Source organism: Salvelinus namaycush, unplaced genomic scaffold, assembly GCF_016432855.1.
Source record: "Salvelinus namaycush isolate Seneca unplaced genomic scaffold, SaNama_1.0 Scaffold1153, whole genome shotgun sequence".
NCBI lineage: Eukaryota > Metazoa > Chordata > Actinopteri > Salmoniformes > Salmonidae > Salvelinus > Salvelinus namaycush.
In genome coordinates, this window is record NW_024057846.1 from 12,067 (window position 1) to 82,580 (window position 70,514).

At 41.4% G+C, this 70,514-nt stretch overlaps 2 protein-coding genes across 2 annotated transcripts; both read left to right on the forward strand.

Moving 5' to 3' along the window:
• The first annotated feature begins 28,304 nt into the window (after positions 1 to 28,304).
• Positions 28,305 to 42,272, forward strand: LOC120035925 (zinc finger protein 135-like). The gene is made up of 2 exons (XM_038982401.1): positions 28,305 to 28,377; positions 40,881 to 42,272. Exons 1-2 carry the CDS (start codon positions 28,305 to 28,307, stop codon positions 42,131 to 42,133), a joined length of 1,326 nt encoding a protein of 441 aa, XP_038838329.1. The 3' UTR covers positions 42,134 to 42,272.
• Positions 42,273 to 47,125: 4,853 nt separating this feature from the next.
• On the forward strand, positions 47,126 to 59,511 carry LOC120035928 (gastrula zinc finger protein XlCGF49.1-like). Its single transcript, XM_038982403.1, has 2 exons — positions 47,126 to 47,274; positions 58,354 to 59,511. Exons 1-2 carry the CDS (start codon positions 47,202 to 47,204, stop codon positions 59,031 to 59,033), a joined length of 753 nt encoding a protein of 250 aa, XP_038838331.1. The 5' UTR covers positions 47,126 to 47,201; the 3' UTR covers positions 59,034 to 59,511.
• Positions 59,512 to 70,514: the final 11,003 nt, after the last annotated feature.

A 70,514-nucleotide genomic window follows, 5' to 3' on the forward strand; every position in this document is an offset into this window, starting at 1 on the left:
CACCCTTTTCTCAAAAGTATATAAAACCCCACTCCTGACTAAATTTACATCAGACCACGCAAACGTAAGCTAAGGTTGCAAATGGTTGAATTTTTAAGACCAGAAAATATGAAGCGGCAGCTACAAGTTGAAATGGTTGGCACTACAACTCTACCGAAGGACAGGACTATACAGCGTGGAGCATTGGCTACACGGCTGGAAACGGTTAAACTCTGAGACTATCGATTCACTACAGAAGTAAGAAGTCCAAGGCCGTCAAGCTACCAGTCTGCAGCCAGAAATGTACTAAGCCAAGGACAAGAATACCGACAACCGCCGAAACATCTACAGTATTCTATGCGACAACCATGGTTACGCCTAACGTATCCATTATAAAGACAACCAGAGACTTTGTCGATTGACTTTTCAGCAGATGGACCGGCGACCACAGAGAGACAACAAGACATACACTCGTAAATGTGATTTATTTTCGATTGAGCCGTAGTTCATGTAAAGTATTAGCAATTTCTATGAGTGTAGTTATCAGCTATGAGTTTCCCGCTCTTGAGCGGTCCACATCCTCTTTCCTTTGTCTACCAAGCCGTCATATCGGTTTCATCCGCTAGGGACTTTTTCTTTGTATCATGTAATACCCCATGTATGAACTAATTGTGTGTATGATAAAGTGATTTATATGTTTAAAGTAATGACTAAAGAATTCCACTCTGAAACGTATTTAACTGTGTGAAATGTATTAGAATTATAAGACTTTAATCCAATAATGTGTGTGTGTAAGACAAGTTACGACAACATAACATTGTGTTACTATGTAGCAATGTGAGAAATGTATAGTTAAGGCAACAAAGGACAACTGAACTACAGATGACCTAGTTATAACTGAAAACTGACAACAGGAAAGAGGCCCCTTCTAAGGCCCCTCTAATGTAGGGAGGAGAGTAACGGCTAGAAACTGCTAGGCTGGTAGAACAGGAATGAACTAGGAATGTGAAATGTGGAAGAATACAGCCCACCTAAAGAGAGGTGGAGTTTCTTCTGATGTGTGTGTGTGTGTGTGTGTGTGTGTGTGTGTGTGTGTGTTAAAATTACTGTGTTCTCATTTTTTACTTCAGAGCGCTCTCTGAATAAAGAATTAACCTTTTGCAGAATCGGAGACTTTGCCGTGGTGCCCCGACTTCGTAGTTAATTAAAGTTTAAATGATTAGTAATAATAATTACACAGAGAATTGATTTGATAAAATAACAGTCTTCACATTTAATAATGTCACGGAACGACACTACCTTGACATTTTGTCTTCTACAGTGGTCCTCCTGTATAGGATAAACCAGTCCTTTGTGGTTATGGGTTCAGCTGTATAGGATAAACCAGTCCTTTATGGTTATGGGTTCAGCTGTATGGGATAAACCAGTCCTTTATGGTTATGGGTTCAGCTGTATAGGTTATAGGATAAACCAGTCCTTTATGGTTATTGGTTCAGCTGTATAGGTTATAGGATAAACCAGTCCTTTATGGTTATGGGTTCAGCTGTATAGGATAAACCAGTCCTTTATGGTTATGGGTTCAGCTGTATAGGATAAACCAGTCCTTTATGGTTATGGGTTCAGCTGTATGGGATAAACCAGTCCTTTATGGTTATGGGTTCAGCTGTATAGGATAAACCAGTCCTTTATGGTTATGGGTTCAGCTGTATGGGATAAACCAGTCCTTTATGGTTATGGGTTCAGCTGTATAGGATAAACCAGTCCTTTATGGTTATGGGTTCAGCTGTATAGGATAAACCAGTCCTTTATGGTTATGGGTTCAGCTGTATGGGATAAACCAGTCCTTTATGGTTATGGGTTCAGCTGTATAGGATAAACCAGTCCTTTATGGTTATGGGTTCAGCTGTATGGGATAAACCAGTCCTTTATGGTTATGGGTTCAGCTGTATAGGATAAACCAGTCCTTTATGGTTATGGGTTCAGCTGTATAGGATAAAACAGTCCTTTGTGGTTATGGGTTCAGCTGTATAGGATAAACCAGTCCTTTATGGTTATGGGTTCAGCTGTATAGGATAAACCAGTCCTTTATGGTTATGGGTTCAGCTGTATAGGATAAACCAGTCCTTTATGGTTATGGGTTCAGCTGTATAGGATAAACCAGTCCTTTATGGTTATGGGTTCAGCTGTATGGGATAAACCAGTCCTTTGTGGTTATGGGTTCAGCTGTATAGGATAAACCAGTCCTTTGTGGTTATGGGTTCAGCTGTATAGGATAAACCAGTCCTTTATGGTTATGGGTTCAGCTGTATAGGATAAACCAGTCCTTTGTGGTTATGGGTTCAGCTGTATAGGATAAACCAGTCCTTTATGGTTATGGGTTCAGCTGTATAGGATAAACCAGTCCGTTATGGTTATGGGTTCAGCTGTATGGGATAAACCAATCCTTTATGGTTATGGGTTCAGCTGTATAAGATAAACCAGTCCTTTATGGTTATGGGTTCAGCTGTATAGGATAAACCAGTCCTTTATGGTTATGGGTTCAGCTGTATAGGATAAACCAGTCCTTTATGGTTATGGGTTCAGCTGTATGGGATAAACCAGTCCTTTATGGTTATGGGTTCAGCTGTATAGGATAAACCAGTCCTTTATGGTTATGGGTTCAGCTGTATAGGATAAACCAGTCCTTTATGGTTATGGGTTCAGCTGTATGGGATAAACCAGTCCTTTATGGTTATGGGTTCAGCTGTATAGGATAAACCAGTCCTTTATGGTTATGGGTTCAGCTGTATAGGTTATAGGATAAACCAGTCCTTTATGGTTATGGGTTCAGCTGTATAGGATAAACCAGTCCTTTATGGTTATGGGTTCAGCTGTATAGGATAAACCAGTCCTTTATGGTTATGGGTTCAGCTGTATAGGATAAACCAGTCCTTTATGGTTATGGGTTCAGCTGTATGGGATAAACCAGTCCTTTATGGTTATGGGTTCAGCTGTATAGGATAAACCAGTCCTTTATGGTTATGGGTTCAGCTGTATAGGATAAACCAGTCCTTTATGGTTATGGGTTCAGCTGTATAGGATAAACCAGTCCTTTATGGTTATGGGTTCAGCTGTATAGGATAAACCAGTCCTTTATGGTTATGGGTTCAGCTGTATAGGATAAACCAGTCCTTTATGGTTATGGGTTCAGCTGTATAGGATAAACCAGTCCTTTATGGTTATGGGTTCAGCTGTATAGGATAAACCAGTCCTTTATGGTTATGGGTTCAGCTGTATGGGATAAACCAGTCCTTTATGGTTATGGGTTCAGCTGTATAGGATAAACCAGTCCTTTATGGTTATGGGTTCAGCTGTATAGGATAAACCAGTCCTTTATGGTTATGGGTTCAGCTGTATAGGATAAACCAGTCCTTTATGGTTATGGGTTCAGCTGTATAGGATAAACCAGTCCTTTATGGTTATGGGTTCAGCTGTATAGGATAAACCAGTCCTTTATGGTTATGGGTTCAGCTGTATAGGATAAACCAGTCCTTTATGGTTATGGGTTCAGCTGTATGGGATAAACTGGTCCTTTATGGTTATGGGTTCAGCTGTATAGGATAAACCAGTCCTTTATGGTTATGGGTTCAGCTGTATGGGATAAACCAGTCCTTTATGGTTATGGGTTCAGCTGTATAGGATAAACCAGTCCTTTATGGTTATGGGTTCAGCTGTATGGGATAAACCAGTCCTTTATGGTTATGGGTTCAGCTGTATGGGATAAATCAGTCCTTTATGGTTATGGGTTCAGCTGTATGGGATAAACCAGTCCTTTATGGTTATGGTTTCAGCTGTATAGGATAAACCAGTCCTTTATGGTTATGGGTCCTCCTGTATAGGATAAACCAGTCCTTTATGGTTATGGGTTCAGCTGTATGGGATAAACCAGTCCTTTATGGTTATGGGTTCAGCTGTATAGGATAAACCAGTCCTTTATGGTTATGGGTTCAGCTGTATAGGATAAACCAGTCCTTTATGGTTATGGGTTCAGCTGTATAGGTTATAGGATAAACCAGTCCTTTATGGTTATGGGTTCAGCTGTATAGGATAAACCAGTCCTTTATGGTTATGGGTTCAGCTGTATAGGATAAACCAGTCCTTTATGGTTATGGGTTCAGCTGTATAGGATAAACCAGTCCTTTATGGTTATGGGTTCAGCTGTATGGGATAAACCAGTCCTTTATGGTTATGGGTTCAGCTGTATAGGATAAACCAGTCCTTTATGGTTATTGGCTCAGCTGTATAGGATAAACCAGTCCTTTATGGTTATGGGTTCAGCTGTATTGGATAAACCAGTCCTTTATGGTTATGGGTTCAGCTGTATAGGATAAACCAGTCCTTTATGGTTATGGGTTCAGCTGTATAGGATAAACCAGTCCTTTATGGTTATGGGTTCAGCTGTATAGGATAAACCAGTCCTTTATGGTTATGGGTTCAGCTGTATGGGATAAACTGGTCCTTTATGGTTATGGGTTCAGCTGTATAGGATAAACCAGTCCTTTATGGTTATGGGTTCAGCTGTATGGGATAAACCAGTCCTTTATGGTTATGGGTTCAGCTGTATAGGATAAACCAGTCCTTTATGGTTATGGGTTCAGCTGTATGGGATAAACCAGTCCTTTATGGTTATGGGTTCAGCTGTATGGGATAAATCAGTCCTTTATGGTTATGGGTTCAGCTGTATGGGATAAACCAGTCCTTTATGGTTATGGTTTCAGCTGTATAGGATAAACCAGTCCTTTATGGTTATGGGTCCTCCTGTATAGGATAAACCAGTCCTTTATGGTTATGGGTTCAGCTGTATGGGATAAACCAGTCCTTTATGGTTATGGGTTCAGCTGTATAGGATAAACCAGTCCTTTATGGTTATGGGTTCAGCTGTATAGGATAAACCAGTCCTTTATGGTTATGGGTTCAGCTGTATAGGTTATAGGATAAACCAGTCCTTTATGGTTATGGGTTCAGCTGTATAGGATAAACCAGTCCTTTATGGTTATGGGTTCAGCTGTATAGGATAAACCAGTCCTTTATGGTTATGGGTTCAGCTGTATAGGATAAACCAGTCCTTTATGGTTATGGGTTCAGCTGTATAGGATAAACCAGTCCTTTATGGTTATGGGTTCAGCTGTATAGGATAAACCAGTCCTTTGTGGTTATGGGTTCAGCTGTATAGGATAAACCAGTCCTTTATGGTTATGGGTTCAGCTGTATAGGATAAACCAGTCCGTTATGGTTATGGGTTCAGCTGTATGGGATAAACCAGTCCTTTATGGTTATGGGTTCAGCTGTATAGGATAAACCAGTCCTTTATGGTTATGGGTTCAGCTGTATAGGTTATAGGATAAACCAGTCCTTTATGGTTATGGGTTCAGCTGTATAGGATAAACCAGTCCTTTATGGTTATGGGTTCAGCTGTATAGGATAAACCAGTCCTTTGTGGTTATGGGTTCAGCTGTATAGGATAAACCAGTCCTTTATGGTTATGGGTTCAGCTGTATAGGATAAACCAGTCCTTTATGGTTATGGGTTCAGCTGTATAGGTTATAGGATAAACCAGTCCTTTATGGTTATGGGTTCAGCTGTATAGGATAAACCAGTCCTTTATGGTTATGGGTTCAGCTGTATAGGATAAACCAGTCCTTTATGGTTATGGGTTCAGCTGTATAGGATAAACCAGTCCTTTATGGTTATGGGTTCAGCTGTATAGGATAAACCAGTCCTTTATGGTTATGGGTTCAGCTGTATGGGATAAACCAGTCCTTTATGGTTATGGGTTCAGCTGTATAGGATAAACCAGTCCTTTATGGTTATGGGTTCAGCTGTATAGGATAAACCAGTCCTTTATGGTTATGGGTTCAGCTGTATGGGATAAACCAGTCCTTTATGGTTATGGGTTCAGCTGTATGGGATAAACCAGTCCTTTATGGTTATGGGTTCAGCTGTATAGGATAAACCAGTCCTTTGTGGTTATGGGTTCAGCTGTATAGGATATAGGATAAACCAGTCCTTTATGGTTATGGGTTCAGCTGTATGGGATAAACCAGTCCTTTATGGTTATAGGTTCAGCTGTATGGGATAAACCAGTCCTTTATGGTTATGGGTTCAGCTGTATGGGATAAACCAGTCCTTTATGGTTATGGGTTCAGCTGTATAGGATAAACCAGTCCTTTATGGTTATGGGTTCAGCTGTATAGGATAAACCAGTCCTTTATGGTTATGGGTTCAGCTAATGTTATTAATATTAACAACCCATCCTGGTCATATTATCAACCCATCCTGGTCATATTATCAACCCATCCTGGTCATATTAACCCGTCCTGGTCATATTATCAACCCATCCTGGTCATATTAACCCGTCCTGGTCATATTAACAACCCATCCTGGTCATATTAACAACCCATCCTGGTCATATTAGCAGCCCATCCTGGTCATATTAACAACTCATCCTGGTCACTTTAACAACCCATCCTAGTCATATTAGCAGCCCATCCTGGTCATGTTAACAACTCATCCTGGTCACTTTAACAACCCATCCTGGTCATATTAACAAGTCATATTAACACCCCATCCTGGTTATATTAGCAGCCCATCCTGGTCATGTTAACAACTCATCCTGGTCACTTTAACAACCCATCCTGGTCATATTAGCAACCCATCCTAGTTTCTAGAGGAGATTTTCCATCTCTGTCACATATTGAACTGCTCACATAAAGTACCACAGTAGGAGTCATAATACCCATAAAACCTAGCGGTCAAACAGGGGAATGATTCCAGTCATTTTTCCCATAAGGGATTTTAGAAACTTAAAATAAGGGCTGTGTTTTGTGTAGGCTTACCCTGGTGTGACGTTCTGATAACTGTGTACATTTCTCTGTGACAAGGTGACTTATATATATGTATGTATGTATGTATACTCAACAAAAAATGAAACGTCCTGCATTTATTTTCAGCAAACTTAACATGTGTAAATATTTGTATGAACATAAGATTCAACAACTGAGACATAAACTGAACAAGTTCCACAGACGTGACTAACAAAAATGGAATAATGTGTCCCTGAACAAAGGGGGGGTCAAAATCAAAAGAAACGGTCAGTATCTGGTGTGGCCACCAGCTGCATTAAGTACTGCAGTGCATATCCTCCTCGTGCACTAAACCAGATTTCCCAGTTCTTGCTGTGAGATGTTACCCCGCTCTTCCACCAAGGCACCTCCAAGTTCCCGGACATTGCTGGCGGGAATGGCCCTAGCCCTCACCCTCTGATCCAACAGGTCCCAGATGTGCTCAATGGGATTGAGATCCGGGCTCTTTGCTGGCCATGGCAGAACACCGACATTCATGTCTTGTAGGAAATCCCTCACAGAACGAGCCGTATGACGGATGGCATTGTCATACTGGAGGGTTATGTCAGGATGAGCCTGCAGGAAGGGTACCACATGAGGGAGGAGGATGTCTTCCCTGTAACGCACAGCGTTGAGATTGGCTGGTATGACAACAAGCTCAGTCCGATGATGCTGTGACACACCGCCCCAGACCATGACGAACCCTCCACCTCCTAATTGATCCCGCTCCAGAGTACAGGCCTCGGTTTAACGCTCATTCCTTCGACGATAAACGTGAATCCGACCACCACCCCTGGGTGAGACAAAAGCGCAACTCGTCAGTGAAGAGCACTTTTTGCCAGTCCTGTCTGGTCCAGCAACGGTGGGTTTGTGCCCATAGGCGACGTTGTTGCTGGTGATGTCTGGTGAGGACCTGCTTTACAACAGGCCTACAAGCCCTCAGTCCAGCCTCTCTCAGCCTATTGCGGACAGTCTGTGCACTGATGGAGGGATTGTGCGTTCCTGGTGTAACTTGGGCAGTTGTTTGTTGCCATCCTGTACCTGTCCCGCAGGTGTGATGTTCGGATGTACCGATCCTGTGCAGGTGTTACACGTGGTCTGCCACTGCGCGGATGATCAGCTGTCTGTCCTGCAGTCCTCATGCCTCCTTGCAGTATGCCTAGGGCACGTTCACGCAGATGAACAGGGACCCTGGGCATCTTTCTTTTGGTGTTTTTCAGTGGAAAGGCCCCTTTAGTGTTCTAAGTTTTCATAGCTGTGACCTTAATTGCCAACCGTCTATAAGCTGTTAGTGTTTTAACGACCGTTCCACAGGTGCATGTTCATTAATTGTTTATGGTTCATTGAACAATCATGGGAAACAGTGTTTAAACCCTTTACAATGAAGATCTGTTAAGTTATTTGGATTTTTTGAATTATCTTCGACAGAGTCCTGAAAAAGGGACGTTTCTTTTTTTGCTGAGTTTATGTATGTACAGTTGAAGTCGGAAGTTTACATATACACCTTTGCCAAATACATTTAAACTGAGTTTTTCACAATTATTGACATTTAATCCTAGTAAAATCTTAGGTCAGGTAGGATCACCACTTTATTTTAATAATGTGAAATGTCAGAATAATAGTAGATTTATTTCAGCTTTTATTTCTTTCATCACATTCCCAGTGGGTTAGAAGTTTACATACACTCAATTAGTATTTGGTAGCGTTGCCTTTAAATTGTTTAACTTGGGTCAAACGTTCCGGGTAGCCTTCCATAAGCTTCCCACAATAAGTTTGGTGAATTTTGGCCCATTCCTCCTGACAGCTGGTGTAACTGAGTCAAGTTTGTAGGCCTCCTTGCTCCCACACGCTTTTTCAGTTCTGCCCACAAATTTTCTATAGGATTGAGGTCATGGCTTTGTGTTGGCCACTCCAATACCTTGACTTTGTTGTCCTTAAGCCATTTTTCCACAACTTTGGAAGTATGCTGTCCATTTGGAAGACCCATTTGCGACCAAGCTTTAACTTCCTGACTTATGTCTTGAGATGTTGCTTCTATATATCCACAGAATTTTCCTCACTCATGATGCCATCTATTTTGTGAAGTGCACCAGTCCCTCCTGCAGTAAAGCACCCCCACAACATGATGCTGCCACCCCCTGTGCCTCACGGTTGGGATGGTGTTCATCGGCTTACAAGCATCCCCCTTTTTCCTCCAAACATAACGATGGTCATTATGGCCAAACAGTTCTATTTTTGTTTCTTCAGACCAGAGGACATTTCTCCAAAAAGTGCGATATTTGTTCCCATGTGCAGTTGCAAACCGTAGTCTGGCTTTTTTTAATGGCGGTTTTGGAGCAGTGGCTTCTTCCTTGCTGAGCGGCCTTTCAGGTTATGTCGATATAGGACTCGTTTTTACTGTGGATATAGATACTTTTGCACCTGTTTCTCCCAGCATCTTCACAAGGTCCCTTTGCTGCTGTTCTGGGATTGATTTGCGCTTTTCGCACCAAAGGACGTTGATCTCTAGGAGCCAGAACGCGTCTCCTTCCTGAGCGGTATGACGGCTGCATGGTCCCATGGTGTTTATACTTGCGTACTATTTGTTTGTTCAGATAAACGTGGTACCTTCAGGCGTTTGGAAATTGCTCCCAAGGATGAACCAGACTTGTGGAGGTCTACAATTTTCTTCTGAGGTCTTGGCTGATTTCTTTTAATTTTCCCATGATGTCAAGCAAAGAGGCACTGAGGTTGAAGGTAGGCCTTGAAATACATCCACAGGTACACCTCCAATTGACTCAAATGATGTCAATTAGCCTATCAGAAGCTTCTAAAGCCATGACATAATTTTCTGGAACTTTACAAGCTGTTTAAAGGCACAGTCAACTTAGTGTATGTAAACTTCTGACCCACTGGAATTGTGATACAGTGAATTATAAGTGACATAATCTGTAATTGTTGGAAAAATGACTTGTGTCATGCACAAAGTAGATGTCCTAACCGACTTGCCAAAACTATAGTTTGTTAACAAGAAATTTGTGAAGTGGTTGAAAAACTAGTTTTAATGACTCCAACCTAAGTGTATGTAAACTTCTGACTTCAACTGTATGTGTATACAGTACCAGTCAACGGTTTTTCTTTATTTTTACTATTTACTCTTCTTTGTAGAATAATATTTAGGACATCAAAACTCTGAAATAACACATGGAATCATGTAGTAACCCAAAAAGTGTTCAAAAAAAAGAAATTGAGATTCTTCAAAGTAGCCACACTTTGCCTTGATGACAGCTTTGCATACTCTTGGTATTCTCTAATCCAGCTTCACCTGGAATAGTTTTTCAAAGTAGCCACACTTTGCCTTGATGACAGCTTTGCACAATCTTGGCATTCTCTCAGCCAGCTTCACCTGGAATGGTTTTTCAACGTAGCCACACTTTGCCTTGATGACAGCTTTGCACAATCTTGGCATTCTCTCAGCCAGCTTCACCTGGAATGGTTTTTCAAAGTAGCCACACTTTGCCTTGATGACAGCTTTGCACACTCTTGGCATTCTCTCAACCAGCTTCACCTGGAATGCTTTTCCAACAGTCTTGAAGGAGTTCCCACATGTGCTGAGTACTTGTTGGTTGCTTTTCTTTCACTCTGCAGTCCAAACCATCTCACTTGGGTTGAGGTCGGGTGATTGTGGAAACCAGGTCATCTGATGCAGCTCTCCATCACTCTGTAGAAAATAGTCCAAATAAAGAAGAAGCCTGTAATGACTAGGTGTGTCCAAACTTTTGAATGGTACTGTATATACAATACCAGTGAAGTTTGGACACACCCACTCTTTCCAGGGTTGTAGAATATTATTGTTGACATGTCCTAATAATTTACTTAACCCCTTATGTACCGTTCTAGTAACAAACCAACAATTGGCACTAGCTGTCATTATAGCAGGTAAAGGGAGATTGCATATGAATAAATATATATTTTCCATACATTTCTATTGAATAATAAATCACCAGAATACGTTCTATACATATTTTCTGTACATACAAAATGCAGAGGTCAGAGGGTTTAAGATAGCAGGGCTATGGGACAGTGGAGATTAGTTTATGAATTGCCTGGCAGTGAATGTATAGGAATGATTCAAATGGAACTGTTAACAGCCATTAATTACCCAGGTAGTATTGTGAATAACTAGTGGCTATTAACCAATCGGCATCCAGGATCCAATTGTACGGTTTTATAATGAGGGATCTAGTCTAGATTAAAACTCATAGGAAGGACGTTTTATCATGTGGAGGTTTCATTCAGGTCTCTCTGTTTAACCAAATACTCTGTCTTTGGCAGGAGAGAGACCAGACTCTCAATCTGACAGCAGTAAGAGTCCTTCAGAGGAACCAGACCCAGAGACTCCCAAACCAGTGAGACGACTCAACTGCTCCCAGTGTAATAAGAGTTTCAAGTTGTCATGGAACCTAAAAGAGCATGAGAGGGCACACACAGGAGAAAAGCCTTTCCACTGCTCCCAGTGTGGAAAGAAATTTTCACGATCACAGAGCCTAAAAATACATGAGAGGACACACACAGGGGAGAAGCCTTATCTCTGCTCCCAGTGTGGAAAGTGTTTTACCCAATTAGCTTACCGAAAAGAGCATGAAAGGAAACACACTGAAGAAAAGACTTACCAATGTTCCCAGTGTGGAAAGAGATTTTCACAATCACAGGAACTAAATTCACACGAGAGGACACACACAGGGGAGAAACTTCACCACTGCGCCCATTGTGAAAAGTGTTTTACTCAGTTAGGGAGCCTGAACAAACATAATAGAATACACACAGGAGAGAAGCCTTACCCCTGTGCCCATTGTGGAAAGAGATTTTCTAGATCACAGGACCAAAAATCACATGAGAGGACACACACAGGGGAGAAACCTTACCATTGCTCCCTATGCGGAAAGGATTTTACCCATTTAGGGAGCCTGAACAAACATAAGAAGAGAATACACTCTGGAGTGAAGCCTTACTCATGTTCCCATTGCCTAATGAATTTCAGGTTGTTAAATAACCTTAAGGAGCATGAGAGGACACACACATCTTACTGTGGTCCCAGTGGAAAAGATTTTACCAATTTAGGGAAACTATAAGATCATGAGAGGACACACGGGAGAAATCACGCAGTTGTTCCCAGTGTGGAAAGAGTTTTACCCAGTTAGGGAGCCTGAAAAGGAACACGCATACAGGGGAGGATAAGCTCACAGTTTGGAAAGAGTTTTAGTTAGGGAACCTAATTGTGGAAAGACATTTTCCAGGACAGAGGACCTGAAATCACATGACAGAATAGACAGGCTGTGTTCTGATGAGTCGCTGTGTTCTGACTTGTTTGACTGTTTTATGCCGCATTAAATCTTCTTGTTTATATGAAATCTTTATCAAGAATAGGCATGTTTAAAAAAAAAAAATCCTCTGGAGACATGAGTATGTCTAAAATCAGATTATAATTTTAAATATATTTTGTTTTGATTCTACACTTCGATTTTTTGTATACATGTTAGAACCCCTAGATGTTAATGACATGATTTGGATATTTTAAAATGTAAATTGTTAATTGGATGAATATTGTGTGTATTTCTTGATTCTCTAACCTTGAATCTTCAGGAAATGTAATTTAGGTTTCATTTAGTTAATTTGTGTTCTAGTCTTCAAGCTAAAGATGTATGAAAATGGGATGATTTTCTGATAACATTGATAGGTTGTTGACATAAACTGTCACTACCTCTTGAATGTTCCCATCGGTATTATTCCACCATGTTAGAGAGAACACAGGTGCTGATTGTAAAAAAACATTTGATTAATGCACCATTTTTATCTGAATAAAAATGAATTTTTTAACTGTGTTAGCCACTAGTGGACATTCATTATATACATGTACATCTATGTACTTACAGAAATTAGCTCTTCTGAGTGGGTGAATGGATTGCTGGAAGGTGTATAACACAACGTGTCGGTCAGAACACAAGGAGAGGGAAGTTTTAGCAATTTTTAAAAATGTTTTTGCTAATTTAATTCAAGGTGACAGACGGTGACACATTCAATATGACGTTACACACTCTTGGCTGCATCTTGCTGATATAGGGTGTAATCATTCGTCCATCAGTTGCAAAAGATCATTTCTATTGGACAAATTCAGGTATTTTTATCCCCGTTTCATAACGTTTTTCAACAGAATCATCGGGATAAACACACCCCTGATCACCCACACACACAGTTCACTTTCATAGCAGCCACGTACAAACAGCATGACCCCTTTGCTCATGGTATAATTCTTTCTCCCATCTACGCACTCTCCTCTTCTCACCTTTTCCCTTCGTTTGTGGACTTCAGTGCACAACACATCAGCTGTATGTGACCAGGAGAAAAAAACTTTCCAAGCCAAACCAATATCATAACCGCTACACACAGCCTATATCATTGTCACCATATTAGCTAAAGTAACGTCGTAGTCAACATAACTAATAGGACTAACATGTTAGTAAACCTGCTACAATCATGCAGTAACTTTACAGTGCAATAAATTAGTAAAACCAAAAGCTTACCTTGACTTGGAACAGTTCCAGTGTTGGATAGCCAGCTAGCTAACATAGCATCCCTCTCTGTTTGAGCCGGGTGTCTGAGTAGGCTAAACTAGTAGGCTAAACCAGCTAGCTGCATGGAACACATACTATGAAATATAGCTAGCTCTCGCTTCATTTTTGAATAAATTATTTGTTCAAAACTGTTCAGCTATTGTGTCTTTCTCTCTTTGAGTCAACTACTCACAACATTTTATGCACTGCAGTGCTAGCTAGCTGTAACTTATGCTTTCAGAGGCTTTTGGGTTGGTAGCGTGTGGAAAGAGGCTATTGGATTGGTAGCGTGTGGAGAGAGACTATTGAGAGCAGTCCAAGACACGTCTGTTGGGTTGGTAGGTTGTGGAAAGAGACTATTGAGAGCAGTCCAAGACACGTCTTTTGGGTTGGTAGGTTGTGGAAAGAGACTATTGAGAGCAGTCCAAGTTATGGACTTAGACCTGCCTCTTCACAGTTGGGGGTTATTGCTGTTGATTAGGTTTGATGGAGGTGTGTGGCGACCAATAAGGGGAGAGCTTGTCTGTCAAATGAAGGGGTTTCAGGGTATTGAACAGGGGTGTGTTCAATTTGATTGAACGTTGCGGAAGAGTTTGTACTGAATAACACTATTACCAACATTTTCTTGTACGTTCTTGAACAGACTATGAGGTACATTTTGGTTTGCTCCAGTTGGTGGGTGTGGCGGCGTGTGGCTAGAGTCTAAGGTATTTTGGGCCATTTTTCACTACTGTCATAACTCTCCTGTGATGATCTGAAGGATCAGGATACAGTGGGTCTCTCTCGTAGAGGGGGAATGTCATGACTCTCCTGTGGCGATATGAAGGATCAGGTTACAGTGGGTCTCTTTCGAAGAGGGGGGAGAGCGAGAAGTTGGCTGTTTTATGGTCGGTCATAAAATACGGTGCCCCTATGGCCTGTAGTGTTCGAGATTAGAATGTAAACTGTGGAACACGGAGAGACCCTTGGACAATCAAAAGTTTGAATAATTAAACAATATTTCTATTTTTGAGAATGTCGGAGTGGTCCGTGGACACTTAAGGGACAGTCATGACGAGTGTGCTTTATTTGGTGATCTCATGAAGGACAGGAAACACTCTTTACTGTGTCTTTGGTTGTGTACACTTCTTAATTATGGGGGTTACATCTACATATTGTGAAATGTATGTGATTAAACATGAAACTATTTGTGAAACGATGTAATGTGATGTCTAAATTAGAAAATATGGGTTTTTATGTAAAGTTAACCAAATCAGAGGCCATGGCCACGTGAGTGTAGACATTATGTCGGCGTCACGGACCACCCTTTTCTCAAAAGTATATAAAACCCCACTCCTGACTAAATTTACATCAGACCACGCAAACGTAAGCTAAGGTTGCAAATGGTTGAATTTTTAAGACCAGAAAATATGAAGCGGCAGCTACAAGTTGAAATGGTTGGCACTACAACTCTACCAAAGGACAAGACTATACAGCGTGGAGCATTGGCTACACGGCTGGAAACGGTTAAACTCTGAGACTATCGATTCACTACAGAAGTAAGAAGTCCAAGGCCGTCAAGCTACCAGTCTGCAGCCAGAAATGTACTAAGCCAAGGACAAGAATACCGACAACCGCCGAAACATCTACAGTATTCTATGCGACAACCATGGGTACGCCTAACGTATCCATTATAAAGACAACCAGAGACTTTGTCGATTGACTTTTCAGCAGATGGACCGGCGACCACAGAGAGACAACAAGACATACACTCGTAAATGTGATTTATTTTCGATTGAGCCGTAGTTCATGTAAGGTATTAGCAATTTCTATGAGTGTAGTTATCAGCTATGAGTTTCCCGCTATTGAGCGGTCCACATCCTCTTTCCTTTGTCTACCAAGCCGTCATATCGGTTTCATCCGCTAGGGACTTTTTCTTTGTATCATGTAATAACCCATGTATGAACTAATTGTGTGTATGATAAAGTGATTTATATGTTTAAAGTAATGACTAAAGAATTCCACTCTGAAACGTATTTAACTGTGTGAAATGTATTAGAATTAAAAGACTTTAATCCAATAATGTGTGTGTGTAAGACAAGTTAAGACAACATAACATTGTGTTACTATGTAGCAATGTGAGAAATGTATAGTTAAGGCAACAAAGGACAACTGAACTACAGATGACCTAGTTATACCTGAAAACTGACAACAGGAAAGAGGCCCCTTCTAAGGCCCCTCTAATGTAGGGAGGATAGTAACGGCTAGAAACTGCTGGTAGAACAGGAATGAACTAGGAATGTGAAGTGTGGAAGAATACAGCCCACCTAAAGAGAGGTGGAGTTTCTTCTGATGTGTGTGTGTGTGTGTGTGTGTGTGTGTGTGTGTGTGTGTGTGTGTGTGTGTGTGTGTGTGTGTGTGTGTGTGTGTGTGTGTGTGTGTTAAAATTACTGTGCTCTCATTTTTTACTTCAGAGCGCTCTCTGAATAAAGAATTAACCTTTTGCAGAATCGGAGACTTTGCCGTGGTGCCCCGACTTCGTAGTTAATTAAAGTTTAAATGATTAGTAATAATAATTACACAGAGAATTGATTTGATAAAATAACAGTCTTCACATTTAATAATGTCACGGAATGACACTACCTTGACATTTTGTCTTCTACAGTGGTCCTCCTGTATAGGATAAACCAGTCCTTTATGGTTATGGGTTCAGCTGTATAGGATAAACCAGTCCTTTATGGTTATGGGTTCAGCTGTATGGGATAAACCAGTCCTTTATGGTTATGGGTTCAGCTGTATAGGATAAAGCAGTCCTTTATGGTTATGGGTTCAGCTGTATAGGATAAAGCAGTCCTTTATGGTTATGGGTTCAGCTGTATAGGATAAACCAGTCCTTTATGGTTATAGGTTCAGCTGTATAGGATAAACCAATCCTTTATGGTTATGGGTTCAGCTGTATAGGATAAACCAGTCCTTTATGGTTATGGGTTCAGCTGTATAGGATAAACCAGTCCTTTATGGTTATGGGTTCAGCTGTATAGGATAAACCAGTCCTTTATGGTTATGGGTTCAGCTGTATAGGATAAACCAGTCCTTTATGGTTATGGGTTCAGCTGTATAGGATAAACCAGTCCTTTGTGGTTATGGGTTCAGCTGTATAGGATAAACCAGTCCTTTGTGGTTATGGGTTCAGCTGTATAGGATAAACCAGTCCTTTATGGTTATGGGTTCAGCTGTATAGGATAAACCAGTCCTTTATGGTTATGGGTTCAGCTGTATGGGATAAACCAGTCCTTTATGGTTATGGGTTCAGCTGTATAGGATAAACCAGTCCTTTATGGTTATTGGCTCAGCTGTATAGGATAAACCAGTCCTTTATGGTTATGGGTTCAGCTGTATTGGATAAACCAGTCCTTTATGGTTATGGGTTCAGCTGTATAGGATATAGGATAAACCAGTCCTTTGTGGTTATGGGTTCAGCTGTATAGGATAAACCAGTCCTTTATGGTTATGGGTTCAGCTGTATGGGATAAACCAGTCCTTTATGGTTATGGGTTCAGCTGTATAGGATAAACCAGTCCTTTATGGTTATGGGTTCAGCTGTATAGGATAAACCAGTCCTTTATGGTTATGGGTTCAGCTGTATAGGATAAACCAGTCCTTTGTGGTTATGGGTTCAGCTGTATAGGATAAACCAGTCCTTTGTGGTTATGGGTTCAGCTGTATAGGATAAACCAGTCCTTTATGGTTATGGGTTCAGCTGTATAGGATAAACCAGTCCTTTATGGTTATGGGTTCAGCTGTATAGGATAAACCAGTCCTTTATGGTTATGGGTTCAGCTGTATAGGATAAACCAGTCCTTTATGGTTATGGGTTCAGCTGTATGGGATAAACCAGTCCTTTATGGTTATGGGTTCAGCTGTATAGGATAAACCAGTCCTTTATGGTTATTGGCTCAGCTGTATAGGATAAACCAGTCCTTTATGGTTATGGGTTCAGCTGTATTGGATAAACCAGTCCTTTATGGTTATGGGTTCAGCTGTATAGGATATAGGATAAACCAGTCCTTTGTGGTTATGGGTTCAGCTGTATAGGATAAACCAGTCCTTTATGGTTATGGGTTCAGCTGTATGGGATAAACCAGTCCTTTATGGTTATGGGTTCAGCTGTATGGGATAAACCAGTCCTTTGTGGTTATGGGTTCAGCTGTATAGGATAAACCAGTCCTTTATGGTTATGGGTTCAGCTGTATAGGATAAACCAGTCCTTTATGGTTATGGGTTCAGCTGTATAGGATAAACCAGTCCTTTATGGTTATGGGTTCAGCTGTGTAGGATAAACCAGTCCTTTATGGTTATGGGTTCAGCTGTATAGGATAAACCAGTCCTTTATGGTTATGGGTTCAGCTGTATAGGATAAACCAGTCCTTTATGGTTATGGGTTCAGCTGTATAGGATAAACCAGTCCTTTATGGTTATGGGTTCAGCTGTATAGGATAAACCAGTCCTTTGTGGTTATGGGTTCAGCTGTATAGGATAAACCAGTCCTTTGTGGTTATGGGTTCAGCTGTATAGGATAAACCAGTCCTTTATGGTTATGGGTTCAGCTGTATAGGATAAACCAGTCCTTTATGGTTATGGGTTCAGCTGTATGGGATAAACCAGTCCTTTATGGTTATGGGTTCAGCTGTATAGGATAAACCAGTCCTTTATGGTTATTGGCTCAGCTGTATAGGATAAACCAGTCCTTTATGGTTATGGGTTCAGCTGTATTGGATAAACCAGTCCTTTATGGTTATGGGTTCAGCTGTATAGGATATAGGATAAACCAGTCCTTTGTGGTTATGGGTTCAGCTGTATAGGATAAACCAGTCCTTTATGGTTATGGGTTCAGCTGTATGGGATAAACCAGTCCTTTATGGTTATGGGTTCAGCTGTATGGGATAAACCAGTCCTTTGTGGTTATGGGTTCAGCTGTATAGGATAAACCAGTCCTTTATGGTTATGGGTTCAGCTGTATAGGATAAACCAGTCCTTTATGGTTATGGGTTCAGCTGTATAGGATAAACCAGTCCTTTATGGTTATGGGTTCAGCTGTGTAGGATAAACCAGTCCTTTATGGTTATGGGTTCAGCTGTATAGGATAAACCAGTCCTTTATGGTTATGGGTTCAGCTGTATAGGATAAACCAGTCCTTTATGGTTATGGGTTCAGCTGTATAGGATAAACCAGTCCTTTATGGTTATGGGTTCAGCTGTATAGGTTAAACCAGTCCTTTATGGTTATGTGCTCAGCTGTATAGGATAAACCAGTCCTTTATGGTTATGGGTTCAGTTGTATGGGATAAACCAGTCCTTTATGGTTATGGGTTCAGCTGTATAGGATAAACCATACCATCTACCCATCGTGTCCGATTTAAAAAATGCTTTACAGCGAAAACACAACATATGATTACGTTAGATCATCGCCAAGTATAAAAAACACACAGCCATTTTTCCAGCCAAAGATAGGAGTCACAAAAAGCAGATATCTTCATCAGATGACACTCATAGGACATCATGTTACACAATACATGTGTGTTTTGTTCGATAGCCACGTCAAATAACAGAAATACTCATCATAAACTTTGATGAAAGATACATGTTTTACATAGAATTAAAGATACACTTGTTGTTAATGCAACCGCTGTGTCAGATTTCAAAAACACTTTACGGAAAAAGCACACCATGCAATAATCTGAGACGGCGCTCAGATATAAAAAACATTTCTCCGCCATGTTGGAGTCAAGAGAACTACGAAATTACATCATAAATATTCCCTTACCTTTGATTATCTTCATCAGAATGCAGTCCCAGGAATCCTAGTTCCACAATAAATTGTTGTTTTGTTCGATAATGTCAATTATTTATGTCTAAGTAGCTACTTTTGTACACATGTCCAAACGCTCGCGCAGATCCAGGCGAACTCGGACGAAAACTTCTAAAAGTTGTATTACAGGTCGAATAAACTGGTCAAACTAAGTAGAGAATCAATTTTCAGGATGTTGTTATCATATATATCCAATAACGTTCCAACCGGAGCATTCCTTTGTGTCTACAGAAGTACTGGAATGCAAGGCGATATCATGTGGAATGCGCGTGACCAAGAACTGGCACTCTGCCAGACCACTGACTGAAACACCTCCCATCCGGTCCCACATCACAGTAGAGGCTTCATTCAACGTTTTACAGACTGTTGACATCTAGCGGAAGGCGTAGGAAGTGCAAACAGATCCATATCTTACAGGGATTTGAATAGGCGATGAGTTGAAAATCAACCAGCCCCAGAATTTCCACTTCCTGTTTTGAAGTTTGCCTGCCATATGAGGTCTGTTATACTCACAGACATAATTCAAACAGGTTTAGAAACTTCAGAGTGTTTTCTATCCAATAGTAATAATAATATGCATATATTAGCATATGGGACAGAGTAGGAGGCAGTTCACTCTATTCATCCAAAGTGAAAATGCTTCCCCCTATCCCTAAAAAGTTAAGAGACAAAAACACTGGTTGTTCATTCTATTGTTTCTAGCCAATCACACTGGTTGTTCATTCTATTGTTTCTAGCCAATCACACTGGTTGTTCATTCTATTGTTTCTAGCCAATCACACTGGTTCTGCATTCTATTGTTTCTAATCACACTGGTTGTTCATTCTATTGTTGCTGATTGGTTGATAGCTGTTAGTTATTCACGTTAATTCCGGGTAATGGCTGTTAACAGTTTCCATTTGAATTGTTCCACAGCCCATAATGGAGGGTTCATTCAGGTCTCTCTGTTTAACTAAATACTCATTTTGTCTTTGGCAGGAGAGAGACCAGACTCTCAATCTGACAGCAGAAAGAGTCCTTCAGGAGATCCAGACCCTGAGACGCCCAATCCAGCGATGCAACACCACTGCTCCCAGTGTAATATGAGTTTTAAGTGGTTATGGAAGCTGAAAGAGCATGAAAGGAAACACACAGGAGAAAAGCCCTTCCAATGCTCCCAATGTGGAAATAAATTCTCACGATCACATGACCTAAAATCACATGAGAGGACACACACAGGGGAAAAACCACACAATTGCTCACAGTGTGGAAAGCTTTTTTCCCATTTAGGGAACCTGAACAAACATAAGAGAATACACTCTGGAGAGAAGCCTTACCCCTGTTCCCATTGTGGAAAGAATTTTAGGTTGTCAGGTAACCTGAAAACGCACGAGAGGACACACACAGGGGAGAAACCTTACCATTGCTCCCTGTGTGGAAAGGATTTTACCAAGTTAGGGAACCTGAAAGATCATGAGAAGAAACACACAGGAGAAAAGCCTTACCACTGCTCCAATTGTGGAAAGAGATTTTCAACATCATCGGACTTAAGAAAGCATGAGATGACGCACACAGGGGAGAAGTCTTACCATTGCTCTCAGTGTGGAAATAGTTTCTTACGATCACATGACCTAAAATCACATGAGCGGACACACACAGGGGAAAAACCACACAGTTGTTCCCAGTGTGGAAAGTGTTTTTTGCATTTAGGGAACCTGAACAAACATAAGAAAATACACTCTGGGGAGAAGCCTTACCCCTGTTCCCATTGTGGAAAATTCTTTAGGTCGTTAGATAACAAGAGGGAGCATGAGAAGACACACATAGGTAAGAAGCTTCACCATTGCGCCTTGTGCGGAAAGAGATATTCACGATCACATGACCTAAAATCACATAAAAGAAAACACACAGGCGAAGAAAACACACAATTACACACCAAGGGGAAAAATCACACAATTGGTCCCAGTGAGGAAAGAATTGTACGCAGTTAGAGAACCTCGTCCAATTGTGGAACTATATTTTCCCGGTCACATTACCTAAATTCACATCAAATCAAACCAAGCGGTATTTATTCAGCACATTTCAGACATGGAACACAATGGGCTTCACGGGAAAAAACGATGAAAACAAAAACTGAAACGTTTACTACACAACAAACATAAGAGGATAAGAAACTAAAGATTGACTGGTCTTGGTCAGTACCTGTACAGTTGACCAATGGCTGTCTTGTGTAGATCAGACAGGAGAGCATTACAGTAGTCAAGCCTGCTTGTAATAAATATTACTACACAACAAACATAAGAGGATAAAAAACTAAAGATTAACAATAAAAACATTTGTGCCCAGCTGTCGATAAAAACACCGGTGGGCTAGCACTGCTAGCATTTGTCTGCTCCATTTTCATGATGGCGGCTACTTGCTACTTAACAGGAATCCAGGACACAAACTTGCGGTGTCAGCCGTAAAGACTGACTGCATTGCGGAACCAGTAGAAATTGTTTTTTTTTAAATGTTTTTTTTTTATTATGGAATATTACAACATACAATCTACCTGCAGTGAAGCCGTTCAACATTTACATTACATTCAGTCATCTAGCAGACTCCCATCCAGAGTTACCCACAGGAGCAACAAGGGTCAAGTGTCCCGCTCAAAGGGATGTCGACAGATCTCCCACCAAGTCAAATCGAGGACTCAAACTATTTATATATTTTGTGAAATTAATGCCAAGTATACAGTGGGGAGAACAAGTATTTGATGCACTGCCGGTTTTCCTACTTACAAAGCATGTAGAGGTCTGTAATTTTTATCATAGGTACACTTCAACTGTGAGAGATTAAAGACAATCAGCGATCAACGAGTTTAAACAGGTGCAGTTAATACAGGTAATGAGTGGAGAACAGGAGGGCTTCTTAAAGAAAAACTAACAGGTCTGTGAGAGCCGGAATTCTTACTGGTTGGTAGGTGATCAAATACTTATGTCATGCAATAAAATGCTAATTAATTACTTAAAAATCATACAATGTGATTTTCTGGATTTTTGTTTTAGATTCCGTCTCTCACAGTTGAAGTGTACCTATGATAAAAATGACAGACCTCTACATGCTTTGTAAGTAGGAAAACCTGCAAAATCGGCAGTGTATCAAATACTTGTTCTCCCCACTGTATCTACTTCACCATCAACCCCATTTTATAGGTAAACTACAGGATCATGTAAAAGCTGTATTTTTAAAAAGATCCAATACGTAATATTGTAGACTTATCATAATTAGGAGTCCAGAAAAGTTATCTAGATCGTCAATGAGACATTGGCAGGGATCTAGCTTGCGGACTAAATATAAAACTTGAGTCATTGGCATACATGGACACCTTTTTGTTTTTAAGCCTTGGATTACTGATCCTCTAATAATGTTGTTGTTAGAGCCGATGTGGAGATATTTGTACAAAAGACAGAACATACATGGCTCCATGTACGTGTGTGTAAATATATGAAATATGTATATGATGAAGTATCAGGTACCTTTATGATTTATATTGACCCGATTGAGATATATTCATTTGTTGTTAGTGGAACTTAGTATTTGGTTCCCCCTCTTGCCCATTCATTGTACTGTGGTAAGTGTGTTAGTGTTAGGATAAAGGCAGGAAGTTGGGACTTCAGGCGAGGGGAGGAGTCCTAGCTAGACGCGGGTGCGGTATAGTCTTTTGACCATACAGACATGCAAAAAGGCCATTTTATGTATTTTTCACGTCAAGTAATCTATGCTTTTAGTTGATTGGAGAATCATTTTTTTGTTAGATATAAGAAGAATAAACCTTTTTGTTACACCAGGATCCCTGGATCTCATTGAATGTTTTTGCCGTTTGGGAACTTTGAATGTGGACCGTATGTGTCCGAAACAACCCCGCTTCAGGCTTGGGCAGCGGCTATGGTCAATTGGTATTTGGAATTTCAATTGGAAGCCACTACAGTTGTTATTTGACCTGATTTTAATAGCTAGCATTTCGATGGCCATAACGAATAGATATGTTGACAGCAGACACCCTTGTTTAACTCCTCTTGACAATTCAAAACTCTCTGAGAAGTAGCCGCTGTTTACTATTTTACAGCTGGCGTTGCTACACATAACTTTTACCTATTGAATAAGTGACTCAACAAAATGTTAAAAGTCCAGGCATGTATATATAAAATCCAGTCTTGCTTTATCAAAGGCCTTTTCAGAATCTGCTATAAATACCAGGCCTGACTTCTTAGATGTTTCATGTTGTTCTATTATTTCTAGTAGTTGTCGTATATTATCTCCAATGTATTGTCTATGTAAAAAACCTGTCTGATCAGGATGAACAATACCTGGTAAAACCTTTTTAATTCTGAGTGCTTTGCATTTCGCTAGTATTTTTGCATCACAACATTGATGTGTAAGATGCCTCCAGTTTTTTAGATAGACTGGGTCTTTATATTTGCCATCTGGGTCTTGTTTTAATAACAGTGAAACCAGACCTTCCTGCTGAGTACCTGACAGACTACCATTTCTATATGGACTAGTTAAAACAAGCTAATAATGGAGCTTTGAGTATATAAAAAAAAGGCTTGATATACCTCTACCTGTATGCCATCAAGCCCTGGGGTTATTCCAGACTGAACGGATTTAATAGCCTCAAAAATGTATTCCTCTGTAATTTGTCCCTCGTAATGGTCTTTCTGTGCATTTGTTAATTTTCCATTTTATTTTTTAGAAAGAATTCCTTACAGTAATCATCATTCAGAGCATGAGACGGAAAGGAACATATCTGATTAAAATATTTAGCTTCCTCTTATAAAATATCATTCGGAGAATCATAGATGACTTTGTCTTTAATAAGTTTCTGACAATTATTTTTTGTAGAGTTTCTGTGTTGGAGATTCAGGAAGAATTTGGTGCATTTTTCTCCATATTCCATCGTTTGCTTTATTTTTGTAATAGATTACATTGGATGGTTCTGGAATAAGTTCCTCCAGTTCTTTTTGTTTTTCCTCCAACTTATTTTGTATCTCTGTAGTATCATTTTTATTGCTATCTACCTGTACTATAGGTTCATGTATTTCCATTCTTAGTCTTGTCTCTTTAGATAGAAACAACTTTTTTTTTTAATTATTGATGAATATTGAATTGAATGACCTCTGAAGGTACATTTAAAGGTATCCCAAACAAATAAGGGGATTTGCTGAACCTATATTGTACTGGTAAAAATCAGTTATAAATTATTTAGTCTTCGTTAAGAATAAATTGTCCTGCTTTGATAAGATGTCAATATCCGCATCCACATGAAAATTCTGTAAGAGTGAAGGCCAATTAGATGATGGTCTGATCACATTTTGTCTCCTATCAATACCTATTTAACCTTTGATGCGAGAGAGAAAGAGACAAGAAAGTAGTCAAGACGACTAGCTTAATTATGTCTCCTCCATGTATATCGCAATAGGTCAGGGGTTGTTAGTCCATAATATTTGTGTTCTCCGTAAGGGCACGGTGATGAGTGATTAGCTTTACGGTCCATTGAGGTACTTAACACTGTGTTATAGTCTACTAGCATAATCATATGATCATTTGTTGCCTGTAAGTTCAATAAATTGGTGTAAATGTTTTCTAATAAGTATGGATCATCCTGATTTGGACCATATAGATTAATACCATATAGATGATCTGTTTTTCCATCCACTTTTATATTCAAAAGGAGCCACCTTCCTTGCGAATCATTCTTGACTGTTTACACATTCGGATCGACATTTTTGTTAATTAATATCATCACACCTTTTGAGTTCCTTTGTCCATGACAGAACATTATTTCACCACCCCATTCCTTTTTCCACTCAACTTCATCTAAGGATGTAGATTGAGTTTCCTGTAAGTGGTATATGTTATATTCTTTTTCTTTCAGCCGCATAAAGACTGATCTTTTCCTATAATCTCTTAAGCCGTTACAATTATAACTGGCTATACTTATTGTAGCCCTTACTGTAACTATATACTATTCTCAGTCTAAATGAACCATAATTAGTGCTTGTAAAGTTACTGCCATAAGAGGTATTTTGACGGTCAAAAATAGAGATTTCAAATGTCTGATGTTTAGAATTCAAGAAACAGGTTCTAGCAACATTTATTTGGTTTTGTTTGCCTGTGCCACAGATGTTAGAACATTTAGTCAAGATATTACGTGTGTAGTAGATCTGTGTAGGTTGATGTGTATGATACTGCATGTGATTTAGTGAGAGTGTATACGATGTCTGGATTAGAGTAAGACTATAATGTGTGATGTCTAAATAAAGAAAAACCTATGAAAGAGACCTTGCATTACTATAGAGACGGCTTCACTACAGTACAAATGTATCCCGTACAATATGTTATTATTCCCCAATGTTTCTGTTCTGATATCTTCCCATTGCTTGTTGTAAACATAAATAAACATGTAGACAAAGACACAAAAGATAGACAAACAAAAATCATATTTAATTACAGAAAAGTTCTCGACAATAGAGAGAGACAGAGTGAGAGAAGAAAAGAGAGGGGAGAGGAGACAGAGAAGCTACTGGGGAATCCTCCACAAGCTACTGGGGAATCCGCCACAAGCTACTGGGGAATCCTCCACAAGCTACTGGGGAATCATCCACAAGCCAAGAGTGTGCAAAGCTGTCATCAAGGCAAAGGGTGGTTACTTTGAAGAATCTCAAATATAAAATATATTTTGATTTAACACTTGGTTTAACACTTTTTTGGTTACTACATGATTCCATATGTGTTATTTCATAGTTTTGATGTCTTCACTATTAAAGAAATAAAGAAAAACCCTGGAATGAGTAGGTGTATCCAAACTTTTGACTGGTACTGTATGTTGGGTTGGTAGAATGTGTAAAGACCCACCTCATTGGTTAATATTCACTGTAGTAGAAACATCTGTTGGGTTGGTAGAATGTGGAAAGACCCACCTCATTGGTTAATATTCCCTGTAGTAGAAACATCTGTTGGGTTGGTAGAATGTGGAAAGGCCCACCTCATTGGTTAATGTTCCCTGTAGTAGAAACATCTGTTGGGTTGGTAGAATGCGGAAACACCCACCTCATTGGTTAATATTCCCAGTAGTAGAAACATCTGTTGGATTGGTAGAATGTGGAAAGACCCACCTCATTGGTTAATATTCACTGTAGTAGAAACATCTGTTGGGTTGGTAGAATGTGGAAAGACCCACCTCATTGGTTAATATTCACTGTAGTAGAAACATCTGTTGGGTTGGTAGAATGTGGAAAGACCCACCTCATTGGTTAATATTCACTGTAGTAGAAACATCTGTTGGGTTGGTAGAATGTGGAAAGACCCACCCCAGTCCACCCACCTCATTGGTTAGTTTTCTCCGGGTAATGAGTCATGCAGTTTAAAGGCAGTGGTCCATTTTGAACCCACAACTCCTCCCTGTTTTTCAACTAGTCGCTCAGTGTAACAGTATAACTTTAGACCGTCCCCTCGCCCCGACCCGGGCGCGAACCAGGGACCCTCTGCACACATCAACAACAGTCACCCACGAAGCGTCGTTACCCATCGCAGAGCAAGGGGCAACACTACTTATAGGTTTCAGAGCAAGTGACGTAACTGATTGAAACGCTACTAGCGCGTACCCGCTAACTAGCTAGCCATTTCACATCCGTTACATCAGTACAGCACCGTTAACGTTTAATTTAACGCTCTACTACTTTAACGTTCTGAACACTCAGTACTGTTACACCGTGTAGGAGTAGTTTGGACCTACTCAGCACTGTTACACCGTGTAGGAGCAGTTTGGACCTACTCAGCACTGTTACACCGTGTAGGAGCAGTTTGGACCTACTCAGTACTGTTACACCGTGTAGGAGCCGTTTGGACCTACTCAGTACTGTTACACCGTGTAGGAGCAGTTTGGACCTACTCAGTACTGTTACACCGTGTAGGAGCAGTTTGGACCTACTCAGTACTGTTACACCGTGTAGGAGCAGTTTGGACCTACTCAGTACTGTTACACCGTGTAGGAGCAGTTTGGACCTACTCAGTACTGTTACACCGTGTAGGAGCAGTTTGGACCTACTCAGTACTGTTACACCGTGTAGGAGCAGTTTGGACCTACTCAGCACTGTTACACCGTGTAGGAGCAGTTTGGACCTACTCAGTACTGTTACACTGTGTAGGAGCAGTTTGGACCTAGTTGCCTTATTGGGATAACTGTTTGTTTGATTTTCTAAATGTGCAGGAGTAAATTGTTTTAAATTCTCACCCATTAAAGATATTCGCTAATCGACACATGCTTTTCTTTATACATCTCAATATAATTATATTATATCATTAAATAAATGAAAAATCTATTTAAGTGTCTCAAAATAAAATAAAAATTTCCCTTGACTGTGTTACCCTCCCCAGCCAGCAAATGACGATGTGCCTGTTTCAGGCAATGCTGCAAGTGTGACGTATAATCTAATGGACGGGACTCTTCTTCAACAACAAAAGCGAGTCATTCACCTCGATTGCTTTTAGCCAACATAGCCGAAAACATTTCATCTCTTTAAATGCTTTCGTTGTATATTAGCCACTGTGTTTTAAACACACTTGTCGTATCTATTAGCTAGTTACACCATTTAATTTAATATTTACGTTGTTGTTTGTCAGCTAGCTAGCTAAATTAGCAGTAGTGCTAGTCTAGTCACTAATGCTACCTAGCTATTTAGCTAACATCCCGACCATGAGCTCATTAAACAACTCCCCACCGTCTAAAGCGGGGATCTGCTGGACGGAGAAAGAAGCTCTGGGGCTGAACATTGTCGTGAAAGAGGAGAAGGAAGAAGAGGATGTCACAGTGAAACAAGAAACAGAGGTTGAGGCTGTTACAGTGAAAGAAGAAGAGAAAGAAGTTACATTGACAGAAGACGAAGACGCGTTCAGAGTGAAAGAGGAGGAGGATATTACAGTAAAAGAGGAGGAAGAGAAAGAGGAGGTGACTGTCACAGTGAAAGAAGAGGAAGACGTTTTTGGCATGAGGGAAGTGGGGGAGATTACTGTCACATTGGAGGAAGAAGAGGAGGAGACAGGATATCTGATTAACAGCAGTGAGTAATATCTTAATAACAGGGGTACAAACTCTGCAGTTGTTGAACCGATGTGTGGTTTTAAAGGGTTATTCTACTGAAGGTCTACACTTTAATAGGTCTGTGCTTTAGGAATTGTTAAAACTACAAATAGACGGGGCGGCCAATAAAACGTTTATCAAACAAATTCAATCAAATTTATTTATAAGCCCTTCTTACATCAGCTGATGTCACAAATTGCTATACAGAAACCCAGCCTAAAACCCCAAACAGCAAGCAATGCAGGTGTAGAAGCACGGTTGCTAGGAGAAACTCCCTAGAAAGGCCAGAACCTAGGAAGAAACATAGAGGTACCAGGCTATGAGGGGTGGCCAGTCCTCTTCTGGCTGTGCCGGGTGGACATTATAACAGAACATAATAACAGAACACAATAATCACAGTGGTTGTCAAGGGTGCAACAGGTCAGCACCTCAGGAGTAAATGTCAGTTTGCTTTTCATAGCCGATCATTCAGAGTATCTCTACAGCTCCTGCTGTCTCTAGAGAGTTGAAAACAGCAGGTCTGGGACAGGCAGCACGTTCAGTGAACAGGTCAGGGTTCCATAGCCGCAGGCAGAACAGTTGAAACTGGAGCAGCAGCACTGCCAGGTGGACTGGGGACAGCAAGGAGTCATCAGGCCATGTAGTCCTGAGGTATGGTCCTAGGGCTCAGGTCCTCCGAAAGAAAGAGAGAGAGAATTAGAGAGTGCATACTTAAATTCACACAGGACACCGGAAAAGATAGGAGAAATACTCCAGATATAACAGACTGACCCTAGCCCCCCAACACAAACTACTGCAGCATAAATACTGGAGGCTGAGACAGGAGGGTTCGGGAGACACTGTGGCCCCGTCCGACGATACCCACGGACAGGGCCAAACAGGCAGGATATAACCCCACCCACTTTGCCAAAGCACAGCCCCCACACCACTAGAGGGATATCTTCAACCACCAACTTACCATCCTGAGACAAGGCCAAGTATAGCCCAAAAAGATCTCCGCTACGGCACAACCCAAGTGGGGGCGCCAACCCGGACAGGAAGATCACGTCAGTGACTCAACCCACTCAAGTGACGCACCCCTCCTAGGAACGGCATGGAAGAGCACCAGTAAGCCAGTGACTCAGCCCCTGTAATAGGATTAGAGGCAGAGAATCCCAGTGGAGAGAGGGGAACCGGCCAGGCAGAGACAGCAAGGGCGATTCTTTGCTCCAGCGCCTTTCCGTTCACCTTCACACCCCTGGGCCAGACTACACTCAATCATAGGACCTACTGAAGAGATGAGTCTTCAATAAAGACTTAAAGGTTGAGACCGAGTCTGCGTCTCTCACATGGGTAGGCAGACCATTCCATAAAAATGGAGATCTATAGGAGAAAGCCCTGCCTCCAGCTGTTTGCATAGAAATTCTAGGGACAATTAGGAGGCCTGCGTCTTGTGACCGTAGCGTACGTGTAGGTATGTACGGCAGGACCAAATCGGAAAGATAGGTAGGAGCAAACCCATGTAATGCTTTGTAGGTTAGCAGTAAAACCTTGAAATCAGCCCTTGCCTTAACAGGAAGCCAGTGTAGGGAAGCTAGCACTGGAGTAATATGATCAAATGTTCTAGTTCTAGTCAAGATTCTAGCAGCCGTATTTAGCACTAACTAAGGTTTATTTGGTGATTTATCCGGGTAGCCGGAAAATAGAGCATTGCAGTAATCTAACCTAGAAGTAACAAAAGCATGGATACATTTTTCTGCATCATTTTTGGACAGAAAGTTTCAGATTTTTTGCAATGTTACGTAGATGGAAAAAAAGCTGTCCTTGAAACAGTCTTGATATGTTCGTCAAAAGAGAGATCGGGATCCAGAGTAACGCCGAGGTCCTTCACAGTTTTATTTGAGACGACTGTACAACCTTTGTAACATTTGTAAACATCTGAATATCTCTTTCTGTAGTGCTTTGCTTGACATCACATAAAAGCAAAAATCAACTCACGATGAAGAGGACAGAATCAAGACAAGGAAGGATCATTTTGATCTGGATGAAATGTATACAATTAAATGTATAAAAACCAAAATGACCACAGGTTATTTCAAATCCTTAGTAGTACTTAAGACGCATTTCTGCATCAATCTAAGTAACATAATTATAATAAAATAATAACTAATCCTCATCAGAATCCGTCAGTTTAAACTAGAGATATTGAGACGCAGCACATGGGCTGAGTCTTAATCCACCGCAGCATATGGGTTGAGTCTTAATCCACCTCATCTGCCTAGGTTGGCCTTCCGCAACTGCGGTGGAAGATGGCCGAGTACAAATCAAATGTTATTTGTCACATGCGCCGAATACAGCAGGTGTAGGTGGACCTTACAGTGAAATGATTACTTACAAGCCCTTAACCAACAATTCAGTTTGAAGAAAAACATTTCCTGATCTTATATCTCCTAGACAGAGGACATTCTTATATCTCCTAGACAGAGGACATTCTTATATCTCCTAGACAGAGGACATTCTTATATCTCCTAGACAGAGGACATTCTTATATCTCCTAGACAGAGGACATTCTTATATCTCCTAGACAGAGGACATTCTTATATCTCCTAGACAGAGGACAGACACATCAACACCTTCTTCCTTATAATAAACATTTTGACCGTCTTATTCAATGCGTTTCTATGGGCTATAGTAGTAAAGGACAAATAAAATATTTTATCAAATGTTGAAGTTTTTTGGGGGGGGGGGGAGACCTAAAGGCATCCTACAATTCTTAATCTAAATGATCCATGGCATAATCATCTTAAAACAATTCCATATGTTAGCTCAGTCTAAAAACACCAACATTCCCAATGTTGGAATTTATGGAAAAATTACAATTTATGTCAAACAGTTACACTGTTTCTATTGTTAACCTTTTGTAATAGTTTTTTTATTTAACCTTTATTTAACTAGACACAAGTCAGTTAAGACTAGAAACCGAAATTCTTAATTACAATGACGGCCTCGGAACAGTGGGTTAACTGCCTTGTTCAGGGACAGAACGACAGATTTTTACCTCGTCAGCTCGGGGATTCACTCTAGCAACCTTTCGGTTTCTAGTCCAATGCTCTAACCACTAGGCTACCTGCCTCCCCTTCTAACACAAGTCCATTTTTTAAAATTCCCCAAAATAAGCATATATTTAAAAAAATATATACATTTTTTGGGGTCAAGTTTTATGTTTACAAGTATGTTTTTCTTGTTTTTCTTGTTTTGAAAAGTTATTTTGATAAATTTCATCCATTCCATGTTATTCATTCAAAGTTTTGAATTTCTGTGATACTCAGGCAATTGAGCTAATCTGAAGACCTAAAATGGCCACCGATATGGCCTTTATAGGGCAATATGGGCACCCGTGGATATGACCTAAAATGGCCACCGATAAGGCCGTTAAAGGGCAATATGGGCACCGGTGGGTATGACCTAAAATGGCCACCGATATGGCTGTTATAGGGCAATATGGGCACCAGTTGATATGACCTAAAATGGCCACCGATTGGGCCGTTAAAGGGCAATATGGGCACCGGTGGATATGACCTATAATGGCCACCGATATGGCCGTTAAAGGGCAATATGGGCGCCGGTGGGTATGACCTAAAATGGCCACCGATATGGTCGTTATGGGCCCTGCTGGGTATGACCTACAATGGCCACCGATAAGGTCGTTATAGGGCAATATGGGCACCAGTGGATATGACCTAAAATGGCCACCGATATGGCCTTTATAGTGCAATATGGGCACCTGTGGATAGGACCAAAAATGGCCACCGATATGGCCGTTAAAGGGCAATATGGGCACCGGTGGATATGACCTAAAATGGCCACCGATATGGTCGTTATGGGCACCGCTGGGTATGACCTAAAATGGCCACCGATATGGCCGTTATAGGGCAATCAATATGGGCACCGGTGGATATGACCTAAAATGGCCACAGATATGGCCTTTATAGGGCAATATGGGCACCGCTGGGTATGACCTACAATGGCCACCGATATGGTCGTTATGGGCCCTGCTGGGTATGACCTACAATGGCCACCGATAAGGTCGTTATAGGGCAATATGGGCACCAGTGGATATGACCTAAAATTGCCACCGATATGGCCTTTATAGTGCAATATGGGCACCGGTGGATATGACCAAAAATGGCCACCGATATGGTCGTTATGGGCACCGCTGGGTATGACCTAAAATGGCCACCGATATGGTTGTTATGGGCACCGCTGGGTATGACCTAAAATGGCCACCGATATGGCCGTTATAGGGCAATATGGGCACTGGTGGATATGACCTAAAATGGCCACCGATATGGCCGTTAAAGGGCAATATGGGCACCGATGGATATGACCTAAAATGGCCACCGATATGGCCGTTACAGGGCAATATGGGCACCGATGGATATGACCTAAAATGGCCACCGATATGGCCGTTACAGGTCAATATGGGCACCAGTGGATATGACCTAAAATGGCCACCGATATGTTTTTTTTTGAGGGATAAATAAAAAACAAACCCCTAATATATAGCTGGATTAGATGAGGGCACTTCCACCGTAACGGAATTGTGCTGAGACTCACTTCAAATGTTTGCCTGACAGAAACCATTGATTTCAAAGTGTAACAAACCATACAACTCTTTTTGACAAGGACCACTTTTAGTCCCCAACCGACCCCCCGTGTCCCTAGGGGGGGGGGGTCGTTGGGGGGGGGGGGGGGGGGTCGTGCTCCACAGTTTGGGAACCACCCTGTAGCCTACTGACAACGTTACAAGCGTGATTCGTAAATCATGGAGAGAGATGTTTAGTGAGACAAGAATGGATTCACTTTTTCAATGATAGATAAGGATACTACAGTTAAATGTTTCACATTGGATTTTTTAAACTACAAAAAGGTAAGATGCGTTTTTAATTCTGTTGCTGCTCTCTCTGCGCACACACAAGCTGGTTAGCTAGCTAGCTTGGGCCCAACGTTAAGCCACCAGACATTCAAAGTTGCTCCTCCTAGGTATAATTCTGTGGGCCTAATTCAGATAATGCATATGTCATAACAAGATGCCCAGCTCTTCAAGCCAAGTTTGCTCCATCCTCTCTCGCTCTCTCCCCACCTGCAACATTTCAGTCACATCTCGCTTTCTACACTGGTCTGTCCACAGTGACTGGCAGCTCACTGGTCTGTCCATAGTGACTGGCAGCTCACTGGTCTGTCCACAGTGACTGGCAGCTCACTGGTCTGTCCATAGTGACTGGCAGCTTACTGGTCTGTCCACAGTGACTGGCAGCTTACTGGTCTGTCCACAGTGACTGGCAGCTCACTGGTCTGTCCATAGTGACTGGCAGCTCACTGGTCTGTCCACAGTGACTGGCAGCTCACTGGTCTGTCCATAGTGACTGGCAGCTTACTGGTCTGTCCGCAGTGACTGGCAGCTTACTGGTCTGTCCATAGTGACTGGCAGCTCACTGGTCTGTCCATAGTGACTGGCAGCTTACTGGTCTGTCCACAGTGACTGGCAGCTTACTGGTCTGTCCATAGTGACTGGCAGCTCACTGGTCTGTCCATAGTGACTGGCAGCTTACTGGTCTGTCCACAGTGACTGGCAGCTCACTGGTCTGTCCATAGTGACTGGCAGCTCACTGGTCTGTCCACAGTGACTGGCAGCTCACTGGTCTGTCCATAGTGACTGGCAGCTCACTGGTCTGTCCATAGTGACTGGCAGCTCAGTGGTCTGTCTATGGTAACTGGCAGCTCACTGGTCTGTCCATAGTGACTGGCAGCTCACTGGTCTGTCCGTAGTGACTGGCAGCTCACTGATCTGTCCGTAGTGACTGGCAGCTCACTGGTCTGTCCGTAGTGACTGGCAGCTCACTGGTCTGTCCATAGTGACTGGCAGCTCACTGTTCTGTCCATAGTGACTGGCAGCTTACTGGTCTGTCCGCAGTGACTGGCAGCTCACTGGTCTGTCCATAGTGACTGGCAGCTCACTGGTCTGTCCGTAGTGACTGGCAGCTCACTGGTCTGTCCATAGTGACTGTACTGAGCTATACTCTACTATACTGGGCTATACTGAGCTATACTCTGATGTACTGTACTGAGCTATACTCTACTGTACTTTACTGAGCTATGTGCTGGGCTATAGTCTACTGTACTGAGCTATACTCTACTGTACTGGGCTATACTCTGCTGTACTGTACTGGGCTATACTCTACTGTATTGTGCTATACTCTACTGTACTGGGCTATACTCTGCTATACTGTACTGTACTGGGCTATACTGTACTGAGCTATACTCTACTGTACTGGGCTATACTCTACTGTACTGGGCTGGGCTATACTCTACTGTACTATACTCTACTGTACTGAGCTATACTCTACTGTACTGGGCTGGGCTATACTGTACTATACTCTACTGTACTGGGCTATACTCTACTGTGCTGTACTGAGCTATACTCTGCTATACTGTACTGAGCTGTACTGGGCTGTACTCTGCTATACTCTACTCTATTGTACTGAGCTCTACTGCACTGTGCTATACTCTACTGTACTGTGCAGAGCTATACTCTACTGTACTGAGCTATACTCTACTTCACCGTACTGTGCTATACTCTACTATACTGGGCTATACTCTGCTGTACTGTTCTGGGCTATACTCTACTGTGCTGAGCTATACTCTACTGTACTGAGCTATACTCTACTGTACTCTGCTATACTCTACTGTACTGTACTGAGCTATACTCTACTTCACCGTACTGTGCTATACTCTACTGTACTGAGCTATGCTCTACTGTACTGTACTGAGCTATACTCTACTGTACTGGGCTATACTCTACTGTACTGAGCTATGCTATACTCTACTGTACTGAGCTATACTCTACTGTACTGAGCTATACTCTACTGTACTGAGCTATACTCTACTGTACTGGGCTATACTCTACTGTACTGAGCTATACTCTACTGTACTGAGCTATACTCTACTGTACTGGGCTATACTCTACTGTACTGAGCTATACTCTACTGTACTGTACTGGGCTATACTCTACTGTACTGAGCTATACTCTACTGTACTGAGCTATACTCTACGGTACTGGGCTATACTCTACTGTACTGGGCTATACTCTACTGTACTGGGCTATACTCTACTGTACTGGGCTATACTCTACTGTACTGAGCTATACTCTACTGTACTGAGCTATACTCTACTGTACTGGGCTATACTCTACTGTACTGTACTGAGCTATACTCTACTGTACTCTGCTATACTCTACTGTACTGTACTGAGCTATACTCTACTTCACCGTACTGTGCTATACTCTACTGTACTGTACTGAGCTATACTCTACTATACTGGGCTATACTCTGCTGTACTGTTCTGGGCTATACTCTACTGTGCTGGGCTATACTCTACTGTACTGGGCTATACTCTACTGTACTGGGCTATACTCTACTGTACTGAGCTATACTCTACTGTACTGGGCTATACTCTACTGTACTGAGCTATACTCTACTGTACTGGGCTATGCTCTACTGTACTGTACTGAGCTATACTCTACTGTACTGAGCTATGCTCTACTGTACTGTACTGAGCTATACTCTACTGTACTGAGCTATGCTCTACTGTACTGTACTGAGCTATGCTCTACTGTACTGTACTGAGCTATACTCTACTGTACAGAGCTATGCTCTACTGTACTGAGCTATGCTCTACTGTACTGAGCTATGCTCTACTGTACTGAGCTATGCTCTACTGTACTGAGCTATGCTCTACTGTACTGAGCTATGCTCTACTGTACTGAGCTATACTCTACTGTACAGAGCTATGCTCTACTGTACTGAGCTATGCTCTACTGTACTGAGCTATGCTCTACTGTACTGAGCTATGCTCTACTGTACTGAGCTATGCTCTACTGTACTGAGCTATACTCTACTGTACTGAGCTATGCTCTACTGTACTGAGCTATGCTCTACTGTACTGAGCTATGCTCTACTGTACTGTACTGAGCTATACTCTACTGTACTGAGCTATGCTCTACTGTACTGTACTGAGCTATGCTCTACTGTACTGTACTGAGCTATACTCTACTGTACAGAGCTATGCTCTACTGTACTGAGCTATGCTCTACTGTACTGAGCTATGCTCTACTGTACTGAGCTATGCTCTACTGTACTGAGCTATGCTCTACTGTACTGAGCTATGCTCTACTGTACTGAGCTATACTCTACTGTACAGAGCTATGCTCTACTGTACTGAGCTATGCTCTACTGTACTGAGCTATGCTCTACTGTACTGAGCTATGCTCTACTGTACTGAGCTATGCTCTACTGTACTGAGCTATGCTCTACTGTACTGAGCTATGCTCTACTGTACTGAGCTATGCTCTACTGTACTGAGCTATGCTCTACTGTACTGAGCTATGCTCTACTGTACTGAGCTATGCTCTACTGTACTGAGCTATACTCTACTGTACTGAGCTATGCTCTACTGTACTGAGCTATGCTCTACTGTACTGTACTGAGCTATACTCTACTGTACTGAGCTATGCTCTACTGTACTGAGCTATGCTCTACTGTACTGTACTGAGCTATACTCTACTGTACTGAGCTATGCTCTACTGTACTGTACTGAGCTATGCTCTACTGTACTGAGCTATGCTCTACTGTACTGTACTGAGCTATACTCTACTGTACTGAGCTATGCTCTACTGTACTGTACTGAGCTATGCTCTACTGTACTGAGCTATGCTCTACTGTACTGTACTGAGCTATACTCTACTGTACTGAGCTATACTCTACTGTACTGTACTGGGCTATACTCTACTGTACTGTACTGAGCTATACTCTACTGTACTGTGCTATACTCTACTGTACTGTACTGAGCTATACTCTACTGTACTGGGCTATACTCTACTGTACTGGGCTATACTCTACTGTACTGGGCTATACTCTACTGTACTGGGCTATACTCTACTGTACTGAGCTATACTCTACTGTACTGAGCTATACTCTACTGTACTGGGCTATACTCAACAGTACTGAGCTATACTCTACTGTACTGAGCTATACTGTACTGGGCTATACTCTACTGTACTGAGCTATACTGTACTATACTGTACTGAGCTATACTCTACTGTACCGGGCTATACTCTACTGTACTGTACTGAGCTATACTCTACTGTATTGAGCTATACTCTACTGTACTGTACTGAGCTATACTCTACTGTATTGAGCTATACTCTACTGTACTGTACTGAGCTATACTCTACTGTGCTGGGCTATACTCTACTGTGCTGGGCTATACTCTACTGTGCTGGGCTATACTCTACTGTACTGGGCTATACTCTACTGTACAGGGCTATACTCTACTGTGCTGAGCTATGCTCTACTGTACTGTACTGAGCTATACTCTACTGTGCTGGGCTATACTCTACTGTGCTGGGCTATACTCTACTGTACTGGGCTATACTCTACTGTACTGGGCTATACTCTACTGTGCTGGGCTATACTCTACTGTACTGGGCTATACTCTACTGAACTGAGCTATACTCCACTTTACTGTACTGTACTCTACTGTATTTCATTACAGATTCGTTACTGATTTTCCAGAAATGTTGATTTGTACATTTTAATACTCTGAACAAAAATATAAACGCAACATGTAAAGTGTTGGTCCCATGTTTCATGAGCTGAAATAATATAATAATAATATAATAATAATAATATAATAATATAAGATCACAGAAATTATCCATATGCACTAAAATATTAATTCTCTAAAATGTTGTGCACAAATTTGTTTACATCCCTGTTAGTGAGTATTTATCCTGTGCCAAGATAATCCTTCCACCTGACAGGTGTGGCGTATCAAGAAACTGGTTAAACAGCATGATCATTACACAGGTGCACCTTGTGCTGGGGGACAATACAAGGCCACTCTAACATGTGCAGTTTTGTCACACAACACAATGCCACAGATGTCTCAAGTTTTGAGGGAGCGTGCAATTGGCATGCTGACTGCAGGAATGTCCACTAGAGCTGTTGCCAGAGAATTGAATGTTCATTTCTCTGCCATAAGCCGCCTCCAACGTCGTTTTAGAGAATTTGGCAGTATGTAAATTCAGTTGACAACCGTAACCACATCCAGCGATTGTCTGAGACCAGCCACCGGACAGCTGATGAAACTGTGCACAACCAAAGGATTTCTGCACAAACTGTCAGAACCCGTCTCAGGGAAGCTCATCTGCTCATCATCCTCACCAGGGTCTTGACCTGACTGCAGTTCGGCGTCGTAACCGACTCCAGTGGAAAAATGCTCACCTTCATTGGCCACTGGTACGCTGGAGAAGTGTGCTCTTCACTGATAAATTCCAGTTTCAACTGTACCTGGTAGACGGTAGACCCCAGGTATGGCGTCGTGTGGACGAGCGGTTTGCTGATGTCATCGAATTGCATTTTATCAATGGCAATTTGAATGGACAGAGATACCGTGACAAGATCCTGAGGCCCATTGTCGTGCCATTCATCCGCCGCCCTCACCTCGTGTTTCAGCATGATAATGCACGGCCCCATGTCTCCAGTATCTCTACACAATTACTCTCAGCTGAAAATGTCCCAATTCTTCCATAGCCTGCATACTCACCAGACATGCCATCCATTGCGCACGTTTAGGATGCTCTGGATCGACCTGCATACTCACCAGACATGCCATCCATTGAGCTTGTTTAGGATGCTCTGGATTGACCTGCATATTCACCAGACATGTCACCCATTGAGCACGTTTAGGATGCTCTGGATCGACCTGCATACTCACCAGACATGTCATCCATTGAGCATGTTTAGGATGCTCTGGATCGACCTGCATACTCACCAGACATGTCACCCATTGAGCACGTTTAGGATGCTCTGGATCGACCTGCATACTCACCAGACATGTCATCCATTGAGCATGTTTAGGATGCTCTGGATCGACGTGTACGACAGCGTCTTCCAGTTCCCACCAATTTCCAGCAACTCTTGCAAAGCCATTGAGGAGGAGTGGGACAACATTCCACAGGCCTGAATCAACAGCCTGATCAACTCCATGTGAAGGAGATGTGTCACGCTGCATGAGGCAAATGGTGGTCACACCAGATACTGACTGGTTTCCTGATCCGCACCTCTACCCTTTTTCTGTTGGTATCTGTGACCAACAGATGCATACATGTATTCCCAGTCATGTGAAATCCATAGATGAGAGCCTAATGAATTTATTTCAATTGACTGATTTCCTGTGAACTGTGACTCAGTCAACTCTTTGAAAATGTTGCATGTTGCATTTATATTTTTGTTCAGTCTATTCAAATTCTACAACGGCAGAGTCATGTCTTAAGTGGAAATTAACAGCATAAGGTGTTTACATGTCCTGATAATTAACTTAACCCCTTATGAACCGTTCTAGCCCCATCTTAACCTCTTATGTACCGTTCTAACCCCATCTTAACCCCTTATGTACCGTTCTAACCCCATCTTAACCCCTTATGTACCGTTCTAACCCCATCTTAACCCCTTATGTACCGTTCTAACCCCATCTTAACCCCTTATGTACCGTTCTAACCCCATCTTAACCCCTTATGAACCGTTCTAACCCCATCTTAACCCCTTATGTACCGTTCTAACCCCATCTTAACCCCTTATGTACCGTTCTAACCCCATCTTAACCCCTTATGTACCGTTCTAACCCCATCTTAACCCCTTATGTACCGTTCTAACCCCATCTTAACCCCTTATGTACCGTTCTAGCCCCATCTTAACCCCTTATGTACCGTTCTAGCCCCATCTTAACCCCTTATGTACCGTTCTAACCCCATCTTAACCCCTTATGTACCGTTCTAACCCCATCTTAACCCCTTATGTACCGTTCTAACCCCATCTTAACCCCTTATGTACCGTTCTAGTAACAACCCAACAATTAGCCACTAGCTGTGATTATAGCAGGTAAAGGGAGATTACATATGAATAAATACATATTTTCCATACATTTCTATTGAATATTAAATCACCAGATTAAGTTCTATACATATTTTCTGCACATACAAAATGCAGAGGGAAGATAACAAGGTTTAGAACAAGTTCCTTCTGTTACAAACCAAATGCTGGACTAGAAGCATGGGTAATAATGTTGAGTTTCTTTTTTCCAGTGGAGATTAGTTTATAAATTGCCTGGCTGGGCTGTGGGACAGTGGAGATTAGTTTATAAATTGCCTGGCTGGGCTGTGGGACAATGAATGTATAGGAATGATTCAAATGGAATTGCTAACAGCCATTACCCGGGTAGTATTGTGAATAACTAATGGCTATTAACCAATCGGCATCCAGGATCCAAATGTACAGTTTTATAATGAGGGATCTAGTGTAGATTAAACGTCATAGGAAGAACGTTTTATCATGTGGAGGTTTCATTCAGGTCTCTCTGTTTAACCAAATACTCTGTCTTTGGCAGGAGAGAGACCAGACTCTCAATCTGACAGCAGTAAGAGTCCTTCAGAGGAACCAGACCCAGAGACTCCCAAACCAGTGAGACGACACCACTGCTCCAAGTGTAATAAGAGTTTCAAGTTGTCATTGAACCTAAAAGAGCATGAGAGAAAACACACAGGACGAAAGCCTTTCCACTGCTCCCAGTGTGGAAAGAGATTTTCACGATCACAGAACCTAAAAAAACATAGTAGAATACACACAGGAGAAAAGCCTTACCACTGTTCCCATTGTGGAAAGAATTTTAGGTTGTTGGATAAGCTGAAGGAGCATGAGAGGACACACACAGGGGAGAAACCTTACCATTGCTCCTTGTGTGGAAAAAGTTTTTCCCAGTTAGCTAACCAAAAAGAGCATGAAAGGAAACACACCGAAGAAAAGCCTTTCCAATGTTCCCAGTGTGGAAAAAGATTTTCCCGATCACAGAACCTAAAAATACATCAGAGGACACACGCAAGGGAGAAAACGTATCTCTGCTCCCAGTGTGGAAAGTGTTTTACCCAGTTATGGAGCCTGAACAAACATAATAGAATACACACAGGAGAAAAACCTTACCACTGTTCCCATTGTGGAAAGAGTTTTGGGTTGTTAGGTAACCTAAAAGAGCATGAAAGGAAACACACAGGAGAAAAGCCCTTCCAATGTTCCCATTGTGGAAAGAGATTTACACGATTACAGCAACTAAAATCACATGAGAGGACACACACAGGGGAGAAACCATACCACTGCCTCCAGTGCGAAAAAAGTTTTGCGCAGTTAGCGAGCCTGAACAATCATAAGAGAATACACACAGGAGAAACGCCTTACCCCTGTGCCCATTGTGAAAAGAGATTTTCACGACCACAGGAACTAAAATCACATGAGAGGACACACACAGGGGAGAAACCATACCACTGCTCCCAGTGTAAAAGGAGTTTTTCGCTGTTAGGGAGCCTGAACAAACATAATAGAATACACACAGGAGAAAAGCCTTACCACTGTGCCCATTGTGGAAAGACCTTTTCACGATCACAGGACCTAAAATCACATGAGAGGACACACACAGGAGAAAAGCCTTACCCCTGTGCCCATTGTGGAAAGACATTTTCACGATCACAGGACCTAAAATCACATGAGAGGACACACACTGGGGAGAAACCGTATCATTGCTCCCTGTGTGGAAAGGATTTTTCTCATTTAGGGAGCCTGAACAAACATAAGAAGGCAATGCATTCTTGAGTGAATCCTTAACCATGTTCCCATTCCCAGGCTGTGTTCTGACTTATGTTTGTTGTTTTATGCCACATTAAATAATATTGTTTATATTGTGGCAAAGAAGGGGGTCGAGTGATAAATGGCAGATATGTGAGAGCAGAACTAATAAACGGGCTCTGCCCGATCACTAAAATGGCCACCCCGATCAGAACTACATATCACACAATGGCCGACTGCCAAAACTACAAGTCCCAGAAGCAAGGGGAACCCTCAGAAGGTGGAGCCGACACAGAGATAAAGGGTCAAGAAAAACCAGGAAGAGGAAGAGAGGGCTGGAAGGATCTATGAACCGTAGAGAAAGAGACAATAGATATTGGCTGGATTTACCGTGTATGAGCTGGGACTGTTTTGGACTTACCTGTTGGCGTTTGGACCTGGACCTACCGAGATCCCGATTCGTGTACCGAACCCTGCTATCCTTGACCTTGCCTACGACCTGGGTGGACCAGGACGGAGAAACAAACACACAGTTACTGTCCTGTTCGAAAGAACTCTCATTCTGGGGTAATTTGGTGACAGTTTCCCACTTAATTTGTGACAAACGCTCATAACCCCTTGAAGAGGTTTGCCACACTATGAAATATATATATAATCAAGAATAGGTCTGTTTTATTTTTTTTCTCTGGAGACATGATTATGTCTAAAAACATTTTTAAAATTATAATCTGAATTTTGTTTTGATTCTACACTTAGATAGATTGGATACATGTTAGAACCCTTAGATGTTAATGACATGATTTGGATATTTTAAAATGTAAATTGTTAATTGGATGAATATTGTGTGTATTTCTTGATTCTCTAACCTTGAATCTTCAGGAAATGTAATTTAGGTTTCATTTAGTTAATTTGTGTTCTAGTCTTCAAGCTAAAGATGTATGAAAATGGGATGATTTTCTGATAACATTGATAGGTTGTTGACATAAACTGTCACTACCTCTTGAATGTTCCCATCGGTATTATTCCACCATGTTAGAGAGAACACAGGTGCTGATTGTAAAAAAAAAACATTTGATTAATGCACCATTTTTATCTGAATAAAAATGAACTTTTTAACTGTGTTAGCCACTAGTGGACATTCATTATATACATGTACATCTATGTACTTACAGAAGTGAGCTCTTCTGAGTGGGTGAATGGATTGCTGGAAGGTGTACAACACAACGTGTCGGTCAGAACACAAGGAGAGGGAAGTTTTGTTCTGATAACGTTGTTGACATGAAAAACATTCACGACCTCTTGAATGTTCCCATCAGTATTATTACACCATGTCAGAGAAAAAACAGGTGCTAAGATTGTAAAACACATTTGATTAATGTAACATTTTTTATCTGAATAAAAGTATAATGAATATTTTTGTGTTAGCCACTAGTGGACATTCACTATATACATGTACAGTTGAAGTCGGGAAGTTTACATGCACTTAGGTTTTAGGTCATTGAAACTAGTTTTTAAACCACTCCACAAATTTTTTGTTAACAAACTATAGTTTTGGCAAGTCGGTTAGGATATCTACTTTGTGCATGACACAACAAATTTTTCCAACAATTGTTTACAGACAGATTATTTCACTTATAATTCACTGTATCACAATTCCAGTGGGTCAGAAGTTTGCATACACTAAGTTGACTGTGTCTTTAAACAGCTTGATAAATTCCAGAAAATTATGTCATGGCTTTAGAAGCTTCTGATAGACTAATTGACATAATTTGAGTCAATTGGAGGTGTACCTGTGGATGTATTTCAAGGCCTACCTTCAACCTCAGTGCCTCTTTGCTTGACATCATGGGAAAATCAAAAGAAATCAGCCAAGACCTCAGAAAAATTGTTGTAGACCTCCACAAGTCTGGTTCATCCTTGGGAGTAGTTTCCAAACACCTGAAGGTACCACGTTCATCTGTACAAACAATAGTACGCAAGTATAAACACCATGGGACCACACAGCCGTCATACTTCTCAGGAAGGAGACGCGTTCTGTCTCCTAGAGATGAACGTACTTTGGTGCGAAAAGTGCAAGTCAATCCCAGAACAACAGCAAAGGACCTTGTGAAGATGCTGTAGGAAACAGGTACAAAAGTATCTATATACACAGTAAAACAAATCCTATATCGACATAACCTGAAAAGGCTGCTCAGCAAGGATGAAGCCACAGCTCCAGCCACAGCTCCAAAACCGCCATAAAGCCAGACTACGGTTTGCAACTGCACATGGAGACAAAGATTGTACTTTTTGGAGAAATGTCCTCTTGTGTGATGAAACAAAAATAGAACTGTTTGGCCATAATGACCATCGTTATGTTTGGAGGAAAAAGGGGGGACTTGCAAGCCGAAGAACACCATCCCAACTGTGAAGCACGGGGGTGGCAGCATCATGTTGTGGGGGTGCTTTGCTGCAGGAGGGGCTAGTGCACTTCACAAAATAGATGACATCATGAGGCAGGAAAATGATGTGGATATATTGAAGCAACATCTGAAGACATCAGTCAGGAAGTTAAAGCTTGGTCGCAAATGGGTCTTCCAAATGGACAATGACCCCAAGTATACTTCCAAAGTTGTGGCAAAATGGCTTAAGGACAACAAAGTCAAGGTATTGGAGTGGTCCTGACAAAGCCTTGACCTCAATCCTATAGAACATTTGTGGGCAGAACTGAAAAAGCGTATGCGAGCAAGGAGGCCTACAAACCTGACTCAGTTACACCAGCTCTGTCAGGAGGAATGGGCCAAAATTCCCCCAATTTATTGTGGGAAGCTTTTGGAAGGCTAACCTAAACGTTTGACCCAAGTTAAACAATTTAAAGGCAATGCTACCAAATACTAATTGAGTGTATGTTATCTTCTGACCCACTGGGAATGTGATGAAAGGTATAAAATCTGAAATAAATAATTCTCTCTACTATTATACGGACATTTCACATTCTTAAAATAAAGTGGTCATCCTAACTGACCTAAGACAAGGAATTTTTACTACGAGTAAATGTCAGGAATTGTGAAAAACTGAGTTTAAATGTATTTGGCTAAGGTGTATGTTAACTTCCGACTTCAACTGTACGTCTATGTACTTACAGAAATCCATCCACCCGCTCTTCTGAGTGGGTGGATGGATGGCTGGAAGGTGGATAACACAACATGTCAGTCAGAACATCAGGAGGGTTTTGACAGCCTTTGACCTATTATTTAAATGAGTTTGCTTCTTTTGTTTGTTCCCAGTTTAGAACAGAAAACACGTAAACAATAAGTTGGCCTACACACACCACATTGGTTAGTATTCTTTGTAGTAGACACATCAGTTGGGTTGGTACTGTTACACCGTGTAGGAGCAGTTTGGACCTACTCAGTACTGTTACACCGTGTAGGAGCAGTTTGGACCTACTCAGTACTGTTACACCGTGTAGGAGCAGTTTGGACCAGCTCAGTACTGTTACACCGTGTAGGAGCAGTTTGGACCTACTCAGTACTGTTACACCGTGTAGGAGCAGTTTGGACCTACTCAGTACTGTGTTACACCGTGTAGGAGCAGTTTGGACCTGCTCTGTACTGTTACACAGTGTAGGAGCAGTTTGGACCTACTCAGTACTGTTACACCATGTAGGAGCAGTTTGGACCTACTCAGTACTGTTACACCGTGTAGGAGCAGTTTGGACCTACTCAGTACTGTTACACCGTGTAGGAGCAGTTTGGACCTACTCAGTACTGTTACACCGTGTAGGAGTAGCTTGGACCTACTCAGTACTGTTACACCGTGTAGGAGCAGTTTGGACCTACTCAGTACTGTTACACCGTGTAGGAGCAGTTTTGGACCTACTCAGTACTGTTACACCGTGTAGGAGCAGTTTGGACCTACTCAGTACTGTTACACCGTGTAGGAGCAGTTTGGACCTACTCAGTACTGTTACACCGTGTAGGAGCAGTTTGGACCTACTCAGTACCGTTACACCGTGTAGGAGCAGTTTGGACCTACTCAGTACCATTACACCGTGTAGGAGCAGTTTGGACCTACTCAGTACTGTTACACCGTGTAGGAGCAGTTTGGACCTACTCAGTACTGTTACACCGTGTAGGAGCAGTTTGGACCTACTCAGTACTGTTACACCGTGTAGGAGCAGTTTGGACCTTCTCAGTACCGTTCCACCGTGTAGGAGCAGTTTGGACCTACTCAGTACTGTTACACCGTGTAGGAGCAGTTTGGACCTACTCTGTACTGTTACACCATGTAGGAGCAGTTTGGACCTTGCTTCCTTATTGGGATATTATCTGTTTGTTTGATTGATTTCCTGAATGCAGATGTATGGTAGGGTGTTTAAAATTCTCACTCATTAAAAATATTCACTAATCAACACATAATATTATATAATAAAATAAATAAAAAATCTACCCTTTTGTTTCAAACTAAAATTAACATTTCCCTTGACTGTGTTACCCTCCCCACCCAGCAGGTGGCGATGTGCCTGTTTCAGGCAATGCTGCCAATGTGACGTATAATCTAATGGACGGGACTCTTCTTCAACAACAAAAGCGAGTCATTCACCTCGATTGCTTTCTAGCCAACATAGCCGAAAACATTTCAGCTCTTTAAATGCTTTCGTTGTATATTAGCCACTGTGTTTTAAACACATTTGTCGTATATCCTGGCTAGTTACACCATTTAATTGAATATTGACGTTGTTGTTAGTCAGCTAACTAGCTGGGTAAATTAGCAGTAGTGCTAGTCTAGTCACTAATGCTAACTAGCTAACATCCCAACCATGAGCTCACTAAACGACTCCCCACCTTCTAAAGAGGGGATCTGCTGGACGGAGAAAGATACTCTGGGACTGAACATTGTCGTGAAAGAGGAGAAGGAAGAAGAGGATGTCACAGTAAAAATAGAAGCAGAGGTTGAGGCTGTTACCGTGAAAGAAGAAGAGAAAGAAGTTAAATTGACAGAAGAGGAAGACGCGTTCAGAGTGAAAGAGGAGGAGGATGTTACAGTAAAAGAAGAGGAGGAAGAGAAAGAGGAGGTGACTGTCACAGTGAAAGAAGAGGAAGACATTTTTGGAATGAGGGAAGTGGGGGAGATTACTGTCACATTGGAGGAAGAAGAAGAGGAGACAGGAGATCTGATTAACAACCGTGAGTAATATCTCAACCAGGGGTACAAACTTAGCAGTTGTTGAACTGATGTGTGGTTTTAAAGGGGCATTCTACTGAGGGTCTACACTTTAATAGTTCTGTGCTGTAGGAATTGTTAAAACTACAAAGTGGGGGGCGGCCAACTAAACGTTTATGGATCAAATGCTTCCCGTTATATTTTTTCACAACATTTGTAAACATGTGAATATCTCTTTCTGTAGTGCTTTGCTCAGTGTCTATGCTTGACGTCACATTAAAGCAAAAATCAACTCATGTCTGACTTCAAATGATGAAGAGGACATAATCAAGACCAGGAAGGATATTTTTGATCAGAATAATTACCACAGGTTATTTAAAATCAGATGGAGTTAGTTGTGTGCCAACAGAAATAAAGGGTTAAATGTGTGTCCCATAGGGCGGCACACAATTGGCCCAGCGTCGCCCGGGTTAGGGGAGGTTTTGCTTGGGGTAGGCTGTCATTGTAAAATAAGAATTTGTTCTTAACTGGCTTGCATAGTTTAAACTTTTTTTTGTGTGCAAATTGCTCAATGATCAATGGCATAACCATCTTAAAACAATTCCATATGTTAGCTCAGTCTAAAAACACCAACATTCCCAATGTTGTAAATTGTTGAAAAATTACCATTTCTGTCAAACAGTTACACTGTTTCTATTATTAACCTTTTGTAACACAAGTTAATGTTTTAAATTCCCCAAAATAAGCATATTTTAAAACATTTGTACACATTTTCTCGTCAAATTTTGTGTTTACAAATGTTTTTTAAAATGTTTTTCTTGTTTTGAACAGTTATTTTGATACATTTCATCCATTCCATGTTATTCATTCAAAAGTTGTGAGTTTCTGTGATAGTCCGGCTGAGAAATTGGCATTTGATCTGACGACCTAAAATAGCCACCGATAAGGAACGCTATGGACTCTGGAACTCAACTCCGTTATAGACAATGGAACGCTATGGACTCTGGAACTCAAATCCTTTATAGGCAATGGAACGCTATGGACTCTGGAACTCAACTCCGTTATAGGCAATGGAACGCTATGGACTCTGGAACTCAAATCCTTTATAGGCAATGGAACGCTATGGACTCTGGAACTCAACTCCGTTATAGGCAATGGAACGCTATGGACTCTGGAACTCAGATCCTTTATAGGCTATATATATATATAATACATATATATATATAATATGTATTTACATATTAACCCTCTTTTTTACGTTATAGTGGCTGTTACTCTCCCCAGGGACCAATTGTCGGGTGTCTCCACATCTATATTTGTTCAGGGTACATACAGTACCAATAGAAAGTCTCCACCTCTATATTTGTTCAGGGTACATACAGTACCAATAGAAAGTCTCCACATCTATATGTGTTCAGGGTACATACAGTACCAATAGAAAGTCTCCACATCTATATTTGTTCAGGGATCATACAGTACCAATAGAAAGTCTTCATCTCTCTTGGATTTATTTTCTTCAGTTTATTCAAATTCTACAGCACAACGGCAGAGTCATGTCCTAAGTGTAAAACGAACAGTGACTCCATGATTCAGGTCTTCTGGGAGTGCTATAAAGTCCAACAATTATGGGCGAGAGTTAGACAGTTGTCTGTTTTACAATATGTACAACTTTTAATCCGTCTATCTTCATATTTCAAGACATGGCAAATGGGGGTGCGGTGAGATACCCAATGGGTTGAACCGTACTTTTCTCCTCAATCATTTTGACAAAAAAAAAATTGCTTAACTGGAAATCAAATTACTCTCCATTGTTAAGACAGTGGATGAATCAAATGATTCTGCATCGTTGAGACAGTGGATAAATTAATTTTAAATAAATGAAATCCGTCCGAAAGGCCCACGAGAACCAGACCCAAACAGACCCGTGCTGGTTTGGATCCGAGAGACCCGTTCAGATCTGAGTGTAGAGCGACCCGTTCAGATCTGAGTGTAGAGAGACCCGTTCAGATCTGAGTGTAGCGAGACCAAGGGCAATGAATACAGACCTATAGGCTTAGGAGTCTCCTGTGTGATATTAATAGGAGTCCACTCTGTGATATTAATAGGAGTCCACTGTATGTGGATATTAATAGGAGTTAGCTATGGTGTGGATATTATAGGGCTTAGTTATGGTTTAGTGTGGATATTATAGGGCTTAGCTATGGTTTGGATATTATAGGGCTTAGCTATGGTGTGGATGTTATAGGGCTTAGCTATGGTTTGAATATTATAGGGCTTAGCTATGGTGTGGATATTATAAGGCTTAGCTATGGTTTGGTGTGGATATTATAGGGCTTAGCTATGGTTTGGTTTGGATATTATAGGGCTTAGCTATGGTGTGGATATTATAGGGCTCAGCTATGGTTTGGTGTGGATATTATAGGGCTTAGCTATGGTGTGGATATTATAGGGCTTAGCTATGGTGTGGATATTATAGGGCTTAGCTATGGTGTGGATATTATAGGGCTTAGCTATGGTTTGGTGTGGATATTACAGGGCTTAGCTATGGTTTGAATATTATAGGGCTTAGCTATGGTGTGGATATTATAGGGCTTAGCTATGGTTTGGAGATTATAGGGCTTAGCTATGGTGTGGATATTATAGGGCTTAGCTATGGTGTGGATATTATAGGGTTTAGCTATGGTTTGGATATTATAGGGCTTAGCTATGGTTTGGTGTGGATATTATAGGGCTTAGCTATGGTTTGGATATTATAGGGCTTAGCTATGGTTTGGATATTATAGGGCTTAGCTATGGTTTGGATATTATAGGGCTTAGCAATGGTTTGGATATTATAGGGCTTAGCTATGGTTTGGTTTGGATATTATAGGGCTTAGCTATGGTGTGGATATTATAGGGCTTAGCTATGGTGTGGATATTATAGGGCTTAGCTATGGTTTGGATATTATAGGGCTTAGCTATGGTGTGGATATTATAGGGCTTAGCTATGGTGTGGATATTATAGGGCTTAGCTATGGTGTGGATATTATAGGGATTAGCTATGGTTTGGTTTGGATATTTACATTTACATTTTAGTCATTTAGCAGACGCTCTTATCCAGAGCGACTTACAGTAGAGTGCATACATTTTATTACATTTTACATACTGAGACAAGGATATCCCTACCGGCCAAACCCTCCCTAACCCAGACGACGCTATGCCAATTGTGCGTCGCCCCACGGACCTCCCGGTTGCGGCCGGCTGCGACAGAGCCTGGGCGCGAACCCAGCCCAGCCTGGGCGCGAACCCAGAGACTCTGGTGGCGCAGCTAGCACTGCGATGCAGTGCCCTTGACCACTGTGCCACCCGGGAGGCATAGGGCTTAGCTATGGTGTGGATATTACAGGGCTTAGCTATGGTTTGGTGTGGATATTATAGAGCTTAGCTATTGTGTGGATATTATAGGGCTCAGCTATGGTGTGGATATTATAGGGCTTAGCTATGGTGTGGATATTATAGGGCTTAGCTATGGTTTGGTTTGGATATTACAGGGCTTAGCTATTGTTGGTGTGGATATTATAGGGCTTAGCTATGGTTTGGATATTATAGGGCTTAGCTATGGTTTGGTGTGGATATTATAGGGCTTAGCTATGGTTTGGTTTGGATATTATAGGGCTTAGCTATGGTTTGGTGTGGATATTGTAGGGCTTAGCTATGGTGTGGATATTATAGGGCTGAGCTATGGTTTGGTGTGGATATTATAGGGCTTAGCTATGGTTTGGTGTGGATATTATAGGGCTTAGCTATGGTTTGGTTTGGATATTATAGGGCTTAGCTATGGTGTGGATATTATAGGGCTTAGCTATGGTGTGGATATTATAGGGCTTAGCTATGGTTTGGTGTGGATATTATAGGGCTTAGCTATGGTTTGGTGGTGATATTATAGGGCTTAGCTATGGTGTGGATATTATAGGGCTTAGCTATGGTTTGGTGTGGATATTACAGGGCTTAGCTATGGTTTGAATATTATAGGGCTTAACAATGGTGTGGATATTATAGGGCTTAGCTATGGTTTGGTTTTGAAATTATAGGGCTTAGCTATGGTGTGGATATTATAGGGTTTACCTATGGTTTGGATATTATAGGGCTTAGCTATGGTGTGGATATTATAGGGCTTAGCTATTGTTGGTGTGGATATTATAGGGCTTAGCTATGGTTTGGATATTATAGGGCTTAGCTATGGTTTGGTGTGGATATTATAGGGCTTAGCTATGGTTTGGTTTGGATATTATAGGGCTTAGCTATGGTTTGGTGTGGATATTGTAGGGCTTAGCTATGGTGTGGATATTATAGGGCTGAGCTATGGTTTGGTGTGGATATTATAGGGCTTAGCTATGGTTTGGTGTGGATATTATAGGGCTTAGCTATGGTTTGGTTTGGATATTATAGGGCTTAGCTATGGTGTGGATATTATAGGGCTTAGCTATGGTGTGGATATTATAGGGCTTAGCTATGGTGTGGATATTATAGGGCTTAGCTATGGTTTGGTGTGGATATTATAGGGCTTAGCTATGGTTTGGTGGTGATATTATAGGGCTTAGCTATGGTGTGGATATTATAGGGCTTAGCTATGGTTTGGTGTGGATATTACAGGGCTTAGCTATGGTTTGAATATTATAGGGCTTAGCTATGGTGTGGATATTATAGGGCTTAGCTATGGTTTGGTTTTGAAATTATAGGGCTTAGCTATGGTGTGGATATTATAGGGTTTACCTATGGTTTGGATATTATAGGGCTTAGCTATGGTGTGGATATTATAGGGCTTAGCTATGGTTTGGTGTGGATATTATAGGGCTTAGCTATGGTTTGGTGTGGATATTATAGGCCTTAGCTATGGTTTGGATATTATAGGGCTTAGCTATGGTTTGGATATTATAGGGCTTAGCTATGGTTTGGTGTGGATATTATAGGGCTTAGCTATGGTGTGGATATTATAGGGCTTAGCTATGGTGTGGATATTATAGGGCTTAGCTATGGTTTGGATATTATAGGGCTTAGCTATGGTTTGGATATTATAGGGCTTAGCTATGGTGTGGATATTATAGGGCTTAGCTATGGTGTGGATATTATAGGGATTAGCTATGGTTTGGTTTGGATATTATAGGGCTTAGCTATGGTGTGGATATTATAGGGCTTAGCTATGGTGTGGATATTATAGGGGTTAGCTATGGTTTGGTTTCGATATTATAGGGCTTAGCTATGGTGTGGATACTACAGGGCTTAGCTATGGTTTGGTGTGGATATTATAGGGCTTAGCTATGGTGTGGATATTATAGGGCTTAGCTATGGTGTGGATATTATAGGGCTTAGCTATGGTTTGGTTTGGATATTACAGGGCTTAGCTATTGTTGGTGTGGATATTATAGGGCTTAGCTATGGTTTGGTGTGGATATTATAGGGCTTAGCTATGGTTTGGTGTGGATATTATAGGGCTTAGCTATGGTTTGGATATTATAGGGCTTAGCTATGGTTTGGTGTGGATATTATAGGGCTTAGCTATGGTGTGGATATTACAGGGCTGAGCTATGGTTTGGTGTGGATATTATAGGGCTTAGCTATGGTTTGGTGTGGATATTATAGGGCTTAGCTATGGTTTGGTTTGGATATTATAGGGCTTAGCTATGGTGTGGATATTATAGGGCTTAGCTATGGTGTGGATATTATAGGGCTTAGCTATGGTGTGGATATTATAGGGCTTAGCTATGGTGTGGATATTATAGGGCTTAGCTATGGTGTGGATGTTATAGGGCTTAGCTATGGTGTGGATGTTATAGGGCTTAGCTATGGTGTGGATGTTATAGGGCTTAGCTATGGTGTGGATATTATAGGGCTTAGCTATGGTGTGGATATTATAGGGCTTAGCTATGGTTTGGATATTATAGGGCTTAGCTATGGTGTGGATGTTATAGGGCTTAGCTATGGTGTGGATATTATAGGGCTTAGCTATGGTGTGGATATTATAGGGCTTAGCTATGGTTTGGTGTGGATATTATAGGGCTTAGCTATGGTGTGGATATTACAGGGCTTAGCTATGGTTTGGTGTGGATATTATAGAGCTTAGCTATTGTGTGGATATTATAGGGCTCAGCTATGGTGTGGATATTATAGGGCTTAGCTATGGTGTGGATATTATAGGGCTTAGCTATGGTTTGGTTTGGATATTACAGGGCTTAGCTATTGTTGGTGTGGATATTATAGGGCTTAGCTATGGTTTGGATTTTATAGGGCTTAGCTATGGTTTGGTTTGGATATTATAGGGCTTAGCTATGGTTTGGTGTGGATATTGTAGGGCTTAGCTATGGTGTGGATATTATAGGGCTGAGCTATGGTTTGGTGTGGATATTATAGGGCTTAGCTATGGTTTGGTGTGGATATTATAGGGCTTAGCTATGGTTTGGTTTGGATATTATAGGGCTTAGCTATGGTGTGGATATTATAGGGCTTAGCTATGGTGTGGATATTATAGGGCTTAGCTATGGTTTGGTGTGGATATTATAGGGCTTAGCTATGGTTTGGTGGTGATATTATAGGGCTTAGCTATGGTGTGGATATTATAGGGCTTAGCTATGGTTTGGTGTGGATATTACAGGGCTTAGCTATGGTTTGAATATTATAGGGCTTAGCTATGGTGTGGATATTATAGGGCTTAGCTATGGTTTGGTTTTGAAATTATAGGGCTTAGCTATGGTGTGGATATTATAGGGTTTACCTATGGTTTGGATATTATAGGGCTTAGCTATGGTGTGGATATAATAGGGCTTAGCTATGGTTTGGTGTGGATATTATAGGGCTTAGCTATGGTTTGGTGTGGATATTATAGGGCTTAGCTATGGTTTGGATATTATAGGGCTTAGCTATGGTTTGGATATTATAGGGCTTAGCTATGGTTTGGTGTGGATATTATAGGGCTTAGCTATGGTGTGGATATTATAGGGCTTAGCTATGGTGTGGATATTATAGGGCTTAGCTATGGTTTGGATATTATAGGGCTTAGCTATGGTTTGGATATTATAGGGCTTAGCTATGGTGTGGATATTATAGGGCTTAGCTATGGTGTGGATATTATAGGGATTAGCTATGGTTTGGTTTGGATATTATAGGGCTTAGCTATGGTGTGGATATTATAGGGCTTAGCTATGGTGTGGATATTATAGGGGTTAGCTATGGTTTGGTTTCGATATTATAGGGCTTAGCTATGGTGTGGATACTACAGGGCTTAGCTATGGTTTGGTGTGGATATTATAGGGCTTAGCTATGGTGTGGATATTATAGGGCTTAGCTATGGTGTGGATATTATAGGGCTTAGCTATGGTTTGGTTTGGATATTACAGGGCTTAGCTATTGTTGGTGTGGATATTATAGGGCTTAGCTATGGTTTGGTGTGGATATTATAGGGCTTAGCTATGGTTTGGTGTGGATATTATAGGGCTTAGCTATGGTTTGGATATTATAGGGCTTAGCTATGGTTTGGTGTGGATATTATAGGGCTTAGCTATGGTGTGGATATTACAGGGCTGAGCTATGGTTTGGTGTGGATATTATAGGGCTTAGCTATGGTTTGGTGTGGATATTATAGGGCTTAGCTATGGTTTGGTTTGGATATTATAGGGCTTAGCTATGGTGTGGGTATTATAGGGCTTAGCTATGGTGTGGATATTATAGGGCTTAGCTATGGTGTGGATATTATAGGGCTTAGCTATGGTGTGGATATTATAGGGCTTAGCTATGGTGTGGATGTTATAGGGCTTAGCTATGGTGTGGATGTTATAGGGCTTAGCTATGGTGTGGATGTTATAGGGCTTAGCTATGGTGTGGATATTATAGGGCTTAGCTATGGTGTGGATATTATAGGGCTTAGCTATGGTTTGGATATTATAGGGCTTAGCTATGGTGTGGATGTTATAGGGCTTAGCTATGGTGTGGATGTTATAGGGCTTAGCTATGGTGTGGATATTATAGGGCTTAGCTATGGTTTGGTGTGGATATTATAGGGCTTAGCTATGCGTTCCAACTGACTCTGGCCGTTGACCTTGAGATGAGGAAAAATGTTTTAGGCCAACCAGGGTTGCTCCTTTAATCTAACAATATAATGATTATCTTTATAACAGTAACCTAGTTACCGATCAGTAGGCCAGGGCTACATTTTCTCTCTCCTCAGCAGCAGGAGCACGTGACGTCAGCAGCCAGAACCAGTTTCAGCTGGACAAAAAGCTATGTTTTATTGTGTTGCAATTGGCTGACACAGATAAGAAGCTCACGCAGTTCTCTGGACTGGTCCAATCGGGTCCAGTCCGTAAAATTGCACATACCCCAAGACTCGTAGAAATTATATCAGACCTGACCCAGATCCAAGACAAAAGTCCGAATTTGGGACCCGGATCCCGGGTCGGATCTCTGAATTTCCAGGTCTGTTGGACCCGTGCAGACCTCGAGCACCAACTCCTCAACAGCCATGCTAGCCCAATGACGGCATGTACAAGCGACTAGCTAGCATGTACAGCATTCACAAATCAATGACTGAAATGAATACATATCACGGTGGGAGACCATTACAAAACACTGTCAGTGACCATATTAACACATTAGAAGTGTTTTAACATATAAACTCAGCAAAAAAAAGAAACGCCCCTTATTCAGGACCCTGTCTTTCAAAGATAATAAGTAAAAAGCCAAATAACTTCACAGATCTTCATTGTAAAGGGTTTAAACACTGTTTCCCATGCTTGTTCAATGAACCATAAACAATTAATGAACATGCACCTGTGGAACGGTCGTTAAGACACTAACAGCTTACAGACGGTAGGCAATTAAGGTCACAGTTTTGAAAACTTAGTACACTAAAGATGCCTTTCTACTGACTCTGAAAAACACCAAAAGAAAAATGCCCAGGGTACCTGCTCATCTGCGTGAACGTGGCTTAGGCATGCTGCAAGGAGGCATGAGGACTGCAGATGTGGCCAGTGCAGTAAATTGCCATGTCCGTACTGTGAGACAACTAAGACAGCGCTACAGGGAGACAGGAAGGACAGCTGATCGTCCTCGCAGTGGCAGACCACGTGTAACAACACCTGCACAGGATCGGTACATCCGAACATCACACCTGCGGGACAGGTACAGGATGGCAACAACTGCCTGAGTTACACCAGGAACGCACAATCGCTCCATCAGTGCTCAGACTGTCCGCAATAAGCTGAGAGAGGCTGGACTGAGGGCTTGTAGGCCTGTTGTAAGGCAGGTCCTCACCAGACATCACCGGCAACAACATCGCCTATGGGCACAAACCCACCGTCGCTGGACCAGACAGGACTGGCAAAAAGTGCTCTTCGCTGACGAGTCGCGCTTTTGTCTCACCAGGGGTGAGGTCAGATTTGCGTTTATCGTCGAAGGAATGAGCGTTAAACCGAGGCCTGTACTCTGGAGCGGGATCGAGGTGGAGGGTCCGTCATGGTCTGGGGCGGTGTGTCACAGCATCATCCCAGCCAATCTCAATGCTGTGCGTTACAGGGAAGACATCCTCCTCCCTCATGTTGTACCCTTCCTGGAGGCTCATCCTGACATGACCCTCCAGCATGAGTTTAGGATTATGATTTTCATGGGAAGATTTTGCAGTAACTTACCTCTTCCACATGGGTACAGTAGACAGGGAAGAGGTAAGGGGGGACAGGATGTTTATGAGGGGGAATGCAGAAGGAGAAGGAAGTGTGTAACATTAAACAGGGCACTGACAACAACATGAATGTACACTGACATCAGGCATGGAACTATTCAGATTCTGGAACTATTCAGATTCTGGAACTATTCAGATTCTGGAACGTTCAATACATTTTATATTCAACCAAAATATCTACTAATACGTTTTCTTTCTGATACCAAAATGGCTCTAATAAACCTGTTTGAATTCAGATGTGTCCATGTTGTCTACCTGATGGCATTGATGCAGAAAATCACCTTTTCAAAATCAAACTTCTACCACAGCGACCATGTTATTTTTGTGAATTACAATGTTTTTATGCGAAAATGACAAATATGGATACATCCCGAACTCACTTCACTCGCGCTAATCGGTGTGTACGCAGAATAAGGTCCTAATAATTATCAATATTACCTTAGACCGGGGCGGCAGGTAGCCTAGTGGTTAGAGCGTTCGGCCAGTAACCGAAAGGTTTCTAGATCGAATCCCCGAGCTGACAAGTTAAACATCTGTCGTTCTGCCCCTGAACAAGGCAGTTAACCCACTGTTCCTAGGCCGTCATTGTAAGTAAGAATTTGTTCTTAACTGACTTGCCTAGTTAAATAAAGGTTAAATAAAGGTTAAATAAATAGACTGCTGCGCCACTCGGTAGGCCCGAAATACCAGGTGTTTTAATCGGCGTAGATTAGTTGATTAATTTCCTGGCAGGGCTGTGGGACAGTGGAGATTAGTTGATGAATTGCCTGGCTGGGCTGTGGGACAGTGTAGATTAGTTGATTAATTTCCTGGCTGGGCTGTGGGACAGTGGAGATTAGTTTATAAATTGCCTGGCTGGGCTGTGGGACAGTGGAGATTAGTTGATGAATTGCCTGGCTGGGCTGTGGGACAGTGGATGTGTAGGAATGATTCAAATGGAACTGTTAACACCCATTACCCGGGTAGTATTGTGACTAACTAACGGCTATTAACCAATCGGCATCCAGGATCCAAATGTAAAGTTTAATAATGAGGGATCTAGTAATCAAATCAGATTTTATTTGTCACATGTGCCAAAATATAACAGGAATACATCAAGGCCTTAAACAACAATGCCATTTTAAGAAAAATAAGAGTTAAGTAACAAATCGATGAATAAAAATAACTAACAATTAAAGAGCAGCAGTAGACTGCTGTGGCAGAAACATTATGTACCAAATAAGTTACAAATAACGTGAAAAAACACACAATAGCACAATTGATTAAGAGCCTGTAAAACGGCAGCCATCTCCTCCTGTGCCACTATATTTTACATCAGGGTAATGGATTAAACCTCATAGGAAGAGCAGATTGCATTCATGTCTCTCTGTTTAACTAAATACTCTGTCTTTGGCAGGAGAGAGACCAGACTCTCACTCTGACAGAGGGAAGAAGAGTCCTTCAGGGGAACCAGACCCAGATGCGCCCAAACCAGTGAGACGACACCACTGCTCCCAGTGTAATTTGAGTTTTAAGTTTTTATGGAAACTGAAACAGCATGAGAGGACACACATAGGGGAGAAGCCACACCACTGCTCCCAGTGTGGAAAGAGTTTTACCCTGTTAGGGAACCTGAAAAAGCATAAAGGAATACACACAGGAGAAAAGCCTTTCCAATGTTCCCAGTGTGGAAAGAGATTTTCACGATCACAGGAACTAAAATCACATGAGATGAAACACACAGGGGATAGACCACACCACTGCTCCCATTGTGGAAAGAGTTTTACCCAGTTAGGGAGCCTGAACAAACATAAGAGAATACACACAGGAGAAAAGCCTTACCACTGCTCCCAGTGTGGAAAGAGTTTTATACAGTTAGGGAACCTGAACAACCATAATATAATACACACAGAAGAAAAGCCATTCCAATGTTTCTACTGTGGAAAGAGATTTTCAAGATCACAGGACCTAAAATCACATGAGATGATACACACAGGGGAGAAGCCACACCACTGCTCCCATTGTGCAAAGAGTTTTACCCAGTTAGGAAGCCTGAACAAACATAAGAAGAGAATACACTCTGGAGAGAAATCTTAACATACTTTCCCAGTCAGAGGACCTGCAATCACATGACAGAATAGAGAGGCTGTGTTCTGACTTATGTTTTTGAGGTTGTTTTTAAATGAAATGTTGATATGAAAAATATGATTTGGATATTTTAAAATTCCAATTATAAAATAGATTTAGTAGAATGTGCATTTCTTGATTTTAACCTAGAAATGTTATGAATTTAAGTTGTTGTGTTTCATTGAGTTCTTCACGCTAAAGGTGTATGAACAATTTGATGATGTCGTTCTGATAACGTTGACAATTTTTTGACACTCGCTTCCTCATGAATGTTCCCATTAGTATTATTCCACCATGTCAGAGAAAACACAGGTGCTGCATTTGATTAATGGAACATATTGTTGTCTGAATATAAATATAATGTGGAACGGCACTAGTGGACATTCATTATATACATCTGTGTATTGTGTATTGTCATTATATACATCTGTGTATTGTGTATTGTCATTATATACATCTGTGTATTGTGTATTGTCATTATATACATCTGTGTATTGTCATTATATACATCTGTGTATTGTCATTATATACATCTGTGTATTGTCATTATATACATCTGTGTATTGTCATTATATACATCTGTATATTGTGTATTGTCATTATATACATCTGTGTATTGTGTAATGTCATTATATACATCTGTGTATTGTCATTATATACATCTGTGTATTGTGTATTGTCATTATATACATCTGTGTATTGTGTATTGTCATTATATACATCTGTGTATTGTGTATTGTCATTATATACATCTGTGTATTGTGTATTGTCATTATATACATCTGTGTATTGTGTATTGTCATTATATACATCTGTATATTGTGTATTGTCATTATATACATCTGTGTATTGTGTATTGTCATTATATACATCTGTGTATTGTGTATTGTTACAGACAGTGGGGAGAACAAGTATTTGATACACTGCCGATTTTGCAGGTTTTCCTATTTACATAAATGACCATTATATACCTATGTGCTTATTTTATATAATATAAATATAATGTGGACATTCATTATATACATTATAGACATTATAGACCTGGGTGCTTATTTCTTTTAAATTATATATGTTTGTTAGACTGAATGAACCAGAAATTGCCTAATGTGCAGAGGTGTAGTAGATGTTAAGTTTGTTTTCAATTCTAACTCATTAAAAATGTTTCACTCATCAATCAACACATGCTTCTCTTTATACATCTCACTGCTTCTTGACACACTTAACCCGGAAGCCAGCCACACCAATGTGTCTTAGGAAACACCGTACACACAGCATCTAAAATCACATGAGAGGACACACACGTGGGAGAAACCATACCACTGCTTCCAATGGGGTACCGGGACATAGTCAATGTGGAGACTATATACAGGGGGTACCGGGACATAGGCAATGTGGAGGCTATATACAGGGGGTACCGGGACATAGGCAATGTGGAGGCTATATACAGGGGGTACCGGGACATAGTCAATGTGGAGACTATATACAGGGGGCACTGGTACAGAGTCAATGTGGAGACTATATACAGGGGGTACCGGGACATAATCAATGTGGATACTATTTACAGGGGGTACCGGGACAGAGTCAATGTGGAGACTATATACAGGGGGTACCGGGACATAGTCAATGTGGATACTATATACAGGGGGTACTGGTACATAGTCAATGTGGAGACTATATACAGGGGGTACCGGGACATAGTCAATGTGGAGGCTATATACAGGGGGTACTGGTACAGAGTCAATGTGGAGGCTATATACAGGGGGTACTGGTACAGAGTCAATGTGGAGGCTATATACAGGAGGTACCGGTACAGAGTCAATGTGGAGACTATATACAGGGGGTACCAGGACATAGTCAATGTGGATACTATATACAGGGGGTACTGGTACAGAGTCAATGTGGAGGCTTTATACAGGGGGTACTGGTACAGAGTCAATGTGGAGGCTTTATACAGGGGGTACTGGTACAGAGTCAATGTGGAGGCTTTATACAGGGGGTACCGGGACATAGTCAATGTGGAGACTATATACAGGGGGTACTGGTACAGAGTCAATGTGGAGGCTATATACAGGGGGTACCGGGACAGAGTCAATGTGGAGGCTATATACAGGGGTACTGGTACAGAGTCAATGTGGAGGCTATATACAGGGGGTACCGGGACAGAGTCAATGTGGAGACTATATGCAGGGGGTACTGGTACAGAGTCAATGTGGAGACTATATGCAGGGGGTACTGGTACAGAGTCAATGTGGAGGCTATATACAGGAGGTACCGGTACAGAGTCAATGTGGAGGCTATATACAGGGGGTACCAGTACAGAGTCAATGTGGAGGCTATATACAGGGGGTACCAGTACAGAGTCAATGTGGAGGCTATATACAGGTGGTACCGGTACAGAGTCAATGTGGAGGCTATATACAGGTGGTACAGAGTCAATGTGGAGGCTATATACAGGGGGTACCGGTACAGAGTCAATGTGGAGGCTATATACAGGTGGTACCGGTACAGAGTCAATGTGGAGGCTATATACAGGGGGGTGCCGGTACAGAGTCAATGTGGAGGCTATATGCAGGAGGTACCGGTACAGAGTCAATGTGGAGGCTATATGCAGGAGGTACCGGTACAGAGTCAATGTGGAGGCTATATGCAGGGGGTACCGGTACAGAGTCAATGTGGAGGCTATATACAGGGGGTACCGGTACAGAGTCAATGTGGAGGCTATATGCAGGGGGTACTGGGACAGAGTCAATGTGCGGCGGCACCGGTTAGTCGAGGTAATTGAGGTAATATGTACATGTAGGTAGAGTTGTTAAAGTGATGATAGCAGAAAGTAGCAGCGATGTAAAAGGGGGGCAATGCAAATAGTCTGGGTAGCCATTTGATTAGATATTCAGGAGTCTTATGGCTTGGGGGTAGAAGCTGTTTAGAAGCCTCTTAGACCTAGACTTGGTGCTCCGGTACCGTTTGCCGTGTGGAAGCAGAGAGAACAGTCTATGATTAGGGTGACTCTGAAAAATTTTAGAGCCTTCCCCTGACACCGCCCGGTATAGAGGTCCTGGATGGCAGGAAGCTTGGCCCCAGTTATGTACTGTGCTGTACGCACTACCCTGTGTAGTGCCTTGCGGTTGGAGGCCGAGCAGTTGCCATACCAGGCAGTGATGCAACCCGTCAGGATGCTCTCAATGGTACAGCTGTAGAACCTTTTGAGGATCTGAGGACCCATGCCAAATCTTTTCAGTCTCCTGAGGGGGAATAGGTTTTGTTGTGCCCTCTTCACGACTGTCTTGGTGTGCTTGGACCATGTTAGTTTGTTGGTGATGTGGACGCCAAGGAACTTGAAGCTCTCAACCTGCTCCACTAAAGCCCTGTTGATGAGAATGGGGACGTTTTCAGTCCTCTTTTTCCTGTAGTCCACAATCATCTCCTTTGTCTTGATCACGTTGAGGGAGAGGTTGTTGTCCTTGCACCACACGGTCAGGTCTCTGACCCCCTCCCTATAGGCTGTCTCGTCGTTGTCGATGATCAGGCCTACCACTGTTGTGTCATCAGCAAACTTAATTATGGTGTTGGAGTTGTGTCTGGCCGTGCAGGCATGAGTGAACAGGTAGTACAGGAGGGGACTGAGCACGCACCCCTGATGGGCCCCCATGTTGAGGATCAGCGTGGAGGATGTGTTGTTACCTACCCTTCCCACCTGGGGGTGGCCCGTCAGGAAGTCCAGGATCCAGTTGCAGAGGGAGGTGTTTAGTCCCAGGGTCCTGAGCTTATTGATGAGCTTTGAGGGCACTATGGTTTTGAATGAGTAGTCAATGAATAGCATTCTCACATAGTTGTTCCTTTTGTTCAGGTATGAAAGGGCAATGTGGAGTGCAATAGAGATTGCATCATCTATGGATCTGCTGGGGAGGTATGCAAATTGGAGTGGGTCTAGGGTTTCTTGGATAATGGTGTTGATGTCAGCCAAGACCATACTTTCAAAGCATTTCATGGCAGCAGACATGAGTGATACGGGTCAGTAGTCATTTAGGCAGGTTACCTTAATGTTCTTGGATACAGGGACTATGGTGGTCTGCTTGAAACATGTTGGTATTACAGACTCAGTCAGGGACTGGTTGAAAATGTCAGTGAAGACACTTGCCAGTTGATCAGCGCATGCTTAGTGTACACGTCCTGGTAACCCGTCTAGCCCTGCGGCCTTGTGAATGTTGACCTGTTTAACTTCTTGGGATAGGGGGCGGTATTTTGACGTTCGGATGAAAAGCGTGCCCAAAGTAAACTGCCTGCTACTCAGGCCCAGAACCTAGGATATGCACATAATTGGTAGATTTGGATAGAAAACACTCTAAAGTTTCTAAAACTGTTACAATAATGTCTGTGAGTATAACAGAACTGATATGGCAGGCAAAAACCAGAGGACAAATCATCTCCCCCAAAAAATGTCATCCTACCACTGATTTCAATGGCTGGCTCTTTTATAATAGGGCGAAATCGTGCTCGATTGCAGTTCCTAGGGCTTCCACTAGATGTCAACAGTCTTTAGAAAGAGTTTCAGGCTGGTTTTTTGAAAACTTTGCCAGAACTTTTTGTTTTTCTAGGTGGCTCCCATTTTGGCTGTTTCCAAGCGCGTGCATAAGAGCGCATTCTCTGGTATTTTTCTCGGGTAAAGACAACGATTCTCCGTCTTAAATTTTATCGTTTATTTGCGTATCAGGGTACCTAAGGTTTGATTATAAACGTTGATTGACTTGTTTGGATAAGTTTATTGGTAACGTTTGGGATCCATTTTGTATGCATTTTGAAGGAAGGAAACCAAGTGGATTATTAACTGAAGCGTGCCAGCTAAACTGAGTTTTTATGGATATAAAGAAGGAGCTTATCGAACAAAAGGACCATTTGTAATGTAACTGGGACCTTTTAGAGTGCCAACAGAAGAGTTGTACTGTTACACCGTGTAGGAGCAGTTTGGACCTACTCAGTACTTTTACACCGTGTAGGAGCAGTTTGGACCTACTCAGTACTTTTACACCGTGTAGGAGCAGTTTGGACCTACTCAGTACTTTTACACCGTGTAGGAGCAGTTTGGACCTACTCAGTACTTTTACACCGTGTAGGAGCAGTTTGGACCTACCCAGTACTGTTACACTGTGTAGGAGCAGTTTGGACCTACTCAGCACTGTTACACCGTGTAGGAGCAGTTTGGACCTACTCAGTACTGTTACACCGTGTAGGAGCAGTTTGGACCTACTCAGTACTTCTCTCCACATTCTACCAACCCAGCAGATGTTTCTACTACAGTGAATATTAACCAATGAGGTGGGTCGTTCCACATTCTACCAACCCAACAGATGTTTATACTACAGGGAATATTAACCAATGAGGTGGGTGTTTCCACATTCTACCAACCCAACAGATGTTTCTACTACAGGGAATATTAACCAATGAGGTGGGCCTTTACACATTCTACCAACCCAACAGATGTTTCTACTACAGGGAATATTAACCAATGAGGTGGGTGTTTCCACATTCTACCAACCCAACAGATGTCTACTACAGTGACTATTAACCAATGAGGTGGGTCGTTCCACATTATACCAACCCAACAGATGTTTCTACAGTGAGTATGAACCAAAATGGAAATGTCCCTTGACTGTGTTACCCTCCCCAGCCAGCAGATGGGGATGTGCTTGTTTCAGGCAATGCTGCCGGTGTGACGTATAATCTAATGGACGGGACTCTTCTTCAACAACAACAGCGAGTTATCCACCTCCGTATCTCTCTAGCCAACATAGCCGAAAACATTCAAGCTCTTTGAACCGTTTCGGTGTATATTAGACACTGTGTTATAAACACACGTGTCGTATCTACTATCTAGTTACACCATTTAACTGAATATTTACGTTGTTGTTAGTCAGCTAGCTGGGTAAATTAGCAGTAGTGCTAGTCTAGTCACTAATGCTAACTAGCTAACATCCCGACCATGAGCTCACTAAACGACTCCCCCACTTCCAAAGAGTGGATCTGCTGGACGGAGAAAGAAGCTCTGGGGCTGAACATTGTCGTGAAAGAGGAGAAGGAAGAAGAAGATGTCACAGTAAAAAAAGAAGCAGAGATCGAGGCTGTTACAGTGAAAGAAGAAGAGAAAGACGTTACATTGACAGAAGATGAAGACGCGTTCAGAGTGAAAGAGGAGGATGTTACAGTAAAAGAAGAGGAAGACGTTTTTGGAATTAAGGAAGTGGGGGAGATTACTGTCACATTGGAAGAAGAGGAGGAGACAGGAGAACTGATTAAAAACAGTGAGTAATATCTTAAAAACGGGTACAAACTCTGCAGTTGTTGAACCGATGTGTGGTTTTAAAGGGGCATTCCACTGAAGGTCTACACTTGACTAGTTCTGTACTGTAGGAATTGTTAAAACTACAAAGAATGGGGGGCGGCCAACAAAACGTTTATGGATCACATGCTTCCCGTTATATTTTTCACAACATTTGTAAACATCTGAATATCTCTTTCTGTAGTGCTTTGCTTGACATCACATTAAAGCAAAAATCAACTCACGATGAAGAGACAGAACAGACAGAATCAAGACAAGGAAGGATCATTTTGATCCTGATGAAATGTATTAAAAAATAATTACCACATGTTATTTAAAAGAGTTAGTTTTGTTCCAATAGAATTATTTTGTTATTTAATATCAATAATATATCAACACCAAACCATTGCTAAGCCCTATAATATCCAAACCAAACCATAGCTAAGCCTTATAATATCCAAACCATAGCTAAGCCCTATAATATCCAAACCAAACCATAGCTAAGCCCTATAATATCCACACCAAACCATAGCTAAGCCCTATAATATCCACACCATAGCTAAACCCTATAATATCCACACCATAGCTAAGCCCTATAATATCCACACCAAACCATAGCTAAACCCTATAATATCCAAACCATAGCTAAGCCCTATAATATCCAAAACCATAGCTAAACCCTATAATATCCAAACCAAACCATAGCTAAACCCTATAATATCCAAACCATAGCTAAGCCCTATAATATCCACACCATAGCTAAGCCCTATAATATCCACACCATAGCTAAGCCCTATAATATCCAAACCAAACCATAGCTAAGCCCTATAATATCCACACCATAGCTAAGCCCTATAATATTCAAACCAAACCATAGCTAAGCACTATAATATCCAAACCATAGCTAAGCCCTATAATATTCAAACCAAACCATAGCTAAGCCCTATAATATCCAAACCATAGCTAAGCCCTATAATATTCAAACCAAACCATAGCTAAACCCTATAATATCCAAACCATAGCTAAGCCCTATAATATCCAAACCAAACCATAGCTAAGCCCTATAATATCCACACCATAGCTAAGCCCTATAATATCCACACCAAACCATAGCTAAGCCCTATAATATCCAAACCATAGCTAAGCCCTATTATATCCACACCATAGCTAAACCCTATAATATCCACACCAAACCATAGCTAAGCCCTATAATATCAACACCAAACCATAGATAAGCCCTATAATATCCAAACCATAGCTAAGCCCTATAATATCCACACCAAACCATAGCTAAGCCCTATAATATCCACACCATAGCTAAACCCTATAATATCCACACCATAGCTAAGCCCTATAATATCCACACCAAACCATAGCTAAACCCTATAATATCCAAACCATAGCTAAACCCTATAATATCCAAACCAAACCATAGCTAAACCCTATAATATCCACACCATTGCTAAACCCTATAATATCCAAACCATAGCTAAGCCCTATAATATCCACACCATAGCTAAGCCCTATAATATCCACACCATAGCTAAGCCCTATAATATCCAAACCAAACCATAGCTAAGCCCTATAATATCCACACCATAGCTAAGCCCTATAATATCCACACCATAGCTAAGCCCTATAATATCCAAACCATAGCTAAGCCGTATAATATCCAAACCATAGCTAAGCCCTATAATATCCAAACCATAGCTGAGCCCTATAATATCCACACCAAACCATAACTAAACCCTATAATATCCACACCAAACCATAGCTAAGCCCTATAATATCCACACCATAGCTAAGCCCTATAATATCAACACCATAGCTAAGCCCTATAATATCCACACCATAGCTAAGCCCTATAATATCCACACCATAGCTAAGCCCTATAATATCTACACCATAGCTAAACCCTATAATATCCACACCAAACCATAGCTAAGCCCTATAATATCCACACCATAGCTAAGCCCTATAATATCCAAACCAAACCATAGCTAAGCCCTATAATATCCACACCATAACTAAGCCCTATAATATCCACACCAAACCATAGCTAAGCCCTATAATATCCACACCAAACCATAGCTAAACCCTATAATATCCACACCACACCATAGCTGAGCCCTATAATATCCACACCAAACCATAGCTAAGCCCTATAATATCCAAACCATAGCTAAGCCCTATAATATCCAAACCATAGCTGAGCCCTATAATATCCACACCAAACCATAGCTAAGCCCTATAATATCCACACCAAACCATAGCTAAGCCCTATAATATCCAAACCATAGCTAAGCCCTATAATATCCACACTAAACCATAGCTAAACCCTATAATATCCAAACCATAGCTAAACCCTATAATATCCACACCATAGCTAAGCCCTATAATATCCACACCAAACCATAGCTAAACCCTATAATATCCAAACCATAGCTAAACCCTACAATATCCAAACCAAACTAATAGCTAAACCCTATAATATCCACACCATAGCTAAACCCTATAATATCCAAACCATAGCTAAGCCCTATAATATCCACACCATAGCTAAGCCCTATAATATCCACACCATAGCTAAGCCCTATAATATCCAAACCAAACCATAGCTAAGCCCTATAATATCCACACCATAGCTAAGCCCTATAATATCCACACCATAGCTAAGCCCTATAATATCCAAACCATAGCTAAGCCGTATAATATCCAAACCATAGCTAAGCCCTATAATATCCAAACCATAGCTGAGCCCTATAATATCCACACCAAACCATAACTAAACCCTATAATATCCACACCAAACCATAGCTAAGCCCTATAATATCCACACCATAGCTAAGCCCTATAATATCCACACCATAGCTAAGCCCTATAATATCCACACCATAGCTAAGCCCTATAATATCTACACCATAGCTAAACCCTATAATATCCACACCAAACCATAGCTAAGCCCTATAATATCCACACCATAGCTAAGCCCTATAATATCCAAACCAAACCATAGCTAAGCCCTATAATATCCACACCATAACTAAGCCCTATAATATCCACACCAAACCATAGCTAAGCCCTATAATATCCACACCAAACCATAGCTAAACCCTATAATATCCACACCACACCATAGCTGAGCCCTATAATATCCACACCAAACCATAGCTAAGCCCTATAATATCCAAACCATAGCTAAGCCCTATAATATCCAAACCATAGCTGAGCCCTATAATATCCACACCAAACCATAGCTAAGCCCTATAATATCCACACCTTAGCTAAGCCCTATAATATCCACACCAAACCATAGCTAAGCCCTATAATATCCAAACCATAGCTAAGCCCTATAATATCCACACCAAACCATAGCTAAGCCCTATAATATCCACACCAAACCATAGCTAAACCCTATAATATCCACACCATAGCTAAGCCCTATAATATCAACACCAAACCATAGCTAAGCCCTATAATATCAACACCAAACCATAGCTAAGCCCTATAATATCCAAACCAAACCATAGCTAAACCCTATAATATCCACACCATAGCTAAGCCCTATAATATCCAAACCATAGCTAAGCCCTATAATATCCAAACCATAGCTAAGCCCTATAATATCCAAACCATAGCTAAGCCCTATAATATCCAAACCAAACCATAGCTCAGCCCTGTAATATCCACACCAAACCATAGCTAAGCCCTATAATATCCACACCAAACCATAACTAAGCCCTATAATATCCACACAACCCATAGCTAAGCCCTATAATATCCACACCAAACCATAGCTAAGCCCTATAATATCCACACCATAGCTAAGCCCTATAATATCCACACCAAACCATAGCTAAGCCCAATAATATCCACACCAAACCATAACTAAGCCCTATAATATCCACACCAAACCATAACTAAGCCCTATAATATCCACACCAAACCATAGCTAAGCCCTATAATATCCACACCATAGCTAAGCCCTATAATATCCACACCATAGCTAAGCCCTATAATATCCAGACCATAGCTAAGCCCTATAATATCTACACCATAGCTAAACCCTATAATATCCACACCAAACCATAGCTAAGCCCTATAATATCCACACCATAGCTAAGCCCTATAATATCCAAACCAAACCATAGCTAAGCCCTATAATATCCACACCATAACTAAGCCCTATAATATCCACACCAAACCATAGCTAAGCCCTATAATATCCACACCAAACCATAGCTAAACCCTATAATATCCACACCACACCATAGCTGAGCCCTATAATATCCACACCAAACCATAGCTAAGCCCTATAATATCCAAACCATAGCTAAGCCCTATAATATCCAAACCATAGCTGAGCCCTATAATATCCACACCAAACCATAGCTAAGCCCTATAATATCCACACCATAGCTAAGCCCTATAATATCCACACCAAACCATAGCTAAGCCCTATAATATCCAAACCATAGCTAAGCCCTATAATATCCACACCAAACCATAGCTAAGCCCTATAATATCCACACCAAACCATAGCTAAACCCTATAATATCCACACCATAGCTAAGCCCTATAATATCAACACCAAACCATAGCTAAGCCCTATAATATCAACACCAAATAGCTAAGCCCTATAATATCCAAACCAAACCATAGCTAAACCCTATAATATCCACACCATAGCTAAGCCCTATAATATCCAAACCATAGCTAAGCCCTATAATATCCAAACCATAGCTAAGCCCTATAATATCCAAACCATAGCTAAGCCCTATAATATCCAAACCAAACCATAGCTAAGCCCTATAATATCCACACCAAACCATAGCTAAGCCCTATAATATCCACACCAAACCATAACTAAGCCCTATAATATCCACACCAACCATAACTAAGCCCTATAATATCCACACCAAACCATAGCTAAGCCCTAATATCCACACCATAGCTAAGCCCTATAATATCCACACCAAACCATAGCTAAGCCCTATAATATCCACACCAAACCATAACTAAGCCCTATAATATCCACACCAAACCATAACTAAGCCCTATAATATCCACACCAAACCATAGCTAAGCCCTATAATATCCACACCATAGCTAAGCCCTATAATATCCACACCAAACCA

Excerpts from the sequence above, each read along its gene's own strand:
- LOC120035925 (XM_038982401.1), top strand. The coding sequence starts at position 28,305 with ATGAGGGAAGTGGGGGAGATTACTGTCACATTGGAGGAAGAAGAGGAG. Across the intron at positions 28,378-40,880 it reads AGGATATCTGATTAACAGCA|GAGAGAGACCAGACTCTCAA; the intron begins GTGAGTAATATC and ends TGTCTTTGGCAG.
- LOC120035928 (XM_038982403.1), top strand. The coding sequence starts at position 47,202 with ATGAGGGAAGTGGGGGAGATTACTGTCACATTGGAGGAAGAAGAAGAG. Across the intron at positions 47,275-58,353 it reads AGGAGATCTGATTAACAACC|GAGAGAGACCAGACTCTCAC; the intron begins GTGAGTAATATC and ends TGTCTTTGGCAG.